Here is a 72,089-nt window from a genome sequence, read left to right on the forward strand (position 1 = left end):
AGAGACACACACAGACACAGACACATACACACATACATACACACACAGACAGACATACATACATACATATACACACACAGAGACACACACAGACACAGACATACATACAGACATGCATGCACACAGACACACATACAAACATACACACAGAGACACACACAGACACGCACGCACGCACGCACGCAAACGCGCGTGATTCTACTGCATGCCGTACGTGAAAATTGCATTTGTGATTAACATAATCATTTGAATTCTGACTGATTGGAATTATCTTTTTTCAAGCGCGACGACGACGACGTCCCAGACAACACCTGCTACAGCTGTAGCATCAGGAACAACCGGGACCTGCATCTCATCCTGCTCCGGCCAGACCGACGGCAACTACCAGCACTGCTCCACATGCTCCAGCTACATCGCCTGCTCCAACGGCTTAAAATACAGCATGCCGTGCGCCGGAAACTTGATCTGGGACAACGTAGAGAAACAATGTCTAGGAACGTCGGGCACCTGCACCCCGATCACCCCACCGTAAACTGCAAGAAGACTCGTCCCCTAATCGATGAATGTTATGTGCGAAAATACGACAAACCAATCGGAATGCGTGTACGATTTCAAGTTTGTCAAACAGTCCCTCAGAAAAAAAGTTTTGATTTTACATATGATTTGCATCAAGAAATATACCCAAGATGTGTTCAATCATACTGTATAATTCTGTACGTCCCGATGTGCTTTAAATTGCATCTGAAATATATGTAATATAAGGGGAAATATATGTGAACCATTAAGCAACGAGGTGACAATTGATTTAGGTATACCCGTTTTTGCTAAGACAAATCACCATGAGTGGGGCATGAATCGCTATTCGGCTTGTCCCGGAATAACACGAGTTGGTCACGAATGTTTCAGGATAACTCGTGTTCTATTCGGTACCACTCGTGTCATTCCGGAACAAGCCGAGATTCGTGGCCGTTTTAAACCCAAACGCGTCTCTCACAACCTCCCCGGTCAGAATCTTAAACAGTTTGTCCCTTACAGATATTAGGAGTTCGGATAATTTTCAATATAGGTCAACACTTGAGATTATTTAGGAGTATTTACAGGTACATTCCCACTTTTTTTTCGTGTTTTCGTTTTCGAAGGGAGACGTTTTGTAGGGGGTCGGGTCTTGCAGTTTTACGGAAATGGGGGACTCGTTGCTTTAACTTGTTTTTTGGGTCCGTCCCCCACCGAGCCTGCGTTCTTGTTATGGATGAGTTGTCAGGAAGGCAACAGTTTTTTTAGATTCCATCAAAGAGCAACTGAGGAAAAGATGTAATGTGGCCTTTGAATAAAAAAATATGCATTTTGAAAATCTTACGGTGTTGTGTATTTAACATAGCTACGCGATATATAGCAAGGTACAATGAATTATCATATAAAGGGTAAGTGTCTCGGCAGGATAAAGCCAACGGATAAAAACGATATCCGTTAAGGGTCATATGCGGAGAGAGATGCAAATATCAAAGGTCAAGTAGGGACTACTTTCACTGTTTATAAACAAACATGGCGTCGCCCTCGTCGTTCGGCGATCGAGTCAGAATTAACCATCGGGAATCTGGATAAACTACAGGGATAATTGCTATCATTATCAAAAGAAAAGTCTAATATACTGACAATCAGTGTCTGACTGTGACGTAGCTAAGGCATTTTATAAGTTTTGGCAACTTTGGAGATACAAATTTTGAAACAATTTTGCGAGGGCACTAGGCCTAGCCAAGCGGGATCAGTAGGGATATCTGTGCTTGTAGACCTCTGCGGCTTGAAACCTCCACAAATTAAAATATTTGGATTTGGTCGAAATATGTCTGAATTGTTACCTTGTTTCGTATTGTCGCTGTGTGTACATCTGACTACACTTCTTAACGTTATGACATGACAGACCGACTGTCAACAACGTCTGAATAGACTAGGGTTAGAGTGGCTTCCCTTTGACAAAGGGCAGTTACTCTAGCGGACAGACCGATGGATTGGCGAAAGACAATTAAAAACAATTGTTGTTTTGCGTATATGTTGTATCACCACTGTATAAGAAACAGATTTCTGTTGGAATTATATTGGCTACTGTCACTGTCCGACTGACACATCACTTACCCTGTGACGTAATAAATATTAATGCGCGCATTCCAGGAAGACTCGCAATGTTTCGGTATAATGTTTGTGAGAGAGGGAAAGCGATTTTGAAGCACAAAATTAAAGAATGACATTATATGATAAAGAGGTTATCACGCTTGTGTGTTTGGAGATGGTTAATATCCTGTATTAGGAATAAACACTATGTTAATTATTTAACTCGCCAAGGCTAGCTAAATACAATGTTTATTCCTAATGCAGGATATTTACCATCCCCAAACACACTCGCGTGATAACCTCTATGTACGAAGCGTGGATTATGTCACGATGAACCATTGTTCTTGCATGACGTCATTTCTGGTGATTCTAATACGCGCTCGCAATGTGACGTCATATATTGGACGATGTTCTTTTTTAGAGGGAACTGTCTATGATTAGCTGTTCCCCATAGATGTAGCTGGGGTACGCACATAAACACAGTGGCTGAGAGATCGCATCCAAAAGTAGCAGAGATGTGACAATCGGTATCAGGAGAAAAAATACAGAAAATCGACGTGAGGATTGTGAGAATATGCGGGAAATACCAAACTTAACCTGTTCGGAAAGTTGAATGGTCCGAGGTCGGATGTGTGTGTGTGTGTGTGTGTGTGTGTGTGACCATGCTCGATTGCTCTCTGTTGTTTGATCATTAACCCCCTGGATGCCAGAGGGACATATATATCCCTCCTCTACAACTCTTACTTTGAAGTCGACTAAAATTCATAATACATCACCCACGCATATACACATCACAGTTTTGAATAAGGTGGGAAATTCCCTGTTCTGTGATATCATCCACTTGCATTTTAGGCCAAGCAAAAGTACTGAAGATGACCTCTGTAAATATTAAGTACATCGTAAATGTCGCCATTATTTTTACACATTACTAAATCCCCACTCACGGCGTTATTTACAGTATGTTTTGAAATCTAACTTTCGGATATACTTGGAGAAATGAATTACAAAAGTAGCATATTAGTGATCACGGGTATCTGTCTTATATGAAATCACCAATGATCATTCCAAGACGTCTCCGATAACCGTAGAATCGCTTCGAATGTTTTGGAAAATACACAAACACGAACGCCGAAGTGAACTTTCCGCCATATTGGATAGTGTTTACAAAATCACGTTTCAAGTACACCGGTTATGAGGCGCCTGTAACATCACGTATATTTCAAACTTAGCTGCCATACCTATATCCTTGAATTCCTCATACATTTCAGAATCAAATGACCAATGGTCTTTGTCACCAATACAAAGTGGCTGGATGAAATCAAGCAATATAAGTTAGGTTTGAAAACGAACGCTGTGCTCGAAAAACTGCACTTGTTTGAAATGTAAACAAAGCAAAATTCAGATTTTACACTGTGTAGCATTTTCTCCTATTTTGAGCTATCCATTCGTCTATTCGTTCAAGATATTGGCATTTTCAGAATATGCATGGGAAGAGAATCGTAGGAAGAATTAGGGAATTTAAAATAGATACATTGCAATGATTTGATATTCTCAACAGAAATTGTCAAAGTTACCGTCCTGTGTACATGTGACGCCATGACTGACACAAAATCACGCACAACGACAAAGGTATTTATCGGAAGTTCTGACTATTTCCGTTGGTTTCAATGATAATTATAACAACAAATAACAGTACATAGATTGTCAGAATGTTTCTGATTACTTACATGTCACATTTATGTTTATACGATCCCTGAATCAACGAAAGTCCCGCGTACTGTTGACAGTGAAAACGCCATTTTGTAAAACTGGGTCACCAGTAGTGATGTCATACGTCAACATTGTTGTATATATTTGGTAATGTTTTTTAGATGAAGGTCCTTGAATGAGAGTGCACACGATCATTGTATCATGCTGTTACAGTTTCAGTTATGATGTAGATTTTGCATATCTATTATAAATTTTTTCACACAATTAATTTAACTTTGGATATTTGTCAATGTTCAAAATAATATCATACGTAAATATAGGCCACAACATGTGTAGACAAACCTTTTACAATCTCCTGTTTGTTTGAACATTGTTTACATAAGAATTGATAGGGAAATTTATAGTGTCGAATACGATAATTCTTTCCTTTGGACAAGTGTTACAAGATGAAGTGTAAATGTAACTGCAGCATGTACCTATTTCTTTGGATATGTAATAGTCAATATTATAAGTTCATATAACCAATGTCCATGAATAACCGTTTAATTTTATTTTATAACTAAAACTGAATATATTACTTTAATAAAATGGATAATATTTTTCGTTAACATATATACACACATTTCAAAAAGAATTGTCTTGGTCTTGGAATTGTTTTTTTAATGTCGTTTGATACACAGAACAGTGATATCTAACAATTTGCCAGGTGCGCGTTAGTCACAAACAATTTACGAATTTATCCTCTCGTTTTGCAATATATATCAATGGGTTCATTCCTTTTTCAATATTGTGATCACAGGATATTAAAATGTTTACTTTATTTCTCCAGGAATTGTAAACAGTATAAAAATAAAACCCATGCCATGTACCCCGTTGGTTCAACCTTATATGATTATCCTGATAATTCTACCAATGGAGCTTTCTTTGCATCTTTTAGTGTGTATTTCTGAGACGAGATGAAGAGAAATAATAACATAATAATGAACAAATATATGTCGAATTTTGAATATAATTTTGGTTGTTTTGAAATATTGTTTTGGGTATTTCATTACATAAATTGATGCCAAACAGGTACGTGTCTTGTCCACTTAAGATACACGATAAACTATCTAATTGTTTATATACTAGTATTCAAGACATTATTTACTTGGTGAAAGCAGCCATTTTATGTTGTGTCGAAAAAGTGTCAAATTCCGTTTTACACATCGAAATTTTCCATACCATGAACAAAAATTAAGGGAGATATATGTATTAATCAAAATACCAGTGTCGTCTTTCTCCGACGTTATCAAAGACATAACACCAGCCATGACGTCAAATATAATGGTGTTGTTTTGTGTGTGTATTATATTACATTTGATGATAAGGCTAGTGCTCCATCAATAATGGTGCAACATTAGTCAAATTACACTTACACGATCAGGAGAATGTTGGAATCTAAGGACTAAGTTATAGGCTAGATAGGGCCATCCATTCTATTACCTCATTTTTATGAAGAACGATTTCATAATTTCTTATATGTTTTTGTTATAACTAAACAGTTTTATTATCGATATTTGTGTTAGAATACTTTGGTTCCTCGTGAACAAAACACCACGAAAATATAATGTCCTTACCCACAGCTAATTCTCACCAAGTGACCTGAGTTACAATAAACTAGTGCTAAGCATAGCGGAGTTATGCCCCCTTTCCTTTGTACGCGTGTTACCTCTCTGTCGTCTTTGTCGTCATAGAGAAAAATCAGTTTTCGTCATTTACGGCATGCTATTTTTGGCATTGAATGTATGTCGTTATACATAAGCATAATTATAACTCCATTTGATATATAGTCATGTCGTTCAGATATTAGGCAGTAGTTTGTTCTCTCACAGTTTCCGTAAAACTTCTAAATGAAAATAATCGTCGCACAGTACTTTTATCGGTGTACGATAATTAGCGGAGAAATTTACTGTTTTTCAACGCAGAATAAATTCTCGGACAACACTTAGAAGTGTCTTTTTTAAAACCGGTTTAATATTTGCAGTTAAATGTACACCATCTAATAGGAAATTTAATATTCTCCACCTCTGCGTAATTCTCTAGCCAGAGGTAGATCCAGTGCCGCGTGAGCGCAATTTTCGCACAACCTTCACTTTTCCGATCTTCGGAAAATGTGCGTCGGAAAAAAAACACCTCGGCATCCAGAGGATAGCGGCTTTGCATCTGAAGACTGAGTTATGTTTTACCGAATTAGCAGTTGATTACGAAAAACATTCAAACGATGTCCATCCAACTTCACGCCATCGCATTGTTGTCAGTAGTTCGTGCCATCACTCTAGGACGAGGAATATGTCTGCGCATGCGCATGCCTCATAGGTGCGCTCGTAAAATATGAAAATATCAAAATTAAAAGAAGCGCATCCTTTATATTCATTTTTTTCTTTTCTGACTGGACACCCTTAAGACTGTATGTACACCCCTTAAGACTGACTGTACACCATATAAGGTTGACTGTACACCCATGCAAGACTGTCTGTACAACTCTGTAAGACTGACTGTACACCCATGTAAGACTGACTGTACATCCCTGTAAGGCTGACTGTACACCCATGTAAGGCTGACTGTACATCCATATTAATTTAAACATAACTATAAAACTGATTGATCACTGATGTACGACTGACAGTACGCTCAGGTAATACTGTCGGTAACCTTCTACGGTTGAATGAACCTACACCAACTGACTGGACAACCCTTGAGACTGACTGTACACCCCTTAAGACTGACTGTACAACCCTGTAAGATTGTCTGTACACTCGTGTAAGACTGAGTGTACACCGCTGTAAGACTGAGTTTACACTCCTGTAAGACTGACTGTACAACCCTGTAAGACTGTCTGTACACTCGTGTAAGACTGACTGTACATCTCTGTAAGACTGACTGTACATCCCTTAAGACTGACTGTACACCCATATAAGGCTGACTGTACATCCATGTAAGACTGACTGTACAACCCCGTAAGAGTGAGTGTACATCCCCGTAAAGCTGACTGTACACCCCTTAAGGCTGACTATACACCGCTTGTAAGAGTGAATCTACACCACTGTAAGACTAAGTGTACAACCCTGTAAGACTGACTGTACATCCCTGTAAGACTGATTGTACACCACTGTAAGACTGACTGTACAACTTCTTAAGATTGACTGTGCAACCCTGTAAGACAGATTATAAAACTCTGTAAGAGTGACTGTACAGTCCTTAAGAATGATTGTACCGTCCTTAAGAATGAGTGTACAACCCCGTAAGACTGACTGTACACCACTGTAAGACTGAGTGTACAACCCTGTAAGACTGACTGTACATCACTGTAAGACTGAGTGTACAACCCTGTAAGACTGACTGTACACCACTGTAAGACTGAGTGTACACCACTGTAAGACTGACTGTACACCACTGTAAAACAGAGTGTACAACCCCGTAAGACTGACTGTACACCACTGTAAGACTGAGTGTACAACCCTGTAAGACTGACTGTACACCACTGTAAGACTGAGTGTACACCACTGTAAGACTGACTGTACACCAATGTAAGACTGAGTGTACAACCCTGTAAGACTGACTGGTCACCACTGTAAGACTGAGTGTACAACCCCGTAAGACTGACTGTACACCACTGTAAGACTGAGTGTACACCACTGTAAGACTGACTGTACACCAATGTAAGACTGAGTGTACAACCCCGTAAGACTGCCTGTACACCACTGTAAGACTGACTGTACACCAATGTAAGACTGAGTGTACAACCCCGTAAGACTGACTGTACACTACTGTAAGACTGACTGTACACCAATGTAAGACTGAGTGTACAACCCCGTAAGACTGCCTGTACACCACTGTAAGACTGCCTGTACACCACTGTAAGACTGAGTGTACAACCCCGTAAGACTGACTGTACACCACTGTAAGACTAACTGTACACCACTGTAAGACTGCCTGTACACCACTGTAAGACTGAGTGTACAACCCTGTAAGACTGTCTGTACACCGCTGTAAGACTGAGTGTACAACCCCGTAAGACTGCCTGTACACCACTGTAAGACTGAGTGTACAACCCCGTAAGACTGCCTGTACACCACTGTAAGACTGAGTGTACAACCCCGTAAGACTGCCTGTACACCACTGTAAGACTAACTGTACACCACTGTAAGACTGACTGTACACCACTGTAAGACTGAGTGTACAACCCCGTAAGACTGACTGTACACCACTGTAAGACTGAGTGTACAACCCCGTAAGACTGCCTGTACACCACTGTAAGACTGAGTGTACAACCCCGTAAGACTGCCTGTACACCACTGTAAGACTAAGTGTACAACCCTGTAAGACTGACTGTACACCACTGTAAGACTAACTGTACACCACTGTAAGACTGAGTGTACAACCCTGTAAGACTGACTGTACACCACTGTAAGACTGAGTGTACAACCCTGTAAGACTGCCTGTACACCACTGTAAGACTAAGTGTACAACCCCGTAAGACTGACTGTACACCAATGTAAGACTAAGTGTACAACCCTGTAAGACTAACTGTACACCACTGTAAGACTGAGTGTACAACCCCGTAAGACTGACTGTACACCAATGTAAGACTGAGTGTACAACCCCGTAAGACTGCCTGTACACCACTGTAAGACTGAGTGTACAACCCTGTAAGACTGCCTGTACACCACTGTAAGACTGAGTGTACAACCCTGTAAGACTGCCTGTACACCACTGTAAGACTAAGTGTACAACCCTGTTAGACTGCCTGTACACCACTGTAAGACTGAGTGTACAACCCCGTAAGACTGACTGTACACCAATGTAAGACTAAGTGTACAACCCTGTAAGACTGCCTGTACACCACTGTAAGACTAAGTGTACAACCCTGTAAGACTAACTGTACACCACTGTAAGACTGAGTGTACAACCCTGTAAGACTGACTGTACACCACTGTAAGACTGAGTGTACAACCCAGTAAGACTTACTGTACACCACTGTAAGACTGAGTGTACAACCCAGTAAGACAAAACAGTCGCACAAAGGTCGCCGAGGAGGTTGATTGCTCAAAGGTGGCTCAAAGGAGGCAGAAGGGAGGCTCAAGCATTGCCGCTGTTGCAGAATGAAGGCACAGTGGTCGCCCAATGGTCACCAGGTAACAGATGCGTTCTGCTGAAATATTTTCCCGTCAATCAGGGGCGACGCTTCTGCCTCCCTTGTGCCTCCTTTGGGCGATCAATAGCGTGCATTGAACGATGACTTTGAGCTACCTGTAGTACCTCCTCAGCCTGCAGACGCTGAACAACACGAGCACTTACTGTTACATGGTGTCGCAATGGTTACCGTGGTCGCCGAATGGAGTCATGGTTCATTGCACGCTGTTGGTCGCCCAAAGGAGGCACAAGGGAGGCAGAAGCATCACCCAGATTGAAGGGAAAAATTACCTGGCGACAATTGGGCGACCACTGTGCCTTCCTTCTGCAACAAGGGCAATGCTTATGCCTCCCTTCTGCCTCCTTTGAGCCACCTCCTCGGCGACCTTTGTGCGACTGTTTTGAACATGTTCAAAAATTCACGGCGACCATGGCGTCCATGGCGATGTCTGAACCTCCTGTGTACCACCTTGGAACGACCTAGACAACCATTCTGCCTCCTTTGAGCCTCCAACGACGACCTGGCAAATTTTATGGTCGCCCACTGGAGGCACGAAGGTCGCCATCCTGTGTAAAAGCCCCTTTAAAGTGTTTCAAGCGACTCTGATTTTCAGCAATTAAATGAAGTAATGCACGATTACCCTGATGAGACATCTATTCAGAGACTTTTTTGGGAGCAACAAATGAAATACAACAAAATTAAAGACAAGCGTGCAAAGCGATGGCATCCGATGGTAATCAAATGGTGTCTTTACATGCGTAGTAGGAATCAGAAGGCCTATGAAGTCGCTGGATATCTGGATTCATCGCTTTACCGAGCAAAAGGACATTGTATGATTATTCACATGCCCTTCCAAGTTCACTTGGCTTTCATCCCAGCTATTCAAAACATTTAAAGGAAGAAGCGAAGTCACTTAGAATGCTTGACATTGAAGTAAGATTGTACTTTGGCATACTTCAGGATGAAGTTAAGGTTTCTGAGGGCCTCGTATATGACAAACACTCGGGTGAACTTGTTGGATATGTGGATTTAGACAGGACTGGTAACGATTTGCTCTGTTTAGAGGAGTCAATAACTGGCGGCAAACCACAACTGGCTAATACCATGTTGGTCCTCATGATCCGTGGTATCATTACAGATTTGAAGTATCCATATGCAACCTTTGCGACGAGGGGTATAACAGCTGACTATTTATATCCTATACTTTAGACAGCTGTTCTAAATTTAGAAAGCATTGGACTGTTTGTTGGATTGTTGTTTAACGCCGCACTCAGCAATATTCCAGCTATATGACGGCAGTCTGTAAAATAATCGAGTCTGGGCCAGACGATCCAGTGATTGACATCATGAGCACCTTTTACGGCAAGTATGGGTTGCCGAAGACCTATTCTACCCCGGAATCTTCACGGGTCCATAGGACTGAAGCCCCTGTTTATTACATGTGATGGAGCTTCATCAAACCGCAAGTGTTTTCAGCCTACATGAAGTGCCCGAATTGAATTTTTTTTTTCTGGACATGGAATCAATACAGTCATCCACACAGGAAGATTTACTTTATATCTGATGTTCCTCATCTTATTAAAACCACAAGAATCTGTTTTTCCAATTCTAGATCTCACAAGAAGACCAGAGAGCTGTCGAAGGATGGCCGTGATGTTAGTTGGCTTCATATTTTGAAATTTTATATGAAGAACATGTGGAAAATGAATTGTTTTGTAAAACCTACAAGCTTACAAGAGATCACATTGACTTGTCACCATATTCAACAATGAAAGTTGGCTGCACAAATATTTAGTAGATCAGTGGGAAACGCTCTTGAGGACCTATATGAGGACCCAGTCCAAGAAACTGTGAATCTTATCAGACACATGAACCGTTGTTTTGATTGTCTTAACACGCGGAGCTTGCAAGAAGGAATCATAGCCCGGAACAGTGACAAGAAAGAGTATCAAAGCATTAATGATCCCAGACTGCATAATCTTCTCAATGAATTCTTGGAATTTTTCAAAGCCTGGGAGGATAGTGTCATGAGACGACATGGGAAAACAGTTAATTAAATATCGACTTGGTTTGCTAGACCTATTTGTAAATGAAGGAAGAAACTGTCCATTGTGTAAGCTAGAGATAGAAAATGAAATTCATGTTGTGTTTGTCTGTCCATTTTACAATGATCTCCGAAAGAAATACATAAAAGATTATTTAATAGCAATGTCACCGATAAACGCCTTTGTAGTTATGCTGACGACAAAGAACGAATCAAATATATTAAATCTTTCTCTTTATATTAAGCATGCATTAGCCAAAAGAAATGAATTAATCAAACAACGTGTATATCCCAATGTGTAACAAATGTAATTGTATCTACATGCGTAACTCTTTCTTGTATATGGGCCGGTGGCCTTTTGTACAATAAACTTCTTTGACTTTGACATGGGCAGTTTACCTTATCACAAAGGAAGCGTACGCGTATGATGCTCAGTCATCAAACTCTCAAAGGACTAAAAATATCTGTGAATTCCATTGTGGAATGTATGCGATTCATGCTCACAGCAGGTGCAGAATTTGTGTTCACCAACCGAGTCAACCAAGACCCTCTAGAAGAACAATTTGGACAATATCAACACAAAGGAGGCTCAAATGACAATCCCTCAGTTTATGCTGTTAAACATGCCTTTTAACAGATGAAGGTCCTCGCTTCCACTGCGCTCCAACCTATACGTGGCAACATTTCGAACAAGAGGCCACAACAAACCTTGACTGATGATAATGCGGCTCTCCCTAGGCGTAAACAGAGGCGTGTATAGTGTACTCGTTGGGGAGTAGTAGAACAACTTGTTGATGAGTTTGGATAGAAAATTAGAGAAATGTGAAGTTAATATCCCTGAATTTGTTCCGATTGATTTCAGTGCCAACAAAAAATTTCAATGCACATGTTTTTGTAGCGAGTGTACCACTCACGTGCATTGTAATAATATTGTAACTTAAACATGTTTAAGACTATTAACACAAGACAAACACAACAGTAGATTGGGGAGGTTGAATGACTGCACATGAATGATATGATGACAATTTATTATCTTGTTGAACATACTGATTTTGATCGACTGCCATGACCCTTCTTCAATGATAGATCCGTGTAACATATTTTTGGGTTTTTTTTAAAAGCAAAATTCCAGCTTATTATGGTGGTCTGTAAATAATCAAATCTGGACCAGACAATCAAGTGATCATGAGCACGTGCACCTGATCCCATTAGTCGTATCTTATGACAAGCATGGGTTGCTTGAGACTAGTTGTAACCCAGATCTTCTCAGGTGTGTAACATATAGCATTCATTTGTCATTCAAGTTATAAATGTTTGCAAAGTACATCCATCATTTTTTGACGGACTGATTTTAAACAATCATTTTCAGTCATATCGAATGTGTTATTTATCTTAAAATATTCACATCAGTTGTTTATTATGAATAGTTCCATTTATTTTTTCATTGCTCGAGGATAAATAATCTTGTTGATGACTGTCACTGTTCATAAGAAGTGTACACATTCGACGTTGATGGTTATTGGAAATTGTCTCTTGGTTTCAAGGCTTTTCTCAGTGACTGGCTCTTTTTGCCCTCGTTAGTTTTTCTCTCAATCTTTTTCTCTTTTTGCTGTTGACGCTTCAGGAACTTGGCAACAGCCCCGCCACGCACATTAAGGAACAAAGTGATTAGAAATTCGAACAGTTTTAGTTTCAGTTCTTCTTCGCAAACAACTAACTTGTCCCAGTAAAAGAGTACCATATGGTTGGCAATTTGTCACAGAGAAGGGAGTACAAATTAAGGTGGGAGAGATTTACTTGACCGCACAAGGAAAAAGCAATTGTCACTAGGAAGAGTAAGGCAACTGTTGATTTTTTCAGTCCATTTGGAAAATCTGCTGATGTATCTTTCTTTTGACTCTGTTGATGTGCGAAGATTATCGATGACAGTCTCGATGTTGTTGCCGCTGATTGTCTTCTTTTTTAGCAAAGCATGGACAATGTCCCCTGAGATGTAATATAAAACTGACTGGTCATTTTCACTGATATGGTTGGCTTGATTCTCATCAGCTGTCTTTATGGAATCTGATAGAACTTGAAGGAGGGTTTGAATAATCCGGTCTAGCAAACACTGAGTGAAGATGTGTATTATCCTGATTGGTTGGCTGACGTCCTCTATACAGGTGCACATGCTTGAAAGGAAATCTTCCCCCAGGCACAACTGGTGATACCTGCTCCAGAGTGCCTCTCGGTCACTTGACAGCGAGCTCCTGAGGCCGAACCCCTTGAAAACTCTAGGGAACTTTGGTGTCACAATATCAATTAAATCATCAGTGGTATCTGCATCTTCATCAAGGGACTTGGCAACTTGGATCAGATCTTGACCAATCGTTGAACCTGACTGCAATGCATCCATCATTGGGTCGCAAATGATCAATTTCAGTGTCTTTGGTACTCCATTCTTTAATGTGTCCTTCATTTCTGGTACATTTGCAAGTGGGATAGACGTTGTACTGTGTTTTTTATCCGATTTGGAGATGGGTGGCTTGGTTGTCGTAGCGCTTGCTTGCCTGCCTATGCTCATGGCCTGAAATCATTAAGATATTTACCAAATGAAATTGTTGGATTCTGATCAGTTGTTTGGGTTAATTTTATATTTAGGCGGTCTTCATTTAAGTTGTAAAGGGAAGTAATTTTGTTGTTGTTGGTATCGCTATGTGCAAGAGACTGTGCTGTGAGCGGGGGACCGTAGAGGTTATAAAACGGAAATTATGCAATTAAATACAAAACTTCAGTAAGCGAGAAGTAAGACATTATTAAAGTAACCGTTTATTTTCATATTTGTGTCTAAATATTAGTATATTCATAGACGTTTCTGCATTATTTTGCATTCAATCAAGCCGACAGCGCTACCTTAGTATTTCGTGGCAACGGCACCCTTCAACTAGAACAAGTATCTGTTAGAATATGAAACTAAGAATTAGAATAAATGATGAAGTTGAAGAATGATTTGACGTCCTCAATTCTCGAAGCCAACATAAATTGCCATATACTCTTTTTAAATGTGTAGAAATTACCTAGAGGATAGAGAATATCCTATGTAACAATCATCACTTATTTATTATTGTACATTTAAAATATTTAGGTCTAGTGAAGTTATTTTTACTTTCGTATTTTAATTTGCATTTTAAATCCTGAAGCAACAACTGAAAACTATTTTGTGTTGCACCAAGTTACTAAGATCAAGTTTTAATTAATTTCAAAAGTTATTTTATTCTGTAGTTTTGTTATTCTGGAATTATAATTTTGTCTTTCATACTTAGATCTACATGTTTTAGTTGTAGCTAAATCCAAGTTATTGGTGTAATAAAAATAAAATATCATTTATAGATCTATTGTCAATTCTTATAATAAATATATATATAAATATATATACATATCAGAACTTGTGGTATTTTGTTTTGTTTAAATAATAGTGGTTGCATGTCTCGTGCCAAGTTAAAGTTTAACTTGGTATTTGATTGATCAGAAGTAAACAGAAAACTTAATTAGCACAGTTTAGAATATTACAACCGTTACTCCTGGATAGGATATTTATATCTCATACTACGCATGTTGCTGCTGCACTGTCTCACATGCTAGACAGAATTATTTGTATGCTGAACTTTTCCAATTGATCGGGTAGTATTAAATAACGATCATGAAATTACAATCGTCTTGACTTTGGAATTTAAGAGTAACCTCCATTTGAAAAACTGTCGCGCTACGGCCAACAGCATAATCATTGCTAGCCCCAAACTTGGATTATCTAATAATATTGGATTAACAGCGAAGCTCATTATCGGTCACATCGAAATTCGCTCAACAACGCTCGGAGACATGTGAAATTATAATGTCTTTGGAAATATTGCCTATTAGCAGAGACCATATAACAGATTAATATATGGTCTCTGCTATTAGCTATTTACAAGACTTCTTTGATAGGAATTTAGAAGTTGGAGTACTTAGTAAGGATAAGAATTTATGGATGAACAACTTTACAAGACATAAAAAATATACTGGTAATTAATTGCGTCATTTTACTGGCTGATAGTAATTTTAAAGCATTTAACGAGCCCTATTCCCGAGAATAGGATTATTTGCCAAACAGTCTGGTCTGTATATTTATTAAACAATTTGAACATAATTTGAGATATATTTTGAATGTTATTGTTTCGCAACATCGAGAATATTGTGACCTGATACAACTGTCTTGCTGGCGACTGTTTTTGTTTATTTACACCTGCGTAATTTACCGGATCGTATTTATCAGTGACATCCGTAGATGGTGAAACTTCGTTTATTGATAATAGTTATACAATTGTAACATAAAATAACAAATTTACTGATTTGGGGAAATCAAATACATCTAAATTATAATACCTTTGATATCGGATCGGTTGTGCTCCTTCTTCACGTGCCCCCGAAAAGTTGGAACAGTCGGGACACTCGTAGACAGCCGTCGTATTTTTTTTCCAATTGTTTTCTTTGATTGAAACCTTTTGGGCGATTTTACCAACGGTTTGGTACCGGTAACATCAGTGTCATTCTCTTCAGACCAAGAATCATCCGAAACCAACCCCTGGTCGTAGTCTGTTAATTCTCCAAGTAAAATATTGAGGTCCAAGTCGGAATCGTCCCATTGAATGATGTCGTCCATGGCTATGCCGAATGTTAATCGAAATAAATGTATCGGGCTTATGAAGACATGCATTTCCTCGAAGACACACATGTTGCAGCCAATTGACATGTGCTAATGAGAGATAAGATCAAGATTATTGTAATCTGTTTAGGGCCGTCGTTTTATTGGATTGTCGCTGGTCGTAGTCGGAGAAATCTCGACTTAGGGAATTAACTCTAGCCCGGATATTATATAATATTGTTTACGTGGTTACCAGACAAGTCAGTCGTGGATATCTGCGCATCTGCTGCGCACGTGCAGCTGTTCCGGGAAGTTAACAGCAGGGTGTCGGGGTGTATCAGTTGCATGCCAGGCCGTAGCACTGATGGTTAGTGATAGACTTTTAGGGAGAGCCGTCCGTCTATTATATGGTCTCTGGTGTCACAGAGCGTGGATTCGGCAGCTCATGGCGTAAATGCTACTACTTGGGTCTGTCAAGACTCCATACTGTGACAGGGGCCACGGGTGGGGGCACGGGTGGCCCAGTCGTCTAAGGCGCCGTGATTCGCTGTGCAGAGTTTCGTCCCTTGGGCAGCCGGAAACCTATGATTGCGGGTTCGAATCCCGGTTCGCCCCTATTATGTTACTAGGTTTGTCAGCATCCGACCAGTGCTCTTGGGTTTCACGTAAGTTGCAAACGTCCGATACCTGCATCACTTCGGCCTTTCCCCCCACATTAAGCTGACACGCCGTGATATAACTGAAATACTGTTAAAAGCGGCGTTAAACCCAACTCACACTCCCATACTGTGTCTGACGTGTTCGTCATATCATTAGAGGCGATTCCTCTAATACTTATAATAACTTTCGTCAGTTCTACCAATATTGCCCTAAATATTGTGAACAGACTATTATCAAAACAGACCAATATGAACCTGTTTCAGATTGGGTTGTCACTGCGTGACGTGGTCATTGGAGTGAGTGAGTGAGTATGGTTTTACGCCGCTTTTAGCAATATTCCAGCAATATCACGGCGGGGGACACCAGAAATGGGCTTCACACATTGTACCCATGTCGGGAATCGAACCCGGGTCTTCGGCGTAACGAGCGAACGCTTTAACCACTAGGCTACCCGACCGCCCCTGTGGTCATTGGAAGAATACACAAACTGAAAAAGTCCAAACAGAATTGGAACAAATCCGACCTGTCCTAGCAAGCAATATTCTGAAGATCTTGGGACTGACACGTCCGTTTCAATTACAACTCAAAAGGAAGAAATCTATATAACATCACATGTCATGATGCTCTGCATACAAGTGCAGTCGACTTTCCTTTTTTTCTGACGCCATGGCATTTGGTCGATAATGTCTGATCAAAGTGACGATAAGTGCAACACGCATTGTAGATATATAACACATAGTGTTATCGAAGGTGTATTTAATGCGGGTATTTATATAAACTGCATGCAAACTTTATGATGTTGACGCTGCATGCAAAACCGTCATCACGGGTGCTTATTCAAATCCAAAACACATAGTAACAGGAATGGCGTACTGCTCAAACGCATTCTCGTACTTCTCACTCAGATATACCATTGCTTGAATATTTGCACTACAGATTGATATTGATCGTTCCCGAAGAATTTCATGTTTTGTTGTATAGGAACATTGTTCAGTGACTCAGAGCGTCAAATCGCAAACAGCGAGGATGAATGCTGGCTATTTCGTTCAAGTTTATATTTTAACCTCGTCTGTGTTTCTGTGTTTTAGTGAAAAGCATGTGCAAGGTAAGAACCTGTTCTCTTTTACACAGGTTTAATAATGTTCACAGAAATGTGGCCAGAGGTTTGACTGTTTGTGATATATGTTGTGATGTTAGCTCCTAGATACGTATGTCAAAATATGTCTGTTTGTGAAATATTTTGTGATGTTAACTCCTAAATACGTATGTTGGAATATGACTGTTTGTGAACTATATTGTGATGTTAGCTCTCAGATACGTATGTCGCTATAGGACTGTTTGTGATAGGGTTGGAGATATTAGCTCTCAGATACGTTTGTCGCAATAAGACTGTTTGTGATACGTATGGAGATATTAGCTCTCAGATACGTATGTCGCTATAGGACTGTTTGTGATAGATATTGAGATATTAGCACCCAGATACGTATGTCGCAATAGGACTGTTTGTGATAGGTATGGAGAATGTAGCTCCTAGATACGGATGTCGCTATAGGCCTGTTTGTGGTAGGTATGGATATATTAGCTCCCAGATACGTATGTCGCGATAAGACTGTTTGTGATATGTATGGAGATATTAGCTCTCATATACGTATGTCGCTATAGGACTGTTTGTGATAGATATTGAGATATTAGCACCCAGATACGGATGTCGCAATAGGACTGTTTGTGATACGTATGGATATATTAGCTCTCAGATACGTATGTCGCAATAGGACTGTTTGTGATAGGGTTGGAGATATTAGCTCTCAGATACGTTTGTCGCAATAAGACTGTTTGTGATACGTATGGAGATATTAGCTCTCAGATACGTTTGACGCAATAAGACTGTTTGTGATACGTATGGAGATATTAGCTCTCAGATACGTCTGTCGCAATAGGACCCGTTGTGATAGGTATGTAGAATTTAGCTCCTAGATACGGATGTCGCAATAGGCCCGTTTGTGGTAGGTATGGATATATTACCTCCCAGATACGTATGTCGCAAAAGGACTGTTTGTGATAGGTATGGAGGTATCAGCTCCGTGATAGATACGTGTTCCATATGAATGGATTTCGTTGAAGGTCAAGGCTAGTCCCAAACAGTTTAAGCACACAATACATGTATCTTGCTCATTTATAATTGAACATTGCCTAAACTGCATGGATCTAATCTCTAGGCAGTTCGTGGCTGAGATTGAAGGTCAGGGAAATTAAACTAGATGTACCTATAGCTTTTATTTTAAGGTAGCTACGTGCAAAAGCCTTTTTTGTGGTCAAAGTCGTACAGTATTGACCAGGTGTTTTCTCAAACCGGAAGTGATGTTACTAGAGCGGAAGTACCAACAACTTTCCTAATAAGGTAGCTACAGGCTGTTTCAAGTTGTCTTGCACGTGGCCATTGTTTCCAAAACCGGATATAATATTATCAAACAGCCATTGCTTATTATTTTGGTAGTAAGTGCGACAGAGCAGAAGAACTGATAACATTGTTATTGAGATATCTAGAGCCAAGAGACTTTGAGTTTCGAAGCTGGTCTGCAGTGGGCATGCGCAACAGGAAGTGCTCGCAACTGTGTTACTATGATAACTGAAGGCATATGCGTGTCTGTCTCGATGTTGTACTGCGCTGAGCATTTGTGAGGCCAAATGTCACCTCTTGGGATTAAGTCAAAATGGTACAAGTTTTGGACACTAGGGTGAGATTCTATTTATCATCCAACATCATTCTTCCAACGTTTTCAGTTTGTAGACAGTAAAAAGTGTAAAAGATCTGTTAACAGCCTCAGTAGCAGAGCCTTAGTGATGTTATTTGATTGTGACGTCATGGTAACTAATGACGTCACAATGGTCTGGAAAGCAGTGTGATGCAATTTCACCCAAGAGATTTCTCCTGGGAGCCAGTTTTGGGTGATGAACAGTTCATCATACATCTGTGACGCGTCATGACAGTCACATAACAGAGGCCATAGCACAACGATATAAGAACATCCGAGTCATTCACGCACAGTGATGCCACCTGGAACATGCCACTGACTATTACTGCCCTTTGGGTTCGGAATTCAATTGCTAGCGGCTAAATCTACAGGTGAGGTGAGGTGAGGTGAGGTGAAATGGGGTTTAACGTCGCGTCCAAGATTATTGCACTTATATAGCGACGTGCATGTACGTGTGTGTGTTTGTGTGGCTGCTTGTACTAGTCCGGACTGATGCCAATTTATAGTGCTAGCTTACTGAGATACCATGCTGCTGTTTAACATGAATATCCCACTCAGACACAGTATACTGACTCCGAGCCGACCAGTCCTTGTTTTAGCCCATAAATGCCGAGCGCCAGACAGGGTAACAACAAGTACCATCTTTAACGTCTTTTGGTATGACGCGGCCGGGGATCGAACCCCGAACCTTCCGCTCTCCGGGCGGACGCTCTACCACTAAACCACGGAGGCGGTAATATACAGGTGACCTAGCTCTACATTGAAAACACTGTCTGTCTTTCGTGTCATTATTGGATAATAATAAAGGTTTCACTGTGCTAACCACTGCAATATTTTCGTTATGGGAACGACAGTAATATGACATTTTTTACAATCAGGTTTTTTGGAAGAGACACGTGAGGAGGATCATGGATATATTCCTGACTTCATCCAGAAGCAGCTTGGATGGAGAAAGATCGCTGTTCTGATGCATGGCCATGATGGTAATTCTTTTTGATTATTTAATGGGATTACTTGCCTTTGCATGTGTTTGTGACGGGTGGGGCAGGATACGCTCACCTTTTCGCGAAGACCTGGTATCATTACTATTTCATAGTGATTCATTAACACATGGTCATGACATAGTCGGAATCTTGCAGTCAACTCTGTTTTATGCAGAAATTTCTATTGGGTATGGACAGGGTTTTCATTCGTTCATTCATTCATTCTACGAACTGAATGGAACTGGACAAAGTCAACCTTATACACAGCAATAGTACTTCACACTGTACCAAGGGGACGGTCGGGTAGCCTAGTGGTTAAAGCGTACGCTCGTCACGCCGAAGACCCGGGTTCGAATACCGACATTGGTACAATGTGTGAAGCCAAATTTCTGGTGTCTCCCGCCGTGATATTGCGAAAAGCGGCGTAAAACCATACTCACTCACTCATTGTACAAAGGACTACCGTCTTCCCTCGATTAAACGCCCGAGTATGAAGAGCCTGGATTAAACCCTGGGTATGGGGCATCTGAAAACAATAAACGCCAGGTCTCGATTAGACTCGAGTAGTTTCTATGCACGGACCATTCCCCATTATTCTCGTGGCGTACTGATCGATCCACTGTAAGCGTACAACATATTGTTCACGCTAAACAGAAGTATTTTAGAAAACTTCTAAACAACAGAACTAAAGGTGTGTCTTAGCATCTTATTAGTCGGAAATTGAAATATTCATTCATTCATTCATTCATTCATTTTTCATTCATTCATGCATTCATTCATTCATTTATTCATTTATTTATTTATTCATTCATTCATTCCTTTTATTATTTGTTTATTTATTTGATTATTCATTCATTCAATCAATCATTTATTCATTCATTCATTCATTTATTTGATTATTTGATTATTTATTTATTTGATTATACATTCATTCATTCATTTATTTATTTATTTATTATTTATTTGATTATTTATCATTTATTATTCATTCATTCATTTTACGAACTGAATGGTACCGGACAAAGTCAACCTTGTACACAACACTACTTCACATTGTACAGAGGGACAGTCGGATAGCCTAGTGGTTAAAGGTGTGTCTGAGCAACTTATTAGTCGGAAATTGAAATAATTAACACCGGGGGTAAAGAGTATTTGAATGATATATACGCCCGGGCTTTTAATCGAGGAAATACAGTAATAGTGTTGACTGTTGTTAGGAGTGAATGAGTTGGATTTAACGCCCTTTTAACAGTATTCAAGTTACATCACGGCGTGTCAGCTTAATGTGGGAGGAAAGGCCGAAGTGATGCAGGTCTCAGACGTTTACCACTTCGGTGAAACCCACGAGCACGGGTATGGTGCTGACAAACCTAGAAACATAATCGGGGCGAACCGGAATTGGAACCCACAATCATAGGTTTCTGGCGTGCCCAAGGGACGCAACTCTCCACAGCGAATCGCGGCGCCTTAGACGACTGGGCCACCCGTGCCCCCACTGTTGTAAGGAGTACATGTAAATAACATGCCATATCGTGGGGACCGACCATATGAAATACTGGAAGATGCTTCATGGGGGATTGTTTGGTTTAAAGTACAGTAAACTACGGTTATAACGAACTCAAGGGACGACTAATTTTAGTTCGTTATAACCGTGGTTAGTTATAAGTATATATACACCAAATATACAGCAAATGGACGAGAAATCATATTTCGTTATATCCGTCAGTTCGCTATAAGCGTGTTCGTTATAAACGTAGTTTACTGTAGTTTCTCGAAATTAATATTGACATGTCTTTTCCCCAGACTTGAAAAAAGTAAAAAATGTACTGTTTAATTAGTCGGAAAGAAAAGTGAAAATCAATGATGACACCAGCATATTTTGTCATAACAACACGCTGTTCGACTTCTCTTTAAGCAAAAGTGTTAGTTAAAGTGAAAACATATTTTGTGGACAAGCATATCAATAGTTGATAATAGCTTGATTCAACCTCATTCGTCGTTGGAATACAATGGCATATTAAACATGTAAAACGTCAACGCCAGAGAATGATCTGTCTCGGTTTTCTGCCGAAACAGATTCCACTGGTCTTACAGTGAGTGAGTGAGTTTGACGCCGCCTTTAGCAATATTCCAGCAATATCACGACGTGGGACACCAAAAATGGGCTTCAAACATTGAACCCATGTCGGGAATCGAACCCGGGTCTTCGGCGTGACGAGCGAACGCTTTAACCACTGGCCTTATAATTACAGGCATAAGAGTGTTGAAAATTATATGGATCTCTGAAAATCAGTGATGACACTAGGTGTTCGCCGACCAACCAATATCGAATAGAGTTGGCTTATACGGCAAATTAGGGGTACCACTGGCCTATTAGACTTGAACTCACTGTGTGACATGTCTTGTTGTTTGTTGATTAACGCCGTACTCAACATTCCAGCTATATGACGTTGGCCTGTAAATAATCGGGTCAAGACCAGACAATCCAGTAAGTGACATCAGACGCATCAATCTATGCAATTGGGATACGATGATATGAATCAACCCACCCTCATCCCGGCAAGCATCGTCGCTTCTTATGACACGAGGGGGCACGGGTGGCCCAGTCGTCTAAGGCGTCGCGATTCGCTGTGCAGAGTCGCGTCCCTTGGGCACGCCAGAAACCCATGATTGTGGGTTCGAAACCCGGTTCGCCCCGATTATGTTTCTAGGTTTGTCCGCACCATACCCGTGCTCGTGGGTTTCACCGAAGTGGTAAACGTCTGAGACCTGCATCACTTCGGGCTTTCCTCCCACATTAAGCTGACACGCCGTGATATGACTGGAATACTGTTAAAAGAGGCGTTAAACCAACTCACTCACTCACTTATGACACGAATGCGTTGCTGAAGACCAATTCTACCCCCAGTCTTCAGAGGTTGTTGCCACGTGTCTTTAAGAACAAGTTACTGTTTATGTACCTAAATTTGAATCATGCTATAATCAGAATTTGGTTTCAGTGAACAACAGTCTTGTGTCTGGCATATCCCAGTCGTCTCTGCACTGTCTTGTGTATGACCTCAACATCACGGATACTGCTGACGCCCTGCATGCAATCCACCAGATCCTGTTCCCTGCAGTCAATGTGGTGGCCATCATGAAACAAGACCATCTTCTACAGTTAATGACGACGGTACATGTAATCTTATCATATCGTTACTTGTCCGTTTCGAATGGTTGGCTTTAAATCTCATAAGGAAGAAAAGGTGAGTGAGTGAGTTGGATTTAACACCGCTTTAACAGTGTTCCAGTTATATCACGGTGTGTCAGCTTAATGTGGGAGGAAAGCCCGAAGTGATGCAGGTCTCAGACGTTTACCACTTCGGTTAAACCCACGAGCACGGGTATGGTGCTGACAAACCTAGAAACATAATCGGGGCGAACCGTGATTCGAACACGATCATAGGTTTCTGGCGTATCCAAGGGACGCAACTCTGCACAGCGAATTGCGGCGCCTTAGACGACAGGGCCACCCGTGCCCCTTGAAAGAGGTGAATGGAGTACGCATATATAAGAATTATCTTATTCTTCAAATGATTAAACATCTTATTCCTTAAATGCTTAAATATCTAACACGCAAACATACCATCTTGAAACTAAAACGAAATATCTTTTATTGTTTTAGGTTAACACTTTTGATGAGAAGACAAAAAGACAAACTGATTTCCAACATCATTCAAAATGGCTACTTTTAGCAGAAGACCTGAATGTTCCTGATCTTCAGAATTCAATAGTTTTAGAAAATGTAGCCCTGATGTTGGTACAATCCAAGGTAGGTGTGCGCCTTTTTGGCTTGGATACAAAGCATATAAATACCTTGGCAGTGATTTCAATGTCCAGTTCATTGATGAGATCCTATGCCCGAATCGGTTGTCAGGTTGTCTGGGTTGTCAGGTTGTCAGGTTGTCAGGGTTGTCAGGTTGTCAGGGTTGTCAGGTTGTCAGGGTTGTCTTGGTTGTCAGGTTGTCAGGGTTGGCAGGGTTGTCAGGTTGTCAGGGTTGTCAGGTTGTCAGGGTTGTCAGGGTTTCCTGGGTTGTCTGGGTTGTCAGGTTGTCAGGGTTGTCAGGTTGTAAGGGTTGTCAGGTTGTCAGGGTTGTCAGGTTGTCAGGGTTGTCAGGGTTTCCTGGGTTGTCTGGGTTGTCAGGTTGTCAGGGTTGTCAGGTTGTAAGGGTTGTCAGGTTTCTGGGTTGTCTGGGTTGACAGGGTTGTCAGGTTGTCAGGGTTGTCAGGTTGTCAGGGTTGTCAGGTTGTCTGGGTTGTCAGGTTGTCAGGGTTGTCAGGTTGTCTGGGTTGTCTGGGTTGTCTGGGTTGTCAGGGTTGTCAGGTTTTCTAGGTTGTCATGGTTGTCAGGTTGTCAGGGTTGTCAGGTAGTCAGGGTTGTCTCATTGAGAAAGTTGCTCTACAAGCGCCTGGAATATTGTTGACTGCGACATAAAAGAAGCACTGCTTTTCGGGATTTGACTTGAATTGATCATATGAATTTTTTGACAGTACATGAATTTCACGTTAACTGTGAATCGAACTGTTTTAATTAATTTAATGAAGTGAATAAACATTTTTAATTAACTTTTCAGGTCGGGCACATTGAAAAACATGCCAACGGTTACTGAACCACCCAAATATTAACTAACACATTATTGAGAGGCGTTAACTTCTTATAATTCTAAAACATGTCTGATCAGGGTTACAGCACCAAATAACATGTCATACCGCCATTCGTTGCTCAGAAGCTTTCAAAGATTGACCGGGGCGGTGAGGTAGCCTAGTGGTTAAAGCGTTCGCTCGTCTCGCCGACGACCCGGGTTCGATTCCCGACATGGGTACAATGTGTGAAGCCCATTTCTGGTGTCCCCCGCCGTGATATTGCTGGAATATTGCTAAAGGCGGCGTAAAACCACAATCACACACTCACTCACTCACTCACTCACTCACTCAAATATTGGCCTTTACTTTTTCTGTAATGAGCTTTATTAAAGCAAGTATATATTTGACCGGCGGTATTCTAAAGAATGAGGGGCGGTCGGGTAGCCTAGTGGTTAAAGCGTTCGCTCGTCACGCCAAAGATCCGGGCTCGATTCCCGACATGGGGACAATGTGTGAAGCCCATTTCTGGTGTCCCCCGCCGTGATATTGCTGGAATATTGCTAAAGGCGGCGTAAAACTATACTCACTCACTCACTCACTCTAAAGAATGACATATACAGATGTCTTCACCTTTGAGGTACAGACGTATGAGATACAATCGAGTATGCTCTTTCTACGAGCATTTCAAAGAGTGTCAAACGACTCTGCTAAAAATATGATTGATCCAGGTTACAATATTCAACACCTCATTGAAGCGTTCAAAAACGTTTATGGTAGACATGTGGATGATATGTCCACATTTGCCGCAACAGTGACCAAAATGATGTTAGATGCAATTCCCTATTTTAACTTGTACAATATGTTCCCGTGTCTGTTCGGGTGAACAATTGACTTGCCTTTACGTGTGTTTGTGACGGGTGCCATTCGTACAATGGACTGTGCTTTTAGCAGGGATTTCTTATGATTATGGAATATTTTGGTTACTTTTGTTTAAATTCTTGTTTTCAGTATTTCCTAAGCAATGTGTTCACCGTGAGGCACCATCCCCGGGAGACGGTGTTTGTTCCAGTGGAGCCATGTGTTGCGAGAAACCCTGTATCCTGCTACTTTCCTAACACTGCCTATGGCTATAATAACAGACATCTTCGAGTGACGACTCTAGCGGTACGGGGAGCAAGCACGCTCCTTTTCTGTTTGTTTGTTGTTTAACGCCGCACTCAGCAATATTCCGGCTTTATGACGGCGGTCTGTAAATAATCGAGTCTGGACCAGACAATCCAGTGATTGATATCATGAGTATCGGTCCGAGCAATTGGAATACGATGACATGCATCAACCAAGTCAGTGAGCTTGACCACTCGATCCCGTTAGTCGCCTCTTACGACAAACAAAACTGCATTTTACGGCAAGCATGGGTTCCTGAAAACCTGTTCTACTCCGGATCTTCACGGGTCTCCACTGTAGTAAATGCTTTTGGTCATCCTGTGTCATGGTGTGATGGACAAAACGTCTGCCGGAGAGCGGTGGGTCGGTGGTTCGATTCTCAGCGGTCATACCAGAATACAGTCAAATGATACTTGTTGTTACCCTGCCTGTCGCTGGACATTAAGAGGATATAACAAGGACTGATCACCTCAGAGTCAGTATAATCGTTGCTATTAATATCAATCACTGGATTATGTAGTCCAGACTCGATTATTTAGAAGCTGCCGTCATATTGCTGATTGTGGTTGTAAATATATTCTAGTTTACATTGAGAGAGGTATGTAAGCATAATTATTTGATATATAACAGCAGTATGTTCGTTTGTGCATCGAACCAGACTAATATCGCTTGACGATGAGTAAATCTTCGTATTTAACCAACATGGATGGCATTCGCGTTTCTTTTGTCAGTGAGTATGTATGGACGATATTTTATGTTTCCTTCTACGAGGAGCTACATGTGTGTCCATGGCGTTGGTTAATGTGAAATAATTAAAATTGCACACAGGATATGTCAGTGCTTATGCAACGCGTTTTAAGTGTACAATTTAAATACCCGAGTAAATTTACACCTGTGGTATAATTATGTAAGAAGGTATTTACACCTGTGTTATAATTATGTAAGAAAGTATTTACACCTGTGGTATAATTATGTAAGAAAGTATTTACACCTGTGGTATAATTATGTAAGAAGGTATTTACACCTGTGGTATACTTATGTAAGAAGGTATTTATACCTGTGGTATAATTGCGTGCGAAGGTATTTACACTTGTTGTATAATTAAGTACGAAGGAATTTTCACCTGTGGCACCATTACATAAGTACGTACTAATACCTGTGGTATTATTAAGTACGTGCGTATTTACACCTGTGGTACAGTTACGTACGTAGGTATTTACACCTGTGGTATAATGACGTACGAAGATATTTACACCTGTTGCATAATGACGTACGAAGGTATTTACACCTGTGGTATAATGACGTACGAAGATATTTACACCTGTTGTATAATGACGTACGAAGGTATTTACACCTGTGGTATAATTACTTTCGAAGGTATTTACACCTGTGGTATAATGACGTACGAAGGTATTTACACCTTAGGTATAGTAACGTAGGAAGGTATTTACACCTGTGGTATACTGACGTAAGAAGGTATTTACACCTTAGGTATAGTTACGTACGAAGGTATTTACACCTGTGGTATAATGACATACGAAGGTATTTACACCTGTGGTATAATTATGTAAGAAGGTATTTACACCTGTGGTATAATTATGTAAGAAGGTATTTATACCTGTGGTATAATTGCGTGCGAAGGCATTTAAACTTGTTGTATAATTAAGTACGAAGGAATTTTCACCTGTGGCACCATTACATAAGTACGTACTAATACCTGTGGTATTATTAAGTACGTGCGTATTTACACCTGTGGTACAGTTACGTACGTAGGTATTTACACCTGTGGTATAATGACGTACGAAGGTATTTACACCTGTGGTATAATGACGTACGAAGATATTTACACCTGTGGTATACTGACATACGAAGGTATTTACACCTTAGGTATAGTTACGTACGAAGGTATTTACACCTGTGGTATAATTACATACGAAGGTATTTACACCTTAGGTATAGTTACGTACGAAGGTATTTACACCTGTGGTATACTGACGTGCGAAGGTATTTACACCCGTGGTATAATGATTTACGAAGGTATTTATTCCTTGGTATAACTGCGTACGAAGGTATTTACACCTGTGGTATAGCTGCGTACGTAGTTATTTACACCTGTGGTATAGTTACGTACGAAGGTATTGACACCTGTGGTATAGTTACGTACGAAGGTATTTACACCTGTGGTATAGCTGCGTACGTAGTTATTTACACCTGTGGTATAGTTACGTACGAAGGTATTGACACCTGTGGTATAGTTATGGTCTAACACAATCGCATTATGTTTTCAGTCCAATACGTTCATATACAAGTATGTGTTCAATGGAACAAATCACTATGAGGGATATGCAATGGAAATATTTGACACCATAACAGAGGTTCTGAATTTAAGGTATGTAGTACTTCTTTTGACTATTACGAATAACTAACAAAGTACATGTGTTATAACAACAGCATCATATATGCTCTGTGTCTAAATACGGAAATCCGAGTATTATCTACAGAATAATAAAGTACTTCATTCAGTTATATACTACCGACACAAAGTAGGGGAACTGATGAAATGATAGTGAAAGGTTTCTGACGATAAACGTCTGTAAAAATAATTTCGCGCGTGAAAATCAATATCTGGTGTCTCCACCATGTTGGACGATAAACGTAGTTTACAGTAGTCATATTCAAATTGTTTGAGACATCCAGCCTAATCTATCGGATAAAACAAAATCTGTTTCCACCACATCACTTTGGTTTTCAATAACAAAATAACTCTCCTCACTTTTGAGAAACATAGATCGAGAAGCATTTATTTATTTATGCATGCTTAGTGCCAAAACCATTAAAGCGACGTCAAAACTCCATTTCACCCCTCACCAATAAAACTTGTTCCACAGCTACAGCATCACAGAGCCAAAGGACCGGTCCTGGGGCCTCCCTGTCAACGGCACGTATGACGGCATAGTGGGAGAGTTATTCAGACGGGTAGGTGAGGAGATACTCAACACAGTAGCCGATCTTACCCTCCCTATCACACTTATGTGTTCCTGAAAACAGTCTTGATCCGGTAAACCTCACCTAAGTCTTCACAAATAAGACAGGATGTGTTTATACAACATAACAGCTGTAGCATACGGTGGCCCATAAGGGACATGGAGTCTGTTTTTCAATATTTTGATGTTTCACTCACTTTTATCGTAACCTTGTAAATTAACACAATTTGTCATACAAATATGTGATAAATCATGTATAAAAACAACCGAAAACATGGAAACTGTACTTTCAAGTAGCTAATGAGTCGCTAAAATGTGAAGCGAAAATATCAAAAACTAAAATGGAAATATCAAAATCAAAAGCGAAAATGTCAAATATGATAATATTCCCACTGCGGTGATAATATTTCCACTGCGGTGTAAATAGTTTTAACCGTGGTGGAAATAGTTTTCTGTTGTTTTATTTTAGTTTTTGACATTTTCGTTTTTGTTTTTGATATTTTCATTTTATCAAAAACAAAAACGAAAATGTCAAAAACTAAAATGAAACAACAGAAAACTATTTCTACCGCGTTGCTAATATGTCCACTGCGGTGGAAATAATTTTCACCGCGGTGGGAATATTATCACTGCGGTGGAAATAGTTTTCTGTATTTTCATTTTAGTTTTTGACATTTTCGTTTCCCTTTTCAGCGATTCAGTATCTTCTTTACACATGATTTATCACATATTTGTATGACCAATCGTGTTAATTTGCAAAAGGTTACGATAAAAGTAAGTGAAATATCAAAATATGGAAAAACAGACTCCATGTCCCTTATTGGCCACCGTAGTAGCATATGGGCATTTATGCATAAATCAGACACTGAGGAAATCAGACACTGATGACACAGCAAATGATACGAATCTAAAGTTAGAGAACAACTGTATGTGTGCGCGTTGTTTCGTGTATGAAGGGTATTGGGGGGTCGTATTGCTGAATTGTAGCTCATATCAAAGGCTGATTTGACCCAAAGATAGCTATCGACCAATGAAGATCCGAGATAGAATAGGTCTTCAGCAACCAATGCTTGCCGCAAAGGGCGACTATGCTAGGAAAGGCGTAAACTTATGGATGATCACATAAATATGTAATGTGAACATTTGTTTTTTAGAGCGATGAAAACGGTTTATTTTTGCTTGGTCAAAAGTCCAGTTTTAAAATAGAATGTATGAATATTCATTGAGATATCAGACAGACAGACAGTTTATTTAAGTAATTTAGGCATCAAGGCCCATAGTACAATGCAGATTGGATATTAACATTCATCACGTGCACGTGATGTACATGATCAGATTTTAAATCAAGTTACATATTCCTCATTTTAAAGACATGTTTTAAGAATACAGAACACCATGGATCATATCAGGATTTTCAGAATTTGGCAGATTTATCATTAACTGACGGTCTTTAAAAGTACCTTGCAATATGGGGAGAACTTTATGCCTTAAATGGGAATACGTTTCACATATAAGTAAGACATGGTATTCATCCTCTACTTCTCCGGATGAACAGTTTGTACAAATGGAGTTCACAATATCACCGTCTTTGGACCTGCGACATATATTTACGTTAAAATTATGCAATGAAATTCTAAGTTTACAATAAGCTCTGATTAAACTTTTATCATTTAAACAACTTAAGTATCTTTCAGTTTGAAACAATAATTTTACTTTGCTGTAATTGCTAAGATATGGTGATTCAGAAATACTTTGGTGCCACTGTTGACAAAATATATCCTTCAGTCTTTGTTTAAATGAATATAAAAATAACTGTGGATCTCCCACATCTTGAGAACTCCATACATTGCTAACGAGTATCAACTCACTCAAAACCAGCCCCAAACACACTCACTCACTCTTCTCCTGGCTTTTAACAAAGTGGTTAGTGTCTTCAACTTTCGTCTCTGTGGATTTTGCAATCACATTAAGATGAGACGCTGCTTACATTTGCTGGGACAAATACTGCATCAAGCATTTATTATACAGAGAAAATGCACATCTGTTTATTCTATTCTTCAAAGAGTGAATGTGAATATTTTGCTGTTATGGATACTCTACACACTTGACGCGTGTGCATGTATATTTGGTCAAGCTTGGCACTAGGCAGTCTTGCTCCTCCCCAGCAAAGAACACGTCTGTTATGATAATCAACGACTGATTATAGGTCGATGGCTGTTTATGTTGAGCACATGTTTTACAGCAATGGAGTCTTGCACGTGAACTCCTGGGCATGCACATAAGGGCGATAGTAGTTAACTGGTTCTTGACCAATACTACGACACTATCTTTGCCTTATTCAGTTGTGGTTGTTTCAGGAAGTTGACCTTGCCGTGTCTGACCTCATAATCAATGAAGACAGAGTTCGGTTCATGGACTATATTTATCCACCAATCAGGACGGAGTACCACGACGTGTTATACAAGAGACACGAACCACAAGAATACGCATCCCTCTTCCTCCTGGTCCGACCATTCCAGCCTCTCCTGTACCTTGTGATCCTGTCAGCGGCGTGTGCCATGCCCTTTCTCGTGGCCATGATAGAAAGTCATCCTTCCCAGTATCCAGATGTACAGAACACTACTCTCATCAGAGGCTATTTCACGAAGTTCAAACTGAATCTGTATACTTACAGCTGGGATGTCCTTAAGTCTCTGGCCAGGCAAGGTGAGAAGAGGTTAGGGGAAAGATGGCCGAGAAGGGGTTTGGGGAATGGGGATGGGGAGAAGGGGTTTGGGGATTTGGGGTGGAGGAGAAGGGGTTTGGGGAATGGGGGTGGAGGAGAATGGGTTTAGGGAATGGGATTGGCCCGGGAGAACGGGTTTGGGGAAAGGGGTGGGGGAGAAGGAGTTCGGGAATGGGGGTGGGGGAGAAGGGTTTAGGGGAAAGGGGGTCGGGAGAAGGAGTTAGGGGAAAGGGGAGTGGAGAAGGGGTTAGGGGAATGGGGATGGAGGAGAAGGGGTTTAGGGAATGGGATGGGGAGAAGGGGTTTTGGGGAAAGGGTTTGGGGAGAAGGAGTTAGGGAAAGGGGGTGGGGATAAGAGGTAAGGGGAAAGGGGGTCGGGAGAAGGAGTTAGGGGAAAGGGAAGGGGAGAAGGAGTTAGGGGAAAGGGCTGGGGAAAGGGGGTGAGGGAAGCGGAAGTAACAATTATTTATTCCAGTATATATAGAGAATCTCACCCGAGCGTCTTTTGATATCAGATGTATCAACACGAGTTGATAAAAACGGAAAAAACTTGAGCAAAAGGAAAAACGGTGGGATTTTATTATTCTCCCAACCTTTTCAGTTAGTAATAAGCAGTGTCTTAAGTGCAAAAAGTACTGCTAATGGCTTCAGTAGCAGAGCCATTGGTGATTGGTCATTTGAATGGTACGTCATGGTTACAATGACGTCACGATGGTTTGCAAAGCTTCGTGATGCAATTTCATTGCAGCGATATCTACAATGTAGATATCTCTTGATCTCACCCAAGCGATATCTCCTGTGGGAGCCGGTTTTTGATGATAACAAGAAATATAATATTGTCTTGGTCAGGTATTGCAAGGTTCACCGGACATGTTGGATGTCCGTGATGAAGCAATGCCAGTCTCCCCATTGGAGAGACTCCCCCCCCCCCCCCCCCCCCCCCCCCTCCCACAGTCTGCCTTCCGTGCATTTACACACGCTTGGTAACATTGTTAAGAGACCATCTGAAATTCAGAAAATCGCACATCCTAAATCCTAAGTCCTAAATCAATATTGGTATATATTGTGTGTTTGTTTCTCCATTCAAATGCTAATTGAGGTACCTGAGATATGTTATGCCACAATGATGCATCACTCCATGTTGATATAGATGTTGTGACCACGCACAGATGACGAGGATATAATGAGTAGACGGCAATTAGGCCAGCATATGTTTAGTCATCCTAATAATGTTCAAACGCAGATTCGTCTGAAGTGGCCTAGCTTTTTATGAAGTGGTGAGAGGGACTCGTGGGGTGTGGTGTGGGGTGGAATTGTGGTCTTGCACATAGGGTCGGCCCTGTGGTATTCCAGAACATCGGTCCAGGGAGAGGCAATGGTGTCACAGCAGCTCGGTACATTGATCAAGTCTTGAGACCACACGCCATACCGCATTTGGTAATGCAGTTTTGAAAATGGATAGCAATTACTGTTATGATTCGACCCAAACGAGAATCTGTGATGCGGTCTGCATGTGTGCATTACATTATTTACAGTGTATTATAGACATTGATCGTGGTACTGAGATACATGTAAATACGCAGTCAGAGCTCCATTATTGAGAAACTCTTTGGTTTCTGTTTTTAATTGGGCTTGTCTCGAAAAGAAAATATGCTCGAAGTTGTGTTTCGGTAATTAGCTCTTTTGTAAGCACGCTGAAAAAGCTTAATTGGGTGTAGTATACTGAACCACAAAAGAAACGTCACCCCAAGTAACATTGCATGAAAAGTTGTCATTTATATATCTTGGTAATTTTTGTCAAAGTTTCTAAAATTTAACATTATCTTGTCCGAAAAAAATGAGATTTGATGATAAAAAAACAAAGCAGATGACAATAAAACCGATCGCCAAAACGCATCACGGCAACGGCCTTGGTAACCCGATGCACGTTTTTTCTGTGCAAATTGAAGTGCACATGCGTTCCCCTTTTCGTGCCCTATAAAAATCCAGATCACCAACACTACAGATGACCGACAACGTAGTGGAAGACCAAGGATCGTCAGATTGTGCGACAGCATCTTCAAGATCGCTTTGTTACTGCTAAGGAAACTGCTCGACAGACCATGGGGTCATCACCAGCGACACATTAGTGCGGAAACCGTGCGTCGACGATTGATGAGCAGACACCTCCACTGTAACAGGCCACACCGAGGACCCATTCTGACACCACGTCGTCACGAGGACCGTCTTCAGTGGGCAACACAGCACCAGCATTGGCGCCACAAGCAGTGGAGAAGAGTCCTCTTCTCAGACGAGAGCCGTTACTGTATCTCAACAGCAGATGGCATAGAGAGAGCGACGACGTGGGGAACGTTATTCGGATGCTTGTGTTGTAGAGAGACTCGTTGGGTGGTTCGAGCATCATGGTGTGGGGTTGAATTGTGGTCTTGCACATAGGGTCGGCCCTGTGGTCTTTAAGAACATCGGTCCAGGGAGAGGCAATGGTGTCACAGCAGCTCTGTACATTGACCAAGTCTTGAGACCACGCGCCCAACCTCGTTTGGCATGTTGCTGCAACCATGAGCTTCAGTATGATAACGCCCGTGCCCACACTGTGAGAGCAACAAGAGACTTCCTCCAGCAGAAAGGCATCAGAACCATGCAGTGTCCTGCCCTCAGTCACGATTTAAATTCCATTGAGCCGCTGTGGGACGAGATTCAAAGACGGCTGAATGACGTCAGACCAAGGCTGACAACTGCAGCTGAACTGCGTCAGGCGTTCCTCAGAGTGTGGGCTCAAGTGCCTATGGCCTTCATCAACCACCTCATCCATTCAATGTATCGACGTTGCACGACAGTCATCAATGCACATGGCGGACACACGAGATACTGACCTGTGATGCCATTTTCTCAGAGACTAGTGTCATGTCTCAGTTTAAGAACATTTGACACTTTCATTTCAACCTTGATGCTAAGTTTTGCCAAATTTCATCTTTTTAATATGTCTCCAAGTATGTTTACAGTGTTTGGACAAATAAGGTTTCTCATATATCTACCAATGGTCACGTTTCTTTTGCTGTTAAGTATGTGTTACCGAGCTGTTTTTATGCATTTGAGTTTTTTCATTTCATGGATGCGTTTCTGTTCGCAAGTTAATTGAAAGTAATTGGCTTTTGAATATTTGGGTGGTATTTTACGCAAATACGTTTCTTATCTGTAGTTCTGCTGCAATCGTTCTGTTACAGATGTCATGACAAAATAGCAATACCATATTGGGATTCCCGATCAGAATAGATCCCAACTAAAAGTGAGATTTGGCTGTCAGTATCTCTAAATAATTATTATACTGGTTGAGCGTTAATTGTGCAAACACTGGATTGACAGGTCCTGATGCCATGATTTATAGTTTTTTACAGCAAAAAAAAGAAGAAAGAAAATATAAGTGAGTTGGGTTTAGCTATTAACCGTACTTAAGTTATATCACGGAGTGTCAGCGTGGAAAGCCCGAAGTGATCTACAATTTTTTGGGAAACCACGAACTAGGGTATGATGCTGACAAACCTAAAATACATAATCATTGTGGAACTGGATTTCAAACCCACGGTGATTGTGAAGATCCAGGATAGAATAGGTCTTCAGCAACCCATGCTTGCCGTAAAAGGCGACTAACGGGATCGGGTGGACTCGCTGATTTGGTTGATCAATGTCATCACATCCCATTTATGTGGATCGATGTTCATGGTGTCAATCACTGGATTGTCTGGTCGATTATTTACATACGGCGTCATATAGCTGGAATTTTGCTGTGTGGAGCGTTAAACCAAAAAAAAAAGTAAAACAAATAGACTCAAATCTACACAACGACTGGGTCACCCTTGCCCCATAGGAAGCAAAGCAACTCCATCCAGATATAAGTACCATACTGATAGCGACAAGCGCTTACGGTCAAAGGGAGATAATTCTAGATACCGGAAGTAATATAGACGATGGGTGTTGTGCCGCAATCGACATACAAATATGTCATGATGCGACAAGACGACATTTTGCTAAGCGTTTGCTACTGAGAAGCTGCTACAGTTGCTTAGCAGCTGCTTAGTAAAACTGGAGCAACCTCTAAGTAAAATGTACCAACTGCTAAGCAAAATGTCTTCTTGTCGAATCATGATATAATTTTATATGGATTGCGGCAGAACCACCATCGTCAATACTACTCCGGAAGTGATAACATTCTACTGTTGCTGGTAATTGATCGAATGTTTGGTACATGTAGCTAGGATATATGTTAGGTTGTGAGGATAAGATAACATGGTAGAAACGGGTGTTTTGAGTCTTGATCTTGAATAAACAAGTCGTGTTGTAACGAGCAGTGTTACGATCTTTCAATACATTGCTAGGTTTCAGCACGCATCCCCGAACAATGTCAGGGAAGGTGCTGGTGACGTCGTGGTGGCTGCTGGTGCTGGTGCTGACCTCGGTCTACTGCGGCAACCTAGTGGCAGCTCTGTCAGCTCACGCTGATTCGCCTCTATTCTCCAGTCTAGAGGAGCTGTTAGACAGTGATTATTCGGTTGGAATGGACGGCAATAGCATCAGCAACACTGTACTGGAGGTATGTGGTCATACCAGAACAACGAGTATATACCCAATGACTGATCTTACTTGTTTAGGGTGGACTAAAAGCATCTTCTCAGAGACAAATGAGTTAATTGATTATAAAAGTTTCCACCCTTGTCGAACTAGGCAGGTATTATGGAGTTACATTTTGGCTAGACTAACGAGTCTATGCTTAGTCCAATCAAAATGGCGCAACGAAATCGAAATCCGATTCGTGAACTGTCTTGCAGATTTCAATCGATTGCAAAGCATCTACACCTCCAACTCATTGTCAACGCACGAAATTTCCTAAATCTTTTCATGTTTTTAATTATAGTGTTCACGTGATTAGATGCACTTCGCGATGTATGACTCGTATTATCACAATATAGATCTTGATTATCGATCAGATTGTCTAGACTGGGCACCGCCATTTTGTTTGAAGCAAATGCAAGTTAGATGAGAGGTGGAATCTGATTGGTCCATAGGAGAGGCACAGAAGGGACATAACTCGTAATAGCCACAGGTGGTTCTATGATCAAGCCCAGGAATCCAGACCTTGTGCAGCCCCCTCCCCCAATCCCGCCCACTGTCAAAGCAATTAGACAACGTCCAATATGTTGTATTAATGTTGAAGTTATCAAGGCATAATTCATTGTTCTGTTTATCACCTACAGGCAAGTTCAAACACAAGTGTTCCGGGCAGGGCATGGGCCAAAATAACAACCAAAGACGACGTCCAATATGTTGTATTAAGGTTGAAGTTATCAAGGCATAATTGATTGATCTGTTTATCACCTACGGGCAAGTTCAAACACAAGTGTTCCAGGCAGGCCATGGGCCAAAATAACAAACAAAGACGACGTCCAATATGTTGTATTAATGTTGAAGTTATCAAGGCATAATTTAATTGATCTGTTTATCACCTACAGGCAAGTTCAAACACAAGTGTTCCGGGCAGGGCATGGGCCAAAATAACAAACAAAGACCACGTCCAATATGTTGTATTAATGTTGAAGTTATCAAGGCATAATTGATTGTTCTGTTTATCACCTACAGGCAAGTTCAAACACAAGTGTTCAGGGAAGACTATGGGCCAAAATAACAAACAATGATCCAAGCTTTCTCAAATCCGATGCTGCTAATCATATTAGGAGAATAAAGCAACAGAAATATGCCCTCCTCCTGTTCAAGTCCAGCGCTGAATCCTACTCTGCTGAAGACTGTCAGCTGGAACCGCTTGGAGCAGAGCAGTTGTGGATACATCTGGCTTTCGGCATTCAGAAGAACTCACCACTAAAGGATGACATACAAAGGATGTAAGACCCACTCACTCTCCATGAAGGAATCCTTTATTCTCTATCTATGGAGGAATCTGTTATTTTCTCACTAAAAAAGATTAATTTATTGGCTCATTACGTCTAATCCTATATGCTCTTACTGTTGGGAAACCCTTTTGTCAGTTTAAAGGAATCCTTCTCGGGGCAGTCGGGTAGCCTTGTCGTTAAAGCGTTTGTCACGCCGAAGACCAGGTTTTGATTCCCGACATGGGTACAATGTGTAAAGCCAATTTCTGGTGTCCCTCGACGTGATATTGCTGAATATTGCAAAAGGTGGCGTAAAACCATACTCACTCACTCACTTTAGACTCTCACTTTTGAGGAATCCCCATTATAGTCTTATCAAGGAGGAATCTTTTATTCCCTCACTAAGGCAACACTGTATGTTCCCATTACAAATGGACCCCTTATTCAAGTATATCCTCTTTATGTAGAACTCCTTTCATTTCTCAGTAATGAAGAATACTTTATTTATTAGGGGCGGTCTGGTAGCCTAGTGGTTAAAGCGTTCGCTCGTCACGCTGAAGACCCGGGTTCGATTCCCGACATGGGTACAATGTGTGAAGCCCATTTCTGGTGTCCCCCGCCGTGATATTGCTGGAATATTGCTAAAAGCGGCGTAAAACCATACTCACTCACTCACTCACTGTATTTATTACTTTATTATCTCCCTTATTAGAAAAACTTGAAACCTTTATGAAAAAAGGAATCCTATTTCTCACACTGACGAGAAATAACTCACTCTATCACTAAGTACTTGCTTGAAGCATGTGTATCTGCCGTTAGGACGCTCGTCCTGAGTAGAATACCGTGATTAGTTTGTGAAAGATTGTAATTAGTGATGCTTTAAGTATTGTAAACACTCCCCAGGAACACAATAGGTGCATTTTACGTCTTAATCTAAGAGATGCCGCGATATAACTGGAACCCTGTCAAAAGCGGCGTTAAACACAACTCACTCACTCATTGTCCACTTGCTTCTGTAACAGGATGTCCTATCTAAGCCAAAGTGGAATCCTGGAGATGTTATGGAAGAAGTGGCACCAGCAAATGGGCGAGACGAAGTGTGTCAGCAACAGGAGCACTATGACAGGTATCTCCTTGGAACAAATCGGTGGTGGCTTCATCCTTGCAGGTGTCGGGCTGGTGCTAAGCACCATTGTTCTGAGCCTAGAGAAACTAAAAGCCTACAAATCAAGACTGTGCGAATGAGGGAGTTGGATGTTTCCTGCTGTCTATGTGAGCTTAGAGAAACTAAAAGCCTACAAATCAAGACTGTGCGAATGAGGGAGTTGGATGTTTCCTGCTGTCTATGTGAGCTCAGAGAAACTAAAAGCCTACAAATCAAGCCTGTGCGAATGAGGGAGTTGGATGTTTCCTGCTGACTATGTGAGCTTCGAGAAACTAAAAGCCTACAAATCAAGACTATGCGAATGAGGGAGTTGGATGTTTCCTGCTGTCTATGTGAGCTTCGAGAAACTAAAAGCCTACAAATCAAGACTATGCGAATGAGGGAGTTGGATGTTTCCTGCTGTCTATGTGAGCTTAGAGAAACTAAAAGCCTACAAATCAAGACTATGCGAATGAGGGAGTTGGATGTTTCCTGCTGTCTATGTTAGCTTAGAGAAACTAAAAGCCTACAAATCAAGACTGTGCGAATGAGGGAGTTGGATGTTTCCTGCTTGATTATGTGAGCTTCGAGAAACTAAAAGCCTACAAATCAAGACTGTGCGAATGAGGCAGTTGGATGTTTCCTGCTGTCTATGTGAGCTTCGAGAAACTAAAAGCCTACAAATCAACACTGTGCGAATGAGGGAGTTGGATGTTTCCTGCTGTCAATGTGAGCTTCGAGAAACTAAAAGCCTACAAATCAAGACTATGTGAATGAAGGAGTTGGATGTTTCGTGCTGTCTATGTGAGCTTCGAGAAACTAAAAGCCTACAAATCAAGACTATGCGAATGAGGGAGTTGGATGTTTCCTGCTGTCTATAAGGAGCTTCGAGAAACTAAAAGCCTACAAATCAAGACTATGCGAATGAGGGAGTTGGATATTTCCTGCTGTCTATGTGAGCTTCGAGAAACTAAAAGCCTACAAATCAAGCCTGTGCGAATGAGGGAGTTGGATGATTCCTGATGTCTATGTGAGCTTCGAGAAACTAAAAGCCTACAAATCAGGACTGTGCGAATGAGGGAGTTGGATGTTTCCTGCTGTCTATAAGGAGCTTCGAGAAACTAAAAGCCTACAAATCAAGACTGTGCGAATGAGGGAGTTGGATGTTTCCTGCTGTCTATGTGAGCTCAGAGAAACTAAAAGCCTACAAATCAAGACTATGCGAATGAGGGAGTTGGATGTTTCCTGCTGTCTATGTGAGCTTAGAGAAACTAAAAGCCTACAAATCAAGACTGTGCGAATGAGGGAGTTGAATGTGATCTGCTGTCTATGTGAGCTCAGAGAAACTAAAAGCCTACAAATCAAGACTATGCGAATGAGGGAGTTGGATGTTTCCTGCTGTCTATGTGAGCTTCGAGAAACTAAAAGCCTACAAATCAAGACTGTGCGAATGAGGGAGTTGAATGTGATCTGCTGTCTATGTGAGCTCAGAGAAACTAAAAGCCTACAAATCAAGACTGTGCGAATGAGGGAGTTGGATGTTTCCTGCTGTCTATGTGAGCTTCGAGAAACTAAAAGCCTACAAATCAAGACTGTGCGAATGAGGGAGTTGGATGTTTCCTGCTGTCTATGTGAGCTTAGAGAAACTAAAAGCCTACAAATCAAGGCTATGCGAATGAGGGAGTTGAATGTGACCTGCTGTCTATGTGAGCTCAGAGAAACTAAAAGCCTACAAATCAAGACTGTGCGAATGAGGGAGTTGGATGTTTCCTGCTGTCTATGTGAGCTTCGAGAAACTAAAAGCCTACAAATCAAGGCTATGCGAATGAGGGAGTTGGATGTTTCCTGCTGTCTATGTGAGCTTAGAGAAACTAAAAGCCTACAAATCAAGGCTATGCGAATGAGGGAGTTGGATGTTTCCTGCTGTCTATGTGAGCTTCGAGAAACTAAAAGCCTACAAATCAAGACTATGCGAATGAGGGAGTTGGATGTTTCCTGCTGTCTATTTGAGCTTAGAGAAACTTAAAGCCTACAAATCAAGGCCATGCGAATGAGGGAGTTGGATGTTTCCTGCTGTCTATGTGAGCTTCGAGAAACTAAAAGCCTACAAATCAAGGCTATGCGAATGAGGGAGTTGAATGTGACCTGCTGTCTATGTGAGCTCAGAGAAACTTAAAGCCTACAAATCAAGGCCATGCGAATGAGGGAGTTGGATGTTTCCTGCTGTCTATGTGAACTTCGAGAAACTAAAAGCCTACAAATCAAGGCTATGCGAATGAGGGAGTTGAATGTGACCTGCTGTCTATGTGAGCTTCGAGAAACTAAAAGCCTACAAATCAAGACTATGCGAATGAGGGAGTTGGAAGTGACCTGCTGTGTATTTCAGTTTTTCACGGCGTGGTTGTTCGTTGGGAGGATAGACCATTAAACAACAACCACTTCTATGCGGATTGTTTGGCAGTGGAATGATAATGAATTCTAAAGTTTTCTATTACATTTTATTATCCCACAATTACATATGTACAGACAAAACTGAAGGCAGAATACTACAAGAAAATAGTAGTAGTTCTCCAACAGTTACATTGTTGATGCAATGTCTTGTGACATCCAAACTGGATTACTGCAATGGATTGTATGCTAATCTTCCCATGAAAGCCATATCAAAGCTACAACGCATTCAGAGCTCTGCATCTCTGCTTACTTCTGCTATGTCTGACCGTGCCTTCTCCTTTTGCAGTCCACAGTTATGGAACTCTTTGTCTTTGAATCTGAGAAACTCTGCTTCTAAGGAAACGTTTAAGTCTCTCCTCAAAACCCACTTCTTCACTTCAGCTTTTCAAGAGATCTCATGATTGTTGGCATATGTACATAGACATTACATTTTAACTTTCTCACAGCGCCAGTGAGCAACTGTCGATGGATATTAGGCGCTTTACAAATCAATTATTATCTGAATATGACTTACTGTTATCGTAACCTTTTGCAAATTAACACGAATTGTCATACAAATATGTGATAAATCATGTATAAAGTAGATATTGAATCGCTGAAAAGTGAAGCAAAAATGTCAAAAACAAAAACGAAAATGTCAAAAGCCAAAGCGAAAATGTCAAAAACTAAAATGAAATACAGGAATTACTTTTCACAGCAGTGGACATTTTTTTCTGTATTTTCATTTTAGTTTTTGACATTTTCGCTTCACATTTCAGCGATTCAACAGCTACTTGAAAGTACATTAACCATGTTTTCGGTTGTTTTTATACATGATTTATCACATATTTGTATGACAAGTTGTGGTAAATTTGTAAAAGGTTACGATAAAAGTAAGTGAAATATCAAAATATTCAAAAACAGACTCCATGTCCCTTATGGGCCACCATAAGTAAGTCTTCTGTTGGTAGGTATTGGCGATAATCAGTTTCACAATTATGTACAAGGACATGCAACAAAGCGAAGGAAGGAAACCTTTATGTTTCTGAGGACAATGCTTCCATTAGCATCTCGGAGAGCGGAAGGTCCAGGTTTCGATCCACGGCTGCGTCATACCAAAGAACGTTATAAGATGGTACTTGTTGCTACCCTGTCTGGCGCTCGCATCAAGGGCTAAAAACAAGGACTGGTCGGCCCGAGTTAGTATTCGGAGACTGAGTGGGGTATTCATGTTTAACTACGGCTTGGTAACTCAATGGGCTATCACTGTAAATCGACATTAGTCCTGACTAGTTCAAGCCACACACGCACGCACGCACGCACGCACGCGCGCGTCGTAAAACTCCATTTCACCATACCAACTTGTTACACTGCTTTGCTCCTAGGGATAGAAGATCTGGTCGGCTTGGAGTCAGTATAATGTGTCTGAATTGGGTACCCATGTTAAACTGCGGCATGGCATCTCAGTTGGCTAGAACTATAAAACTGGCATAACTCGAGTACGGTTGGCTACTCAGACACAGGAACGCGTCCATTCGAGTGTAATTATGAAGACCAAGTCGTTTAAACGTTTAAAAACTGAAACATGTTGTGTTCATTTTTGAATAAAAGTGACAATTCCCTTTCCAGAGGATTGCACGATTCCGACTATATCTAGAATGAATCAATGAATCACGATCAATAAAGGATTGACTGTGGATTGTGTTCTGTTGATACCTCAATGAACCGAAAAATCTCAAAAGTCAATCCTTATAATTAAATTTGACAAGGAAGACATATGTTAGCCACAATAGTTTAACCAAAACCAGTTGTATTTATCAGAGCAGACAAAATTAACGAGATTGATAAACATTCCAGGTGTAGGAATATATACTGTGGCGTGACATGAATCAGGTGATTGTCTAAGTTAGGCACCACGGAGTCAATATCCATTCTAAGATGACATTGAAGAATACTTGATTCTGACTGATTAAAAAGAGGTTCCCTTTTTGCTACGGAAACGCCTTTTAAATATATTAAGCTTTTTCACACAAAAGGGTGCGCATGAATACATCGACAGCCTACCTATCGATTGATAAAAATTGGCTCCTGGTCGATGTATCGATATTTCCTCTATTACACGCTGGGTCTCTAATACAAGCCAGGTCTCTTATACATGCTGAGTCAAGGGCTCTCGCGTAATTAATAGACGCGTGAAGATCCCGGGTAGAATAGGTCTTCAGCAACCCATGCTTGCCATAAAAGGTGACTATGCTTATCGTAAATGGCGACTAACGGGATCGGGTGGTCAGGCTCGCTGACTTGGTTGATGCATGTCATCAATCCCAATTGCGTGGATTGATGCTCATGATATTAATCACTGGATTGTCTGGTACAGACTCGATTATTTACAGACCGGCATCATATAGCTGGAATATTGCTTACTGTGGCGTCAGACAAACAAACAAACAAAACAAACAAACATGTTCAGTTCCAAAGTTTGCAATTGGGATCACAGTTCGGATCGATGACATCAGAATGTGAATATTGTAATACATTTATTAATTGTATACCACTTGATAGTTGTTGCTTTCGCATTTAGTTTTCTTGGTTGACATATTGATTCAATTTGGGAAACAATGAAGTCTCGTCGGGCAGACATATAATACATGTATATTATATTATACATGAATTATTGCAGAAACATTTTATTGTCTGATATGATGTTTAGTGTAGAGGAATTTCTTAGCCAAAGCTATGGAAAAAGATTTTCGGCTCAGAGAAGAGGATGTAGAAAAAGTGAAAGAAAGAAAAATAATAGTTATAAGTTTGGCTATAAAAATAGTGAAGCTGTGAATGGAAAAGAAGCGAGGGAATTTAGGGTTAAATTGAGAGGTTAAATCATGCAGATTACTCGTGGCAAAATATCTGGCTTGTCTGCAGCCTAAAAAGCGGGTGTTCAGTCATACTCAGTATCATTGGCAATCGCATTGTACCAGCAGGCTCATCCCAGTAAATCTACAGGTTACTGTTGAACCACATCATAGATCGGGGTAGTAATCTTGCTCGTGTAACTTGTCTGAGGCAAAAAATGGAAAAACAACACTGCCAGCCATTGACGGTTTTGAGGTGTGAGTAACCGTGATGTAGGTCAAGTTCTGTCACATCCAAGTTTGGGTTGAGAGGCATATATATTCATTTTTTAAATTATTTACTGGGGTGATTGCGAACTACCTAATAAAACTTACCTATGTAAAATAAATAGTAGAATGTTAATTCATAAAGTTGTTTCGAATAATATATTCGTTTAACTTTCACCCCTCCAATGGAAATGGGATTACTAGATTTCCAAGAAATGACTCTCGCTGATTTTCAAGAAATGACTTGTCGAGACCAAATAGTGCAGAGCAGGTTGCCATGAAATTAAACCTCTATCTTTGGACTCAGTTTGGTGAGTTCTTTGTCATCTTCTAGTTAAAAAACTATGTGCTTTGAACACTTTTTTGGAACTTCTCAAGACTATGGGTATTTTAATGTTGAACTTTAGTCATATTAGTTACACATATAACTACCTGTGGTCACTTTTCGGAATGTACCCAGTGTTGTTACGTGATGCAAGAGTACACCATTATCAAAGCAGTAGAATGGAGATAAACCTACTGTGTTTTGAAATTTGATGTAGTCCCACTGTAGAGTAGATACATCTTATCTTAATTTGGAACCGAGAGCTTTAGCGCGAGATTTGAAATGTATAAATAAGAAGTATCTAAAAACCAGTAGTTTATCTCTGAAATCAACGGAGAGTAGGATCAAAACAAAGTTCATCGGACTTGTCAATCAAGGCAAAAGGCGAGAATAAGTGCAACAGTCGGACTGTAACGAGCCGGAATAAATACGTCCGGGAAAAGACGGCTGTTTTAAATGACATGTTCAGTTCCCGCCAGATTCGAGGATTAGTTCCCTGTGAACGGGAAGACAAAGTTGGAAAAATGCGGGTTGAAACTCGATGACAGGCAATTTGTTGAACACAGGCGCGCGGACACAAAACAGGCGAGCGAGCATGCACGTTTTTGTTTTGTTTTTTTTGTTTAATAAAATTTAAGCTTCAAAGGAATATTTATAAATCCATGTATCCCATATAAAACTCAGCACAGCGACGGGGTACTGACGGTGTTAATTTTATACATGCCACTCAAAATACTTGAATTATATTACCGATATGTATAAGCATGCGCGGAAATTCTTGGTGTCCAAAAGACTAAACACCATTCGACAGTTCTGAAATCCCATGACGGTTGTTTTACGGTGCAAGGACGTGATTAGGTTTCAGAGTTGGAAGATATGAACAACGACCCTCTGACACAGGCCATACATATGTACGTTTGTTGTTTCATTCCTTCCTTGCCTTAGGTCTCAGAGGGTAGTTTGGAAATAAATATGCATGAATTTTCCTGTGCATAACCATACACGTGAGCAGAAGGGGAATTCCCTCGACTATAAGAGCGACTATAATTAAAGCTGCAAGCAGCAATGGCGGGCTCCAAGTAGTACTGTGCACAAACGCCCATGTTCGAATCCTCAAAGGGTTTCCTTGTACCACATTCGTCAAATGTAGGCACCACTTGCAGGGTATCGCCGCTTCGAAATTGTCGTGTGCAGAAATCTGTTCTAAACCCATTTCCAACCTCGCACATGTTCGAATCCTGAAAGGGGTTGCTTGTACCGACGACGTCAAAAAATAGTCACCGCACATCGTCGCTACTAAATTGGCGTGTTCCAGGGGTGTCCCAAATATTAATCAAATATTACCACCAAGCAGTGTTACTTTTAGCATGCAACCAAGAACAATAGGATGCATCAACAATAGGATGAATATGGCACACCAACTTCATGTAAACTTACAATAGTTTCTGTCAACAACCTTACAAGATATGATCTTTAAAGTAAAGTTTCGGTGAAAATGAATATCAATACCAAAATCCATTATGGCCGCAACTAAAACAGATATGACAAACGGCTATTAGAGTTTGTTGTGTTGTGTGTGGGGCAATCTCATTAAAATCAGATCTTAGTTCTTGTTTAGCGGTAGCGAGAACTAAGATCTGATTTTAATGAGATTGTGTGTGGGGACACTTCTCCGAAAGTTTGGAAGTATTTCATGTAGTGGATTCAGGGGAGTATGCATTTGAAGACAGGTACCCCAAAGGCACTTTAAAAACTCTGAATCGAATATGGCCTCAAATAACAAAGATATCCAAAATCGGCAAACGGGGTTTGATGTGTTATGCATGGAGACAATTCTCAGAAAGTTTGAAAGCATTTCTTGCAGTGGGTTGAGAGGATTTGAAGACATATATCAAAAGAAAAACCTTGAATCCCATATGGTTGCAAAACCACGGGACCAATGACCAAAGACAAAGAACAAAAGGTGTCAAGCACCATAGGCAGATACAAGCAAAGTATTAAAGTAATGGGACCAGTGGTTGCGGAGCAATAGAGCAAACTATACCTTAAAAATTACTTGTTTTTCAGTTATCTGCCCTTAGTCATTGGGCCCACGGCCTAGGAATTTGTGTGGTATCTAGTACTTTACTATCTGCAAACGCATCAAAATTTCAACACAATCGAGCCAGTGTTTTTTCTGCTAGCTCTTGAACAAAAAACGGCGGAATAATAAATAATTATAAAGATGCAAGCTGCAATGTCGGGCTACGGGTGACACGCACGCACGCACGAACGTACTGAAAAACGAATGCACTACCTTGACATTTAAATAGTATCTGGAACTCAACTGTCTCCATACGCATACAGAATTTAAACATAATCGAGGAACTGAGCGAACGATAAATGGTGCTTTCACAATGCTGTGGCCTTATTGGACACAAAAAACGACAGTTTTAATACCACCTAGCGCAAAGCGAATGAGCCTCAGTGACTGAATGAAGGGAGTTTGCTGCCGCAGGGCCCACTTGTGGACAATCAAACGCAGCCAAAGACCCAGCCCCGCTCAGGACGGGCGCACCGACTCGGCTTGGGTTGAGACGGGATCGCATCGGTTGAGTAACATCGGCATTATTACAGATATAAGGCGGGAAGCCCAGAGTAAATATCTTGCAAATTACTTTAAAATATTATGACACATGAAAAAACTGTATCTATTAATGAATGTGCTGTATCGGTGTTCATAATTACTTGTATATGACTAAACTATAGTCTTTATTTTCAATCTGGTAGTTCACTGGTCCGTTTTGACTAACAGTTTTCGTCAGAATTATGGTCCGTTTTGCTGCTGGTCGGTTTGGGTCTCTCAAAAGGGAGGTAACTCTCTTCGTCCCATGCCTCATTTTCGACCGACATTTTCAGCAGGTGAGGACAGGTCATATTTGTGCATGATTGAAATTGACACAATACGGCAAATAAGTATTATGCCGTCATTGTTTTCCTGTAAATATGTTTACAAACGGATATTTGATGTTCATGTTGACTTACATGTAGCCATAATGTAGGAGACGTGAGTTTTTTGAAAATTACATCGTAGCCTTGGGTCATGTCGCGGCTCTCGGCTTATCGTAGCGTGAAGCATGCATTCTCGGTTATCGCAGTACGTGTCATGCAAGTTGAACGGAATAAACCGCGCTCACTTACCTTTATGGTTATTCGCGTTCTCTATAGCTGCTGCAATTTTGTAATCCATTTCATCAAACTTTTCATAATAAACATAGAAGTTCATTATTTACATTTGTCGCGCGGCCTCTTGCTGGACTTGACAAGGAAGCGAACTCCACCAAATCGCGGAACAGGGAAAGGTTTTGTATGGGTGCTCGAATAGGACCAAATAGACGACACAATGCCACCAACCACAAAGTAGGATGATGCCAGACTTCAGTGATTTATTCGGACAAGTATCTGTTATAATTAATAGGTATTCAATGCGTATTTCCCCAAAAAATAAGAATTTTTTTAGAATCAAGATAATTTCATTTATATTCTATTTCAGTGTTTGATTGAACAAATGGGGGGGGGGAGAGTGTTTTGAAGATTACATATTTTACAGCCACACCTTTGTTTATGTAATACCTTGAGGTTGATTTTTTTGTAAAAGCAAAATATATTGCAACAATGACAAATGATCTTTTGTCCCATGGGGGCGGTTGGGTAGCCTAGTGGTTAAAGCGTTTGCTCGTCACACCGAAGACCCAGGTTCGATTCCCAACATGGGTATAATGTGTGAAGCCCATTTCTGGTGTCCCCAGCCGTGATATTGCTGGAATATTGCTAAAGCGGCGTAAAACCATACTCACCTACTTTTGTCCGTTGATGGAGGCTGGGATTTTGTATTGAACATTAGATATTTTTGCAGCCACAGCTTATTTTATTTATAACTTTGAGCTTGATTTTTTTCTTAAACAAAAGTACATTTGATAAGATAATTTTACAGACATGGCTTTATTAATTTAAAACTTTTAACTTGTATAATTTTTAAAGAGAAATACATTGCAACAATCACATCACTTGTAAAGACATCACCTGTAAAGTCCAGTATCTGTTATAATTAATAGGTATTCAATGCATATTTAGAATATCTTAGAATCAAGATAATTTCATTTATTTCAATGTTTGATTGAACAAATAGGGGGGGGTGGGGGTGGTAGTGTTTTGAAGATTAGATATTTTACAGCCACACCTTTATTTATTTCAAACTTTGAGGTTGATTTTTTTGTAAACGAAATATACATTGCAACAATGACAATTTATTTTTTGTCCATTGACAGGAGGCTGGGATTTTGTATTGAAGATAAGACATTTTTTATGACCCGTGAAGATCCAGGGTAGAAAAGGTCTTCAGCAACCCATACTTGGGTTAATAGGTGACTAACAGGGTTGGGTGGTCAGGCTCGTTGACTTTGTAGCCGTATCCCAATTGCGTGGATCGATGTCAATCACTGGATTTTCTTGTCCAGACTCGATTATTTACAGACCGCCGTCATATAGCTGGAATATTGCTGAGTGCGGCGTTAAAGAACAAACAAACAAACAGATATTTTTACAGCTTTATTTATTTTAGACTTTAAGCTTGATTTTCTTTTATGTAAAAGAAACATACATTGCAGCAATGACAATTATTTTTTTGGATATAAACCCAGCTTCGTCTTCAGAAAAAGCATTGCCTGTGTTTGCAAATTTCAGTTTTGATGGCTACAGCTGAATTCAATTCTCATTTTATAATACATAAAAACGGAAATGGTAATTAAATCATGGTATTCACCTTTAAGCTGAGTTAAACAACAAACAAACAACCTTTCAAGCTACAAACAAAACATGCTCATGTGTGGTTAAGAATAATAATCAAGAGAGATTATTGGAGATACATTGGACTTATCAGCTCTTGTATATCCTGGAACCTAAACAACCACGGTATCATTTAACACTGGGTTTCGACTCCGTTCTGTGACTGATCATTGGATTGTCTGGTCCATTATCGATCATTACAGACTGCTATCACAGGGCTGAAATATTGTTGAATCTGGCGTTAAACAACAATCAAAACTTTACATCAAGGTGAATCTTCAAGTTGGATCGAGATTTGACCTATTGTGCAAGAATTTTACAGTTATAGTAAAGAGTGAAGAAAAGTGTGTGTTGTCAGTTTTTGCATTTTGAAGTTGTTGAAGATCAATGAAGCATCATGCGGGATATTTGCAATTTAATTATTAAAGTGTGAAGAAAACAAGGTGTTGTCAATTTCTAGAATTTCAGGATGTTTAAACTTTAGTACATTGGTTTCAAAAACCAACATGGTAATTTCTAAAACAATACTAGATAAGATAGATTAATATTTAGTCTCAGAAATAAACTTATGTTATTTAATTATATATATCTACAAAATAAGTCAAATATGATTTCACAGTTATGGCTGGTTGGTTGGTTTGTTGTTTAACGCCACACTCAGCAATATTCCAGCTATATGACGGCGGTCTGTTAATAATCGAGTCTGGACCAGACAATCCAGTGATTGATATCATGAGCATTGATCCACGCAATTGGGATCCATGACATGCATCAACTAAGTCAGCGAGTTTGACCACCCGATCACAGTTATGGTAAAGAGTGAAGAAAAGTGTTGTCAGTTTTTACATTTGGAAGTTGTTGAAGATCAATGAAGAATCATGCGGGATATTTGCAATTTATTAAAGTGTGAAGAAAACAAGGTGTTGTGTTGTCAATTTCTAGATTTTGAAGTGACATGATGTTTAAACTTAAGTACAGTGGTTCAAAAACCAACATGGTAATTTCTAAAACAATACTAGATAAGATAGATTAACATTTGGTCTCAGAAATAAACTTTTGTTATTTCTCAATTCTTCGATGTTTAAACTTGAGTAAATGGTTTCAAAACCAACATTGTAATTACTAAAACAATATGAGGTAACAGAGATTAACATTTAGTCACAGAAATAAACTTATGATATTTAATAATATATATCTAAAAAATAAGTAAAATATGATTTCACGGTTATGGTAAAGAGTGAAGAAAAGTGTGTGTTGTCAGTTTTTGCATTTTTTAAGTTGTTGAAGATCAATGAAGAATCATGCGGGATATTTTGCAATTGATTAAAGTGTGAAGAAAACACGGTGTTGTGTCAATTTCTCAATTCTTCAATGTTTAAACTTTAGTATATGGTTTCAAAACCAACATTGTAATTTCTAAAACAATATTAGGTAACAGAGATTAACATTTAGTCACAGAAATAAACTTATGTGATTTAATAATATATATCTAAAAAGTAAGTAAAATATGATTTCACGGTTATGGTAAAGAGTGAAGAAAAGTTTGTGTTGTCAGTTTTTACATTTTGAAGTTGGAGATCAATGAAGAATCATGCAATTTATTAAAGTGTGAAGAAAACACGGTGTTGTGTTGTTAATTTCTAGATTTTGAAGTGACAGGATGTTTAAACTTTAGTAATTGGTTTCAAAAACCAACATGGTAATTTCTAAAACAATACTAGATAAGATAGATTAACATTTAGTCTAAAAAATAAACTTATGTTATTTAATCATATATATCTACAAAATAAGTCAAATATAATTTCAAAATTATGGTTGGTTGGTTGGTTTGTGGATTTACGCCGCACTCCGCAATATTCCAGTTATATGACGGCGGTGTGTAAATAATCGAGTCTGGACCAGACAATCCAGTGATTGATATCATGAGCATCGATCCACACAATTTGGATCGATGACATGCATCAACCAAGCCAGCGAGTCTGACCACCCGATCCCGTTAGTCGCAGTTATAGTAAGAGTGAAGAAAAGTGTTGTCAGTTTTTGCATTTGGAATTTGTTGAAGATCAATGAAGAATCATGCAGGATATTTGCAATTTATTAAAGTGTGAAGAAAACACGGTGTTGTGTCAATTTCTAAATTCTTCGATGTTTAAACTTTAGTATATGGTTTCAAAACCAACATTGTAATTTCTAAAACAATATTAGGTAACAGAGATTAACATTTAGTCACAGAAATAAACTTATGTGATTTAATAATATATATCTAAAAAGTAAGTAAAATATGATTTCACGGTTATGGTAAAGAGTGAAGAAAAGTGTGTTGTCAGTTTTTGCATTTTTTAAGTTGTTGAAGATCAATGAAGAATCATGCGGGATATTTTGCAATTGATTAAAGTGTGAAGAAAACACGGTGTTGTGTCAATTTCTCAATTCTTCGATGTTTAAACTTTAGTATATGGTTTCAAAACCAACATTGTAATTTCTAAAACAATATAAGGTAACAGAGATTAACATTTAGTCACAGAAATAAACTTATGTGATTTAATAATATATATCTACAAAATAAGTAAAATAAGATTTCACGGTAATGGTAAAGAGTGAAGAAAAGTTTGTGTTGTCAGTTTTTACATTTTGAAGTTGAAGATCGATGAAGAATCATGCAGGATATTTGCAATTTATTAAAGTGTGAAGAAAACACGGTGTTGTGTTGTTAATTTCTAGATTTTGAAGTGACAGGATGTTTAAACTTTAGTAATTGGTTTCAAAAACCAACATGGTAATTTCTAAAACAATACTAGATAAGATAGATTAACATTTAGTCTAAAAAATAAACTTATGTTATTTAATCATATATATCTACAAAATAAGTCAAATATAATTTCACAGTTATGGTTGGTTGGTTGGTTTGTGGATTTACGCCGCACTCCGCAATATTCCAGTTATATGACGGCGGTGTGTAAATAATCGAGTCTGGACCAGACAATCCAGTGATTGATATCATGAGCATCGATCCACGCAATTGGGATCGATGACATGCATCAACCAAGCCAGCGAGTCTGACCACCCGATCCCGTTAGTCGCAGTTATAGTAAGAGTGAAGAAAAGTGTTGTCAGTTTTTGCATTTGGAATTTGTTGAAGATCAATGAAGAATCATGCAGGATATTTGCAATTTATTAAAGTGTGAAGAAAACACGGTGTTGTGTCAATTTCTCAATTCTTCGATGTTTAAACTTTAGTATATGGTTTCAAAACCAACATTGTAATTTCTAAAACAATATTAGGTAACAGAGATTAACATTTAGTCACAGAAATAAACTTATGATATTTAATAATATATATCTACAAAATAAGTAAAATAAGATTTCACGGTTATGGTAAAGAGTGAAGAAAAGTTTGTGTTGTCAGTTTTTACATTTTGAAGTTGAAGATCAATGAAGAATCATGCAGGATATTTGCAATTTATTAAAGTGTGAAGAAAACACGGTGTTGTGTTGTTAATTTCTAGATTTTGAAGTGACAGGATGTTTAAACTTTAGTAATTGGTTTCAAAAACCAACATGGTAATTTCTAAAACAATACTAGATAAGATAGATTAACATTTAGTCTAAAAAATAAACTTATGTTATTTAATCATATATATCTACAAAATAAGTCAAATATAATTTCAAAATTATGGTTGGTTGGTTGGTTTGTGGATTTACGCCGCACTCCTCAATATTCCAGTTATATGACGGCGGTGTGTAAATAATCGAGTCTGGACCAGACAATCCAGTGATTGATATCATGATCATCGATCCACACAATTTGGATCGATGACATGCATCAACCAAGCCAGCGAGTCTGACCACCCGATCCCGTTAGTCGCAGTTATAGTAAGAGTGAAGAAAAGTGTTGTCAGTTTTTGCATTTGGAATTTGTTGAAGATCAATGAAGAATCATGCAGGATATTTGCAATTTATTAAAGTGTGAAGAAAACACGGTGTTGTGTCAATTTCTAAATTCTTCGATGTTTAAACTTTAGTATATGGTTTCAAAACCAACATTGTAATTTCTAAAACAATATTAGGTAACAGAGATTAACATTTAGTCACAGAAATAAACTTATGTGATTTAATAATATATATCTAAAAAGTAAGTAAAATATGATTTCACGGTTATGGTAAAGAGTGAAGAAAAGTTTGTGTTGTCAGTTTTTGCATTTTTTAAGTTGTTGAAGATCAATGAAGAATCATGCGGGATATTTTGCAATTGATTAAAGTGTGAAGAAAACACGGTGTTGTGTCAATTTCTCAATTCTTCGATGTTTAAACTTTAGTATATGGTTTCAAAACCAACATTGTAATTTCTAAAACAATATTAGGTAACAGATTAACATTTAGTCACAGAAATAAACTTATGTGATTTAATAATATATATCTACAAAATAAGTAAAATAAGATTTCACGGTTATGGTAAAGAGTGAAGAAAAGTTTGTGTTGTCAGTTTTTACATTTTGAAGTTGAAGATCGATGAAGAATCATGCAGGATATTTGCAATTTATTAAAGTGTGAAGAAAACACGGTGTTGTGTTGTTAATTTCTAGATTTTGAAGTGACAGGATGTTTAAACTTTAGTAATTGGTTTCAAAAACCAACATGGTAATTTCTAAAACAATACTAGATAAGATAGATTAACATTTAGTCTAAAAAATAAACTTATGTTATTTAATCATATATATCTACAAAATAAGTCAAATATAATTTCACAGTTATGGTTGGTTGGTTGGTTTGTGGATTTACGCCGCACTCCGCAATATTCCAGTTATATGACGGCGGTGTGTAAATAATCGAGTCTGGACCAGACAATCCAGTGATTGATATCATGAGCATCGATCCACGCAATTGGGATCGATGACATGCATCAACCAAGCCAGCGAGTCTGACCACCCGATCCCGTTAGTCGCCTTTTACGACAAGCATAGTCGCGTTTTACGGCAAGCATGGGTTAAGGGATAGAGCTTAACATTTTTAGGTGTCAGCAGTGGAGATCTGGGGTGTTAGGTCTTCAGCAACCCATGATGTCAATCACTGGATTTAGTCACAGAAATAAACTTATGATATTTAATAATATATATCTACAAAATAAGTAAAATATGATTTCACTGTTATGGTAAAGAGTGAAGAAAAGTCTGTGTTGTCAGTTTTTACATTTTGAAGTTAAAGATCAATGAAGAATAATGCAGGATATATGCAATTTATTCAAGTGTGAAGAAAACACGGTGTTGAGTCAATTTCTCAATTCTTCGATGTTTAAACTTGAGTAAATGGTTTCAAAACCAACATTGTAATTTCTAAAACAATACTAGATAAGATAGATTAACATTTGGTCTCAGAAATAAACTTTTGTTATTTAATAATATATATCTACAAAATAAGTAAAATATGATTTCACGGTTCTGGTAAAGAGTGAAGAAAAGACTGTGTTGTCAGTTTTAACATTTTGAAGTTGAAGATCAATGAAGAATCATGCAGGATATTTGCAATTTATTAAAGTGTGAAGAAAACACGGTGTTGTGTTGTTAATTTCTAGATTTTGAAGTGACAGGATGTTTAAACTTTAGTAATTGGTTTCAAAAACCAACATGGTAATTTCTAAAACAATACTAGATAAGATAGATTAACATTTAGTCTAAAAAATAAACTTATGTTATTTAATCATATATATCTACAAAATAAGTCAAATATGATTTCACAGTTATGGTTGGTTGGTTGGTTTGTGGATTTACGCCGCACTCAGCAATATTCCAGTTATATGACGGCGGTGTGTAAATAATCGAGTCTGGACCAGACAATCAAGTGATTGATATCATGAGCATCGATCCACGCAATTGGGATCGATGACATGCATCAACCAAGCCAGCGAGCCTGACCACCCGATCCCGGAATACACTTATGTGATTTAAAAATATATATCTACAAAATAAGTAAAATATATTTTTACAATTATAGAAAAGTGTGTGTTGTCAGTGTTTACATTTTGAAGTTGTTGAAGATCAATGAAGAATCATGTGGGATATTTGCAATTTATTAAAGGGTGAAAAAACAAGGTGTTGTGTCAATTTCTAGATTTTGAAGTGACAGTATGTTTAAACTTTAGTATATGGTTTAAAAACCAACATGGTAATTTCTAAAACAATACTAGATAAGATAGATTAACATTTAGTCTAAAAAATAAACTTATGTTATTTAATCATATATATCTACAAAATAAGTCAAATATAATTTCACAGTTATGGTTGGTTGGTTGGTTTGTGGATTTACGCCGCACTCCGCAATATTCCAGTTATATGACGGCGGTGTGTAAATAATCGAGTCTGGACCAGACAATCCAGTGATTGATATCATGAGCATCGATCCACGCAATTTGGATCGATGACATGCATCAACCAAGCCAGCGAGTCTGACCACCCGATCCCGTTAGTCGCCTTTTACGACAAGCATAGTCGCGTTTTACGGCAAGCATGGGTTAAGGGATAGAGCTTAACATTTTTAGGTGTCAGCAGTGGAGATCTGGGGTGTTAGGTCTTCAGCAACCCATGATGTCAATCACTGGATTTAGTCACAGAAATAAACTTATGATATTTAATAATATATATCTACAAAATAAGTAAAATATGATTTCACTGTTATGGTAAAGAGTGAAGAAAAGTCTGTGTTGTCAGTTTTTACATTTTGAAGTTAAAGATCAATGAAGAATAATGCAGGATATATGCAATTTATTCAAGTGTGAAGAAAACACGGTGTTGTGTCAATTTCTCAATTCTTCGATGTTTAAACTTGAGTAAATGGTTTCAAAACCAACATTGTAATTTCTAAAACAATACTAGATAAGATAGATTAACATTTGGTCTCAGAAATAAACTTTTGTTATTTAATAATATATATCTACAAAATAAGTAAAATATGATTTCACGGTTCTGGTAAAGAGTGAAGAAAAGACTGTGTTGTCAGTTTTAACATTTTGAAGTTGAAGATCGATGAAGAATCATGCAGGATATTTGCAATTTATTAAAGTGTGAAGAAAACACGGTGTTGTGTTTTTAATTTCTAGATTTTGAAGTGACAGGAAGTTTAAACTTTAGTAATTGGTTTCAAAAACCAACATGGTAATTTCTAAAACAATACTAGATAAGATAGATTAACATTTAGTCTAAAAAATAAACTTATGTTATTTAATCATATATATCTACAAAATAAGTCAAATATGATTTCACAGTTATGGTTGGTTGGTTGGTTTGTGGATTTACGCCGCACTCAGCAATATTCCAGTTATATGACGGCGGTGTGTAAATAATCGAGTCTGGACCAGACAATCAAGTGATTGATATCATGAGCATCGATCCACGCAATTGGGATCGATGACATGCATCAACCAAGCCAGCGAGCCTGACCACCCGATCCCGGAATACACTTATGTGATTTAAAAATATATATCTACAAAATAAGTAAAATATATTTTTACAATTATAGAAAAGTGTGTGTTGTCAGTGTTTACATTTTGAAGTTGTTGAAGATCAATGAAGAATCATGTGGGATATTTGCAATTTATTAAAGGGTGAAAAAACAAGGTGTTGTGTCAATTTCTAGATTTTGAAGTGACAGTATGTTTAAACTTTAGTATATGGTTTAAAAACCAACATGGTCATTTCTAAAACAATACTAGATAAGATAGATTAACATTTAGTCTCAGGAATAAAGTTGTTATTTAAAAATATTTATCTTCAAAATAAGTATAATATAATCCAAATGGAGCCAAGACTCTTAATTTCACTGCTGAGGCAATCTAGACTTGCCAAATGATTGTAGACTTGAGTTGGACTACTCAATTAATGTATTCTCTATGGTCTGGGAGACAGACATATCCAAGACTATTGGTTTGTAAAATACACGTATTCTTCACAATTAGGAGGGCAGTCGGGCAGCCTAGTGGTTAAAGCGTTCGCTCGTCACGCCGAAGACCTGGGTTAGATTCCCGACATGGGTACAATGTGTGAAGCCCATTTCTGGTGTCACCCGCCGTGATATTGCTGGAGCATTGCTAAAAATGGCGTAAAACTCACTCACTCACAATTAAGATGAATGCCTGCCGTAAAAGGGGACCAATGGGATCGGGCGGTCAGGCCAGCTGACTTGGTTGAAGCATGTCATCGATGCTCATTATGTCAATCACTGGATTGTCTGGTCCAGACTCGATTTTTTTACAGACTGCTGTCATATAGCTGAAATAGGGGGCACGGGTTGCCTAAGGCGCCGCAATTCGATGTGCAGAGTTGCGTCCCTTGGGTACGCCAGAAACCTATGATTGTGGGTTCGAATCCCTGTTCGCCCCGATTATGTTTCTAGGTTTGGCAGCACCATACCCGTGGTCGTGTGTTTCCCCGAAGTGGTAAACATCTGAGACCTGCATCACTTAGGGCTTTCCACCCACATTAAGCTGACACGCCGCGATATAACTGGAATACTGTTATAAGCGGCGTTAAACCCAACTCACTCACTCACTATAGCTGAGTTAATCCACCAACCAATGTTCTGACCGATCATTGGATTGTCTGGTCCATTATCGATTATTTACAGACTGCTATCACAGAACTGAAATATTGTTGAATGTGGCCTTAAATAACAATCAAAACTTTACAACAAACTGAATCTTCAAGTTGGAGATTTGACCTATTGTGCAAGAATTTCACAGTTACAGTAAAGAGTGAAGAAATGTGTGGTGTCAGGTTTTGTATATTGAAGTTGTCCATCAATGGAGAATCATGCGGGATATTTGCAATTTATTAAAGGGTAAAGAAAACAAGGTGTTGTGTCAATTTCTACACTCAGCAATATTCCAGCTATATGGAAGATTCCGGGGTAGAATAGGTCTTCAGCAACCCATGCTTGCATAAAAGGTGACTTTGCTTGTCGTTAATGGGATCGGGTGTTCTGGCTCGCTGACTTGGTTGATACAGTTGCTTTCATTTATCTTATCTTTGTGGTTCGATGCATGTCGAGTCTGTACCAGACAATCCAGTGATTGACATAATGAGCATCGATCCACGTAATTGGGATATGATGACATGCATCAACCAAGTCGGTCAACCTGACCACTCGATCCCTGTTAAGGCCTTCATACTGAATACATATAATACATATTTCCCTTTAATTGGAATTTAACTGAAAATGTAAAAGTTGGTTAGTTGTTTAACGCCGCACTCAGCAATATTCCAGCTAAATGACGGCGGTCTGTAAATAATCAAGTCTGGACCAGACAATCCAGTGATTGATATCATGAGCATCAATCCTCGCAATGTGGGATCGATGACATGCATCTACCAAGTCAGCGAGCCTGACCACCCGATCCCGTTAGTCGCCTTTTACGACAAGCATAGTCGCGTTTTACGGCAAGCATGGGTTAAGGGATAGAGCTTAACATTTTTAGGTGTCAGCAGTGGAGATCTGGGGTGTTAGGTCTTCAGCAACCCATGATGTCAATCACTGGATTGTCTGGTTATAACTCGATTATTTCCAGACCGGCGTCATATAGCTGGAATTTTTCTGACTGGCCTAAAAAACAACAACAAAAGGGTGTAAACATTATTCCAGGTGCATATTTGTATATCTGTTGGGCGGGGGGAATTTCATTACTCTTGTTTTGTTTCAGATATGCCACGGAGGAAGGATTGGAGGAAGGTGCAGGCGATGCAGCAGCGGATGGAGGAGTATCACCTCCCTAAAAAAGATACCGGGGAACGAAACCCCGTTAACAAATCACACAAAAATTTGCCTACAAGCAATCAAATGAATGAGCAATTGAGCAATCAAACAAATGAAACCAGTCTCGATACAAATTACCATCAGGGGGAAGCTTACCCTGAACGTATCCTTGAACATGATATTGAGGAAGTCAGCCTCGTTAAAACTTGTCATCAAACCGCAAACAATGAACATGTTCTTGAACAAATGCCTGTGAGGGATATTGCAAACTACAGAGATAAGACAAATGAAAGCAACTGTGCATCTACAAGCACTGCAAAAACTCATGAACAATCCACTGGTAATGCCCAAACATCGAAGCACTCGCGTGTAAATAGAAAACCACTGTGTGTACAAGGAACTTTTCATCAAGGTCACCACAGATTTGGACAAAACAGTGGTAGACAATGTGTTGCTAACAGCGCATCTGCAATGTTGTTTAACCAGATTTTGGACATTTCCTCATGGGATCGCTATGATCTTGATAACGTTCTATGCATAGGAAATAAACTCTATGGCGATTCATTAGATGAGAGATCATTAACAACTCATAATCCATACCTTCTGGTTTCTGAGATTCCTTCAAACGTGAACTTCTTTGATAAAGAATACACATTCAGCCGTGGTGAATCTTTCAGTGGCTTTGTGCTTAAGGATATTATTGAAAGTGTAGATACTCCACAAATCAAGTGTCTCGATACTGCACTTCGCACAGTGTTTTCAGAACATAACTCTACATTTGTGACATTTGGAGGAGCAACCTTTGCCGTTACAAAAAGAAACGAGAAATATTATGTGTTTGATTCCCATTCTCGGAACACTGCAGGGTTACAAGTCCCTAATGGGACAAGTATTCTTATGCAGTACACAACCCTCCTTCAGGTCCAGCAACACTGTATGAATCTTGCACGTTCAATGAACCTAAATGCAGACACGCAATTTGAAGTGACTGGCATGACAATCACCTCTGATGTTGAGGCACATGTGAATGATCATGATTTGAGCAACTCTGGAAATCAGCCTGATGATACTGCCAGTGAAACAAATGAAACTGAACATGATGTGGTACACGTTGATGAACACGAGAATTCACAAGATGGTAGTGTGGAAATAATTAACATTGACCAAAATGCGACGCTTTTCTGCCCAATATCATCAGATGTATGTGAACAGTTGTGCGAACAACTCAATATTCAACATCACTGTTTACCAAAATGTCAAGACCATGAGTTTGGTGTGGAAATTGGTGAACCATGTAGAACAGTACATATTGAAGGTGATGGCAATTGTTTCTTTAGAAGTTTGTCCTTTGCAATCTCTGGCAAAGAAAACAATCACAGAAAAGTCCGACTGGCTGTTGTGGCACACCTAAGGGAACATGCTGAAAGCTTCCATCCATTCTTAAGAGCAGGTTATGACTCTGTTGAACAATACATCTCTCAATCAAGAATGTGGTATGTTGGAACATGGGCAACAGAACTAGAAATGTTTGCAGCTGCAAATCTGCTCGGTATTGACATATGCACATTCACTGATAACAGATGGTTGAGATATCCAAGCAATCAGATAAACACAGACGTACCAAACACTGGCAGATGCATATATCTAAATCATGTTTGTGGTTCACATTACGAAGTGGTGGTTTGTGTGAACGCTCTTGGTGCCTTGAGAAACTCCTGTACGGACAAATATTGTGAGAAACATTTGAACAGCAGTGTTCGAACAATGAGGAAGAGAAAAGCTAACCATTTACATGTAGATGACAGACAATCAGTTTTGAAAAAACATAAACTTGATAGCGAAGTATCTATTCATTCTCATGAAGCGACACCTGCCGAGGGACAAAAAAACAAAAAAAAGTATGCAAAAGCCAAAAGAGAGTATATCCAGGCCAAAAGAAAATCTGAGAAAGATATGTCTGAAACATCGAATTTGAATGTGAAACAGAGTAAACTGACTAAAGAGAAACAAAAGTACAACACTGTACCTGAATTCAGAAACAGAAAGAAAGAGGCCAGTTCAAGTAGATACAGAGATGATGAAGCACACAGGGAATCTGTCAAAAATTATAGCAAAAAACAATACGCTGAAGATGCAAAACATAAGGCAACACTTAAAATGTACAGCACTGGGAAATATGCCACAGATTCTGAACACAGGGCAGCAGTCAAAACATATAGCAGTGAGAAATATGCCACAGATTCTGAGCACAGGGCAGCAGTCAAAACATATAGCAGTGAGAAATATGCCACAGATTCTGAGCACAGGGCAGCATTTAAAACATATAGCAGTCTGCAATATGCCAAAGATCCTAAGCACAAGGAAAAATTGAAATCTCTCAGTACTGAGAAATATGCTAAAGATCCAAAACACAGGGAAACTGTAAAAACCTACAGCACTGAGAAATATGCTAAAGATCCAAAACACAAGGAAACTGTAAAAACCTATAGCACTGAGAAATATACAAAAGATCCAAAACACAGGGAAACTGTAAAAACCTATAGCACTGACAAATATGCAAAAGATGCCAAACACAGGGAAACTGTAAAAACCTATAGCACTGACAAATATGCAAAAGATGCCAAACACAGGGAAACTGTAAAAACCTATAGCACTGACAAATATGCAAAAGATGCCAAACACAGGGAAACTGTAAAAACCTATAGCACTGACAAATATGACAAAGATACAGTCCACAGGAAATCCGTTAAATCAGCAAGCATTGCAAAGTACAAAACTAGTAGCGAACATAGACAGAATTTGAAAGAGAGACAGTCAGCCAGAGTTATGCAAACAGCAAAAGAAAGGAAAATAATGGCGAATGTTACACGATCATTTGTTGAGAACATTTCTGAAGGTCCAGAATTTGTGTGCTCAGTGTGTCATCGAAGACTTTTCAAAAAACAGGTTGTTCAATGCAAAAAAACTGTGTATGAAAGCAAAGGAAGCAATGTAGCAGCTGTATCTGAGAAATGCATCACTGACACTTACCTACACAAATGCACAGGCAGTTGTGATGACCAATGTCCGTTTGTCAATAGTACTGAAGGCACATTATGGATTTGCTATACTTGTCATAGGAAACTTTTGTCTGGCAAAATGCCTGGAGAAGCTGTTGTTAACAACCTTGAACTGACCCCTGTTCCTATGCAACTACAATGTCTCAATGAACTAGAGCAGCACTTGATTGCCTTGAATATCCCTTTTATGAAAATGATGGCATTACCAAAAGGTGGACAAAATGGCGTACACGGACCTGTAGTATGTGTTCCTTCAAACATTGAGAAAAGCACCAGTATGTTACCGAGATGTGATGTAGACGATGAGATGATCAGAGTGAAACTAAAAAGAAAGTTAACTTACAAAGGCCATTATCAATATCAGTTTGTCAACAAAGCTCATGTTAAGAATGCCTTAGAATATCTTCAAGCAAACAATAGATGGTATGGAGATGTAAATTTTAATGAAGAATGGGTCAATCCCTTGCCAGTTATTGATGAAGAAGATGAAACTAATTACTCTGATACTGACACATTACCTGACCTTGACAAGGATAGCTCAAACACACAAATTACTGAAAAAGAGCATGGCTTACTTTTGAATACCTGTCTACAACCTCTTGATATTGGACAAGAAGTTCTTGATCAACACTTTGAAAGGATAACCTGTGTTGCACCTGCTGAGGAAAATAATCCTGTCCGAGTATTGACAGACGAAAGCAATGAAGCGAGATCATTTCCAGTATTGTTCCCTTCAGGGTCATCTACCTTCCATGATGATCGTGAAGAGAGAATAACACTTGCACGCTACCTGCACACACGCCTAATGAATGCTGATCGTCGATTTGCTCAAAACACTGACTACATATTTTATGCTCAGTATCTTTCAGAAATTCAACAAGTTTTGTCAAATGTTTCCATTGCAATGCGAAAGGGATCACAGTCATATTGTACAAATGTTACTGCTGAAAATCTTACAGATTCTGATTCCCTAAGGGGAATATTAAAATCTGATGAAGGATACAGGTTCTTGAAACCCATAAGAGGAACTCCACCATTTTGGCAATCTTCTCAAAAAGATTTATTTGCAATGTTGAGACAACTGGGTGTGCCAACTTGGTTCTGTTCATTCTCATCGGCTGATATGAGGTGGCCCGAAATGATCGAAACAATACTCAGAGCAGAGGGAGATAAACGCAAAGCCTATGAACTGGACTGGTCAGAAAAATGTTTTGTACTGAGAAAGAACCCTGTGACAGCAGCACGAATGTTTGACCAAAGATTTCATTGCTTCTTGAAAGAGGTTATCATGTCTCCTGCAGAACCAATTGGAAAGATAAAAGATTACTTCTATCGTGTAGAATTCCAGCACCGTGGTTCCCCACACACTCATTGCCTTTTCTGGGTTGAGAATGCGCCAAAGATTGATAAAGACACTGATGAAGCAGTAAAATCCTTCATTGACAAATACGTCACATGTGAAATGCCTTCAGTTGAGATTGATGAAGAATTGTACAATATTGTCAACAGTGTGCAGAAACATAGCGCAAGACATTCAAAGTCATGTAAGAAAAATGGCACAATATGCAGGTTCAATTTCCCTCGTCCACCAAGCAGTGAAACTTTCATTTCACGACCAAGTGGTCAAGATATCAATGGAAAAAATAAAGATGAGCCAAACACATTGGAACAAACAGGTGAATCTGTCAAACTGATGACCAACATTGATGCAAAAGCAATTTTGAAACTGATTTGGCAAGCACTAACAAATGATGAGCAAACATTTGAGTCAGTCGATGCATTATTCACTGCTGTCGGTATTTCACAAGATATGTTTGAAATAGCATGTGCAACCCTAGCCACAAAAACAAATGTTGTCTTGAAACGCAAGCCAAATGATGTATGGGTGAATCAGTACAATGCAGATCTCCTGAGATGCTGGAACGCAAACATGGACATTCAGTATGTAGTTGATGCCTACTCTTGTGTTGTGTACATTATTTCTTATATCTCAAAGGCAGAAAGAGAAATGGGATTACTGTTGAATCAAGCACAAAAGGAAGCAAATAAGGATAATACTGATGCAAAATCTGCTCTGAAGAAAATTGGTGCTGTATACTTACACAATCGAGAAGTGAGTGCTCAGGAAGCTGTGTTTCGAGTTTGCAATTTGAGATTGAAGGAAGGATCACGTAAAGTACAGTTCATACCAACCGTAGACCCTGTCAGAATGAGTTTGCCTCTTGAAACTTTGAAAAACAAACAACAGAGTGGTGAACTAGATGAAGATGAAATGTGGATGACAAGCATTGTTGATCGATACAAGAGCAGACCCAAAGGTGATGAGTTCAATAGCATGTGTCTTGCTACTTTTTGCTCAGAATACAGAGTGGTGTCAAAATCTGAAGTAACAAGGGTGTCTGATGAAAAACGGCATAGTCCACTTGTAACATTGCAAAATGGCCTTGGTCATATGAAAAAACGTACTCGAACTGATGCAGCAATTATCAGATATGCCAGATTTTCTCGTACAAAGGATCCTGAGAAATACTATCACAGTATGCTGCAGCTATTCTTGCCATATACATTTGATACTCAGTTAAAACCAGCCGCCTTCAATTCATATGAAGAGTTTTATCAAACTGGTGCTGTCGAGATTGCAAACTGTCCTGTAGAAACTGTGAAAGACATTGTTGTCAGAAACAAAGCCATGTTTGAGCAGGATGCCGAAGTCATTGATGACGCAAAGGAATTGTTTGAACAATCTGGTCAATTGGAAGATGCTTGGGCTCAAATTTGTCCAGAGACTGAATCTGAAAGACTAGAATGTGAAGATGCACATACATGTATGTCCGATGAGGAAACAGAATCAGTTAGAAACATGCCAGATTTGCTCCAGACTGATAAAACACTATCTAAAACAGAGTTACTTCAGAGTACAGTGTCAAGACAAGAAGCAGAAACTATTCTGAGATCAATGAATGAGGAACAAGCTGATGTTTTCTACAAAATAAGACAATGGTGTTTGGATAAAAAGAATGGCAAAAATCCTGATGCATTTAAGCTATTTCTGACTGGTGGAGCTGGTACTGGAAAAAGCCATTTGATCAAGGCAATTTGCTATGAATCTACACGACTTCTAGCCCCCATCCAAAGCAATCCAGATGATATCTCTGTACTTTTGGTAGCTCCAACTGGTGTTGCAGCATTTAACATTAATGCATCCACAATACACAGTGCACTCTCAATTGGAATTGATGCAAAACTGCCATACCAGCCACTTGGTGAGGAAAAGGTCAATAGCCTTCGATCAAAGTTGCAAAGTATTCACATACTTATCATCGATGAAATATCAATGGTTGATCACAAGCTGTTATCATACATTCATGGTAGACTGAGACAGATCAAACAAACTTCTGATTATTCACCATTTGGAAATGTATCTGTAATTGCTGTTGGAGACTTTTATCAGTTACCACCCGTTAAGGGTACACCTTTATATGTTGGCACAAATGGATATGACCTGTGGAATGACAATTTCTCTGTCACAGAATTGACCACGATCATGAGACAAAAAGACCCTGCATTTGCACAACTTCTGAATCGGTTACGAACACGAAAAAGATCACAGCCTCTTGAAACAAGTGATATCAATATGCTGAAGCGACAAGAAACTGGTGAAGACGATGCCGATTGCATTCACATTTTTGCGACAAACGCTCAGGTTGATGAATTCAATGTCACTGCCCTTCATTCTAAATGTACAGATCCAATTTCCATTCAAGCACAAGATTTCTCAAGAAACCTAAAAACAGGAAAACTTGAAAAGAGAGAAAACCCTCATGTGAAAGTTTATAACTCAGTCTTACAAAAAAGTCTATTTGTAGCAATTGGTGCTCGTGTGATGATCACAAAAAATATTGATACATCAGATGGTCTTGTGAATGGAGTCTTTGGAACTATTAGCCACATATCTTTGACTGATGGTGAAGCATTTCCTTCGAGAATATATGTTGTGTTTGACAATGATAAAGTTGGTCACAAATTACGAAACCTGAAAGAGACTGCATCTGCATTACAAACAAACAGTACTCCTATCGCACCACTTGAAGAAACTGTTTCAAACAATGGAGGCATTAGACGACAATTTCCACTCAAACTAGCCTGGGCTTGCACCATACACAAAGTACAAGGGATAACAGTGAACAAAGCTGTCGTTTCATTGGGCAAGATCTTTGCAGCAGGACAAGCTTATGTGGCATTAAGTCGAGTATCCTCTCTTGGAGGTCTTATCATTGAGAATTTCAAAGAGTCGGTCATATACAGCAGTGAAAAAGTCGAGGCAGCAGTGTCTAGTATGCCAAAGTTTATGAATGCCAAGCAGAAACTACATGATGGTCATGCTACATGTACATTCATTATGCAAAACATTGAGGGCCTTCAATCACATATTCAAGATTTGCAGAATGACCGTAGGTTTTTAGAGGCCGATTTCATTTGCTTGACAGAAACATGGTTATCTGATACACATCCACTTGATGAACCAAAACTTGATGGATTTACATTGCATCATAAACCCAGAGCACAGTCCTATGAATCGTCTGAACCAATACTGATGGAATTAAAGAATCAAAGTCATGGTGGCGTTGGAGTTTATTGTAGTGAAGACACAGCTTGTGAATTTCCTCAGTTTCCAGTATCCAATTTGGAGTATCTGTCATTTTATGTCATGGAACTGCAAGCTCATGTTGTTATCATCTACAGGCCGACCTCATTCAAAGCTGATATTTTCAGAAAGCATTTATTGCAACTTGTTCAGGAACTTGAAAAACATTCTGCTCGATCGATTATCATGGGTGATTTCAATGAGAATGTCTTTTCGTCATCTTCCATACAGACTTTGATGGAATCGAATGGTTTCACACAAATCGTTTCAGAATCTACCACTGAAAGTGGAACGCTTATTGACCATGTATATGTCCGAGGACTTGAGAATGTATCTGTGCATATTCTTCCAACTTATTATGGTTACCATGAAGCTATTGAAATCAAACTATGAATCAAACTGTACAAATGATTAAAACAATTTGTCACGTAATAATGATAATCAAAGCCAGGCGTGTAGGGAGTAGGGGTGTGGCATTGAGCTGGAAGGGCCCCCTGTAGATTGTAAATGTGTACAAAACAACTGATTTATGAATAATCTGATGTCAATTAGGTGAGCTGGTTATGCCTTTTGATGTACTGTTTTCCCGTTTCATGAAAGATTGACATTTTTACATGTGTCTATTTCAGTGTACGACTTGACGATTATAATTATGGCCCGCATCAACAAAGTTGGCGAGGGATATTGTAATGGATTCCGTCCGTCCGTGCGTGTGTATGTGCGCGCGCGTGCGCGTGTGCGCGTGCGTGCGTGCGTGCGTCCCGAAATCGTTTCCGGAGCATAACTCAGAAACCGTTTAATATTTCTCTATGAAACTTTGCATGTCTATCAGACGCAAGCTGAACTGGTGCATTTACTATTTAGGAATTTTAGAATTTTTTATTTTTTACATTTAGGACTTAGGTTCTATGAGGGTGGTGTTCATTTCCGGAGCGTAACTCAAAAACTGTTTAATAAAGTTTCTTACAAAACTTTGCATGTCTACCAGTCACATACTGAACTGGTGCCTTTTGCTATTTAAGAATTTTAGAAAAAAAATTGTTTTGGTTTCCATGGCAACAAGAAGGACTTCGGTTCTATAGGGTAGAGTTTGTTTCCGGAGTATAACTCAAAATCCATTCAATGCTTTCTAACAAAACTTTGCAATGTTTACCAGCCACATACTGAACTGGTGCCTTTTGCTATTTAGGATTTTTTTATTTTTTTTATTTTTTACGTTTCTATGGTAACAAGTTGGACTTCATTACCGGAGCATAACTCAAAACTTGTTAAGTACTTTCTTAAAAAACTTTGCAAGTTTACCAGTCACATACTGAACTGGTGCCTTGTTTATGTTTCCATGGCAACAAGATGGACTTCGGTTCTACAGGGTAGAGTTCGTTTCCGGAGCATAACTCAAAACCCATTCAATTCTTTCTAACAAAACTTTGCATGTTTACCAGACACATACTGAATTGGTGCCTTTTGCTATTTAGGAATTTTATACATTTTTTTATGTTTCCAGGGCAATAAGTTGGACTTAGGTTCTATAGGTTAGAGTTCGTTTCCAGAGCACAATTCAGAACGCATTCAATACTTACAACAAAACTTTACCAGACACATACTGAACAGGTGCCTTTTAGTATTTAGCACTTTTAGTATTTTTATTTTTTTACGTTTCCATGACAACAAGTTGGACTTAGAAAACAGTAAGGGTAGGGTTCGATTCCAGATGAAATTTTCCACATTTATCAGACATGCTGAATTGTTGCCTTTTGGTATTTAAGAATTTTCGTAATTTATATTACTGGACATTATTTCCAGAGCTTGACTCATAAGCCGCTTAATATTTTCCAATGAAACTGTTAAAATGGGTGGGGGTATGGATGACTTCGTCACGCATACGCTTGTTATGATTGTGTAATGCTCCTCTTAGCCATGTGTTCTTGCTGTGTGATGTTCGAAAGAAATTAGGGAATACTTATCATGCTAATATTTAAAAAGAGTTCAGTAGAAGTCTTTTATCTCGGCAACAATCTCCTGTTGTATTATTGAATGAACAGGTGGTTATGAAGAAAACATGACTGATTTCTCCACATTGTTACCGGGTCGATCTGAATTGGAACTGATTGGTTCTGCTTCAACATGTTCAATGAACGGTAAACAAAATATGTTGTGATGACAAGTTTCTGGACTGAAAACTGAATGGGCTACCTTGTATTTGAAAACATTTCTCAAATACAGTATATGACAGTTGAAGAGACATCATTTTACTAGTAAATGAAGAAGATGCACGACGTTACCTGCAGACTCAATGAGAGTTTAACAGATGATGAATCACCTGAGGACGACCAGTACCTTAAATTGTCATCTATTACCAAGTACATCTTCTATTAACGAAAACTGTTATCTTTCTGATGCAACCAGTGGACATCAGATGGTACATATGGAAACTGAACAAGAACTGTTGACTTGTGTGAGAATAACAGAATGTCGTGACCTTTACCTTCACTGATGACAGGTGCCAGATGTATAACAACGCTTGTATTGTGTGCTCACTCAACCTTAAAAGGGATTCCTGACTGTGAACAATTGAATTTGTCTCCAATTTGATTGGACCAATGTTTGAAATTGTACTCCAAAGTCAACATGCCACATCATAAAGTGTTGTCAGTAACTAGTCAAGCACTAGTATAACAGATGTGATTTCAGGGACATCCTTCCAAATCCATCAGAGTTCATCATTTCAAGCTCCAGTTCTTCATTCATGTTATCAGCTGACCCATGATCAATTCTTATAATCAGAAATCGACCCCTTTCACAATTTTATGTAAAAGCGAAGTTTTCGTAGTTTCAGTGTTCCCTAATTTCTTCCCAAGAGGGTATATAGCGCACAGAAATACCATTGAGTATTTCATCATCTTATTTTTCAAGAGCAATTTTTGTGCAGAAACTTAAACCTTTATCAACCCATACTTTCCTGTTCTTAAGAGTGGGTTGTACACCAAAACATGCTACTTGCATCAACTGATCAATCTTGTGGAACATTTTACGATCAGAACAGAGCGCATTTGCTCTCCTTGGCTAAATTTGTAGACTGTAAGGGGTATGGGGCTATTTCAGTCCATCCCCTAAAATGATAGCTTTTTTTTAAATAACTTTTTTTATGTTAAGCACAACAAAGTTACACAGTGGCTAAATGTTTTCAATAACAATGTTCCATTTTCTAGTTATGTATCATGTTACTTGAAATATTAAAAAGATATGTATCATTCAGCCTGGTGTTATTTCTTTGAATAATTAATCAGAAGCAAAATCCTATTTGTTGTCCACCAAAAGACATTTTCATTATTCGTTCAATATTCAGATAATAGGTTTGGTGTTGGATACATTGAAACTATATAGAACATTAGAATACATTTCAATATGTACGTTCATCGGAGAACATTCTGGAAAACGGACCCTCAATCATGTGACACTTATAATGTTTAATAAAAATTTGCTGCCACACTAGATCACCTATGACGTCAAAGAATAAAAGGTGACTGGCATCTCATGATTGTAAAAACAAAAGTTTGACAGTTCTTGGATGAGCGGGTGATGAACAATAGGTTAAATAGCATGTTTGAAACAAATTGTTATATTTGAGTAGTACTCCTAGAAAGAGTCCCCTCCTCATCAGGATATCGCTCCTTTGTATCTGCAACGTTCGCACGTACTAACGTATGCACGGAAGCGCCCATAAACGCACGGGCGAACGCAAAGTTTCTCACACATGCACAAACTTATGCACGTAATAAACTCGGACACGCAAAGAAACAAGCACACACAAAATGCACGCACTTATGCACGCAGAGACGTAAGCAGGTAGGTGCCCACAAAAGCATGCACAAACAGACGTACACACTGATACACCGTACATACGTATGTCCACACGCATAAATGTACACACAAGCGTCCTCTCTCACAAACGGGTGTGCCCACAATTGTACGATACACAAATGTTCGAATCCTCAAACGGTTAGCTTGTACCAACAACGTCAAAGGTTAGGCTCTGCGAAATTGGCGTGTGTCGGAATGTCCCAGGGTGCTCTGAACCCATTTCCGACCTCAACCATGTTCGAATAAAAATAATGGGTTCCTTGTACCATTGCTTTCTAAAGTAATGCTCTGCTTGCAGCGTATTACCAATACGAATGGCGTGTACCAGAGTGTTCCAAACTCATTAATGATCTTGACCATGTTTGAATCCACAAATGGTTTGCTTGTACTAACGCCGTCAAAAGCTTTCGAGATATCGCCACTACGACATTGCATGTTCTGGGGAGTGACAGCATGTTCTAAACCCATTTCAGACCGCGACCATGTTCGAATCCTCAAAGGGTTTGCTTGTAGCAACACCGTCAAAAGCAAGGAAACGCTAGCGGCATATCGCCTATTCCAAATTGATTTGTGCCGGAGTGTCCCAGAGTGTTTTAAGCCAATTTCAGACCTCAACCATGTACGAATCCACAAATGGTTTGTTTGTACTAACGCCGACAAAAGTAAGGTAACGCTTGCGGCATATAACCTTTATTAAATCAGCGTATCCCATAGTGTCGGGGAGCGTTCTAAACCCATGTCCGAACTCGTCCATGTTCGAATGTTCAAAGGGTTTGCTTCTAACAAAGCTGTCAAAAGTAAGGAAACGCTTGCGGCACATCGCAGCTTCGAAATTGTATGTGCCGAAGTGTCCCAGGGTGCTTAAACCCATTTCCGAACTCGTCCATGTTCGAATCCTCAAATGGTTTGTTTGTAACAAGGCCGTCAAAATGTAGGCAACGCTTGAAATTGGCGTGTCCCAGAATGTGCCGGGATGTTTTAAATCTATTTCAGACCTCGGTTTGCGTGTACCAACGCCGTCAAATGTAAGGAACAGCTTGTACGACATCCCCACTACGAAATTGGCATGTGTTAGGGTGTCCCAGGATGTTTTTCAATCCATTTCCAACTTGACCTTGACCCAAATGGTTTGGTTGTACCAACGCCATCAAATGTAGGCAACGCTTGCGGAACATTGTCGCTAAGAAATTTACGTGTTGAGGAGAGACGCATGGTGTTCGTAATTATTTTCTGACTACGTTCTTATTTTCAAAGGGTTTGCTTGTACCAACTCCGTCAAAAGATAGTTACCGTTTGCAGGACATCGCCGCTACTAAATTGGCGTGTTCAAGAGTAGTCCCAAATATTAATCAAATATTACCACCAAGCGGTGTTACTTTTAACATGCAACCAAGAACAAAAGATGAGATGCATATGGCACACTAACTTCATGGAAACTTGCAATAGTTTCTGTCAACAACCTTACAAGATATGATTTTTA

At 39.4% G+C, this 72,089-nt stretch overlaps 2 protein-coding genes across 2 annotated transcripts in view; both read left to right on the forward strand.

Annotated features, from left to right (window-relative positions):
• Positions 1-1,351, forward strand: part of LOC124115350 (uncharacterized protein YBL113C-like) — a 14,247-nt gene extending 12,896 nt beyond the window's left edge. The window contains exon 8 of the mRNA XM_048381006.1: positions 283-1,351. Coding sequence (XP_048236963.1) covers positions 283-532 — 250 coding nt within the window. The 3' untranslated portion in view covers positions 533-1,351. The remainder of the gene's footprint in view (positions 1-282) is intronic.
• Positions 1,352-18,552: 17,201 nt separating this feature from the next.
• LOC125372047 (glutamate receptor ionotropic, kainate 5-like) lies at positions 18,553-38,709 on the forward strand. Its single transcript, XM_048380924.1, has 9 exons — positions 18,553-18,592; positions 19,985-20,089; positions 23,089-23,261; positions 28,165-28,265; positions 28,765-28,852; positions 31,218-31,566; positions 35,959-36,173; positions 37,217-37,476; positions 38,487-38,709. Exons 1-9 carry the CDS (start codon positions 18,553-18,555, stop codon positions 38,707-38,709), a joined length of 1,554 nt encoding a protein of 517 aa, XP_048236881.1.
• The last annotated feature ends 33,380 nt before the right edge of the window (positions 38,710-72,089 follow it).

Source organism: Haliotis rufescens, unplaced genomic scaffold (genome assembly GCF_023055435.1).
Source record: "Haliotis rufescens isolate VD_foot unplaced genomic scaffold, xgHalRufe1.0.p SCAF_34, whole genome shotgun sequence".
Taxonomy (NCBI): domain Eukaryota; kingdom Metazoa; phylum Mollusca; class Gastropoda; order Lepetellida; family Haliotidae; genus Haliotis; species Haliotis rufescens.

What these genes read in the sequence shown, in the direction of transcription:
- LOC125372047 (XM_048380924.1), top strand. Translation starts at nt 18,553, where the DNA reads ATGGATCTAATCTCTAGGCAGTTCGTGGCTGAGATTGAAG. An exon ending in TCTGATGCATGGCCATGATG is followed by an intron (nt 20,090 to 23,088) that starts GTAATTCTTTTT and finishes ATTTGGTTTCAG; the next exon opens with TGAACAACAGTCTTGTGTCT. An exon ending in ACAGAGGTTCTGAATTTAAG is followed by an intron (nt 28,266 to 28,764) that starts GTATGTAGTACT and finishes CTTGTTCCACAG; the next exon opens with CTACAGCATCACAGAGCCAA.